The sequence below is a fragment of the Felis catus genome, chromosome A2 (assembly GCF_018350175.1).
Source record: "Felis catus isolate Fca126 chromosome A2, F.catus_Fca126_mat1.0, whole genome shotgun sequence".
Taxonomy (NCBI): Eukaryota; Metazoa; Chordata; class Mammalia; order Carnivora; family Felidae; genus Felis; species Felis catus.
This window is the reverse complement of record NC_058369.1, coordinates 6,833,824-6,905,912: the sequence shown is the minus strand read 5'-3', so window position 1 is coordinate 6,905,912 and position 72,089 is coordinate 6,833,824. Positions and strand designations below refer to the sequence as shown.

Genomic DNA, 72,089 nt, shown 5'->3' with positions numbered 1-72,089 from the left:
GCTTGGTCCCACTGCCCTGGGGTCATGACCTGAGCTGAAATCAAGAGTTGGACACTCAACTGATGGAACCACCCAGTCACCTCCATCTTTAATTTTTTGATTGAGGTACAATTGGCATAAAACATTATATTAGTTTCAGGTGTACAACGCAATGATTCAATATTTGTATATATATTTTGAAATGATCACCACAATTAGTTAGTAGTGGTCATGATAAATAGTTACAAATATTTCTTTCTTGTGATGAAAATTTTAAGATTTCCTCTCTTAGCAACTTTAAAATACGCACTACAATTTATTGCATTACATCCCCATGATGTATAATTGGAATTTTGTACCTTTTGACCACCTGCACCCATTTCACCTACCCTACCCCCCACCCGTCCCTACCTCTGGCGACTACCAATCTGTATTTTGAGGCTCAGGTTTTTGTTTTGTTTCGTTTCATTTTGAACTCAACATATAAGTGAGATCATATGGTATTGCCTTTGTCTGTTTTATTTCACTGCACATAATGCCCTCTAGGTCCATCCATATGTCTTGAATGGCAGGATTTCCCTCTTTTTTATGGATGAATAATATTCCATAGTTTGTATGCACACCCGTGTGTGTATACATTCATATGCCAATCACATTTCTTTATCCATCTAATGCTGTTGGACACGTAGGTTGTTTCCATGTCTTGGCTATTTGTAAACAATGCTGCACTGAACATGAGAGTGCACATATCTCTTCGAGACAGTGATTTCATCTTCTTCAGACATATTCCCAGAAGTGGGGTTGATGGATCATATGGTAGTTCTATTTTTATATTTTTGAGGAACATCATACTGTTTCCCATAATGACTACACCAATTTACATTCCCACCAATAGTGGGCCTGACTTCCCTTTTCTCCATATCCTTGCCAACACTTGTTATCTCTTGTCTTTTTGGTGATAGCCATTCTGACAGGTGTGAAGTGATACCTTATTGTGGTTTTGATTTGCATTTTGTGATGACTGGTGATGCTGAGCATCTTTTCATGAACATGTTGGGCATTTGTGTGTAAAAACCTACAGCTAATATCCTAAGTGGGGAAAAACTGAGAGCTTGTCCTCTATGGTCAGGAACAAGACAGGAATTTCCACTGTCACCACTGTTATTTAACAGTACTGAAAGTCCTGGCCTCCACAATCAGACAAGAAAACGAAGCCAAGAGCATCCAAATCAGCAAGGAAGAAGTAAACTCTCACTATTTGCAGATGATGTGATACTATACATAGAAAACCTAAAACACTCCACCAAAAATTTGCTAGAACTATATGTCTTCCTTAGAAAATATCTATTTAGTTCCTCTGCTAAATTTTTATTTTTATATAAATGTTTGTTTTGAGAAAGAGAGAGAGAGAACAAGCAGGGAAGGGGCAGAGGGAGAGGGAGAGGGAGAGGGAGAGGGAGAGGGAGAGGGAGGGAGGGAGAGAGAGAGAGAGAGAGAGAGAGAGAGAGAATCCCAAGGAGGCTCCACACTGTCAGTGCAGAGCCCAACTCAGGGCTTGATGCCATGAATGGTGAGATCATGACCTGAACCGAAATCAAGAGTCGGATGCTCAACCGACTGAGCCATGCAGGCGCCCCTTCTCTGCCCATTTTTATTTTTTTTATTTTTTTTATTTTTAAAAAAATTTTTTAACGTTTATTTATTTTTGAGACAGACAGAGACAGAGCATGAACGGGAGAGGGGCAGAGAGAGAGAGGGAGACACAGAATCGGAAGCAGGCTCCAGGCTCTGAGCCATCAGCCCAGAGCCCGCCACGGGGCTTGAACTCACGGACAGTGAGATCGTGACCTGAGCTAAAGTCAGAGGCTTTAACCGGCTGAGCCACCCAGGCGCCCCAATCTGCCCATTTTTAAATCACAGTGTTTATTTTTTTCTATTGAGTTATATGTTTTTTAAAATATATTTTGGCTATTAACCTCATCAGATAGATGATTTATAAGTATTTCATTCCATAGGTAGGCCTTTCATTTTGCTGTGCAGATGCTTTTTAGTTTGATGTAGACACACATTTATTTTTGCAATTGTTGCTTATGTTTTTGGTGTCATAACTGTTGCCCAGACTAATGTCAAGGAGATTTTCCCCTATGTTTTCTTCTAGGAGTTGTATGGTTTTAAGGACTTATGTTTAAGTCATTAATCCATTTTGAGTTAATTTTTGTGAGTGATGTAAGATAGGGGTTCAATCTCATTCTTATGCATGAGGATATATAGTTTTTCCAACACTGCTTACTAAAGAGATTATCCTTTCTCTTTTGAGTATCCTTGACTCCTTTGTCAAATACAAGTTGATTGTATATGTGAGGGTTTATTCTGGGCTCTCAGTTCTGTTCCATTGATCTATGTGTCTGATTTAATGTGAGTATCACACAGCTTTGATCACTGTAAGTTTGTAGAATAGGTTGAAATCAGGACATCTGATGCCTCCATCAGAATTGTACAGAAACCAGGGCACCTGGGTGGCTCAGTTGGCTCAGTGTCTGACTTCAGCTCAGGTCATGATCTCACAGTTCATGAGTCTGAGCTCTGTGTTGGGCTCTGTGTTGACAGCTCAGAACCTGGAGCCTGCTTTGGATTCTGTGTCTTCCTCTCTCTCTGTCCCTCCCCCACCTGTGCTCTGTCTCTCTCTCTCAAAAATAAATAAAACATTAAAAAAAAAAAAAAGAAGTGTACAGAAACCATTTCAGGCTTCCAGAGGAGCCCAATCAGGTTACAGATACAGGCTTATTAGAGCCCATAACTTGGGCAACAGTTGGGGAAGCATGCAGTCAAACACATTACAGGAGAAAAGTGGGAGCCTTGTGTTTTCGCATCCTCCCTCTTTGCTGATCCCAGGGGTATAACCACAAGAAATACTCATGTACCTGTGTAAAAACTGCCCATTGGTTTCCTGTGGTATCTGGGGACTTGTAATGCCAAGCCACATTGCTCTCAGATCTAGATGATTTGGGAGCCAGTCCCTAAGGTTTACCATAAAAGTTGGTGCCCTATGTGTGTGGTCCTAACCCTTCACTCCTCAGGGATAAGCTGAGTCTGGGATTCTCTTCTGGTTGTGAGGTGCTGTCCCAGGGGGTGGGGTCGATGGTGTGAGCATACCTCAACTTTTCTTACCTGTTTCTATGTAGGTCCTTTCTCAGTCCCCTGATATGTACAAGCCACCCGGCCAGTTTCTGAGTTTCTCTGAAAGGAAATTAATCTGTGTGTACCAGTATGGTCAGTGTAGGAACCTCGTATTCTGCCATATTGCTGATGTTGGTGAGAATTCATTAAGTTTAAACTTCTAATAAGGTCAATATAAGGTCAAATTTATTTAATTCATAGAATTGGGCAATGTTAAGGAGTGACAAAGACACATTAGGGTCCTATAAAAATGACAGTTTTGTGGGACAAGAATGATCAAATACTGGAAATCAAATACTGGCTGCATGAGGGGTGCCTGGGTGGCTCAGTCGGTTGAGCGTCCAAGTCTTGGTTTCAGCTCACGTCATGATCTCACAGTTTATAGTTTTGAGCCCCCTGTCAAGTCCTCTTCTGTCCCTCCCCTGGTCACACTCTTGTGTGCTTTCTCTCTCTCTCTCAAAAGAAATAAATTAAAAAAATACTGGCTGCATCAATGTAATATCTGTCTCCATGGTCACATTGCTTCTTCCTTTCTGTGTCTCCTTCATTCCTATCTATTTTATAAGGAAACGTATCATTTATGGTTAGGACCCACCCGTTTAATGCAGTATAAGTACATCTCTTGCAAAGGCCCTTTTCCCAAATAAGTACGTTCATCCTTTCATTATATACAAGTTACTTTACTTTTTTTTTAATGTTTATTTATTTTTGAGAGAGAGAGAGAGAGAGAGAGAGAGAGAGACAGACGGACAGACAGACGGAGCGTGAGCAGGGGAGGGGCAGAGAGAGAGGAAAATCCAGAATCTAAAGCAGGCTCCAGGCTCTGAGCTGTCAGCACAGAGCCCAACATGGGGTTTGAACCCATGAACTGCGAGATTGTGACCTGAGCCGAAGTTGGACACTTAACCAACTGAGCCACCCAGGTGCCCCCATTATATATGACTTACTAATCACAAATTAAGGGGATTGGGATATTAGCCATATTGGACTGAGGGCCACCATTTAACCTCCACCAGATGTCTTTTGGTTGACTCCATCAAAAGGCCTATTATCATCTGACCCTGGGAAGGACAATTTTCTGTCTCTGGAAATCAGTTACAAGTATGGCATCCATATTTGCTGCCACTATCTTGTGACTTGAAGAGAACCAGTCAAAGGACAAAGCCACCAAATGGAGAAACAGAGTGAGGCCTACTCCCCTGTTCCTGTGCATTCCCTATCTCTAAAGTCCTAGTAATGACAAACAACTGTTTATCGTTTGACCATTTTAGAGATAGGAATTTTTTCTTATTAGAACCGAAGACTTCCTCACTGATGAAGTACAAATAGTTCATAATTATTTCAGGCTGAGATGATATCATCATACCAATTTTATAGATAATAAAACTGTGTATAGTGAATGCTAAGATTGCCTCAAAAGAATACAGTTTACCAGCGAGTGGTCTCTATGATTACTAAATTGGGGTGTAAAAGGTGAACTCCCTTGCCTCACTGTAGGCCTGACTTTGGGTTTCCACTGACACGTTCTATTGTGGGATAGATGGAAGCCAGTGTCTGGATCCGATCACAGCTGCACTTCTATCCTGTCTCTGAGCTATCCATATTCTACAGCTTTCCTTTTTCTGAGAATCATCCATATAAACATTATAAAACTTTAACTTCTGCCTCAGGTTCTGCTTCTATGGAACTGAGAAAAAAATTGAGGAATTGCAATAATTGGTCAAACATAACAAAGCTAAATAAACATAAAAGTCAGGTTTCAATCCCAAGTCAAAATGTACTTGGCTGTTATGTTATCTAGTCATGTTAGAGGCATTTGATGAAAAAAGAATCTAGCATCCGAGTCCTCATATGACTCCTATAACTTTGATTTATTCTAAACACGCAGCCCAAAGTGGATGGCACAATCACAGAAGAGAAGGTATCCTACTGACAAGTTTCTTCAAGACACCCTGCATGTCACTGTTCCTCAGACTGTAGATAAAGGGGTTCATCATTTGAGGAATGACAATGTACATCACTGAAGCCATGTTAGTCTTCCTGGAAGAGTCAGTAACTGCAGAATTAATGTACACTCCAATACTTGTCCCATAGAACAAGAACACAACTGACAGGTGAGACCCACAGGTGGAAAAAGCTTTATACTTCCCGCCCGCTGATGGCATTCTCAAAACAGCGGAGAAAATTTGAGTATAAGAGAAAATGATTCCAGAGAAAGGAACACCCCCAAGTAAGCTAGCCATAAAGTATGCCAGGATATTATTGATGAGGGTGTCAGAACAAGCAAGCTTGACCACCTGACCAAGCTCACAGAAGAATTGTGGGATGCCCAAGTCCTTGCAGAAGGAAAACCGTAGCACCATCAGACTATGGAGCAGGGCATTGGCACTACTAATGAACAGTGAGAGCACCATCAGCAGACCACAGAGTCGGAGGTTCATGATAATGGTGTACCTCAGGGGATGGCAGATGGCTACATAGCGGTCATAGGCCATTGCTGCAAGAAGAAAATTTTCCAAACCAACAAAAACCAAGACAAAGCAGATCTGTGTGAGGCAGCCTGCATAAGTGATGCTCTGATTCTGTGCCTGGATGTTCACCAGCATCTTTGGGATCGTGGCTGTACTTAAACAGATGTCAGTAAAGGACAGGTTGGAGAGGAAGAAGTACATGGGGGTGTGGAGGTGGGAGTCCGAGCTGACGGCCAGGACGATGAGCAGGTTTCCCAGGATGGTGACCAGGTACATGGACAGGAACAGACTAAAGACTAGGGGCTGCAGTTCTGGATCCTCCGTCAATCCCAAGAGAAGGAATTCAGAAACTCCTGTTTTGTTTCTGGGTTCCATGTTGTTAATGAATCTGATGGAAAAAGATGGAGTGAAAATAAAATAAGATGAGTGGTCCTCGACTGAGTGGCAGCAGCATCAATGGGGACCTTGTTAGAAATACAAATACTGGTATCACTCCAGACATGCTAGTGATAAACTCTGAGGTGAGGACCAGTGACTGATGTTTTGGCAAGCTCTCTGGATGAATTTGATATATCCCAAAGTTTGAGAGCTAGTGCCTTCTAAAAAATGAAAATGAAAAAAAACCTATTAGAATCAATGTGAACATTTCAATCTTTCCTTCTGCTAATTTTTCCCTCTATCATCTTCTTCCCTCTTTTCCCACTATTGGCCCTTATATCACCAGCTCTGTTTCACACACTGTGCTAAGTGCTGAGTCTAAAATGAATAAGAATGGTGCTTCCTTCAGAAGTATTTCTTGCCTTTGAACAAATAGATGAGAATAAAGTTATCCAATCTCTCCTGCAGAGTATGCTTCCCAAACTTTGACATGCTCAGAATCATCTGAAGGTTTGTCAAATTACTGATGACTTAAATCACATTATTACTCCATTCTCCCCTGGGGACACTCAGATGAGACGAGATTATATCATGGATGTGAAGTACACCGTGTGTGGAAAAGACTAGATCTGAGTTCAGGTTGTCTGACTGCTGATTTGACGGTCTTTTTTTGTTTTTTTAATTTATTTAAACTCTAGTTAGTTAAATACAGTGCAGTTTTTAAAAATTTAAATCCAAGTTAGTTAACATACAGTATAATAATGGTTTCAGAAGTAGAATTCAGTGATTAATCACTTACATATAACACCCAGTGCTCATCCCAACAAGTGCCCTCCTTAATGCCCATTATCCATTTAGCTCAATCTCCCCACCCATCTCTCCTCCAGCACCCTCAATTTGTTCTTTATATTTAAGAGTTTCTTATGGTTTGCCTCCCTCTCTGTTTTTGTCTTATTTTTCATTCCCTTCCCCTCTATCTGTTGTGTTTCTCAAATTCCACATATGAGTGAAATCATGATATTTTTCTTTCTCTGACTGACTTACTTCACTTAGCATAATACACTCTAGTTCCATCCATGTTGTTGCAAATGGCAAGATTTCATTTTTTTGATTGCCAAGTAATATTCCATTGTGTGTGTGTGTGTGTGTGTGTGTGTGTGTACCACATCTTCTTTAATTATTCATTATTCATGAACATTTGGAGTCTTTCTATACTTTGGCTATTGTTAATAGTGCTGCTATAAACATTGGGGTGCATGTGCCCTTTTGAATCAGCAAATCTTTTATTTGAATCAGCAATATTTTATTGCATTTTAAATTACAGTGCACTATTAGTTTCAGGTGCACGATACAGTGATTCAACATCTCCTCATAATACCAGGTGCTCAACAGAAGTGCCTTCCTTGATCCCCATAACCTATTTGACCCATCCCCCCACCCCCTCCCCTCTGGTAACCATTAGTTTGTTCTCCATAGTTAAGAGTCTGATTCTTGGTTAGCCCATATCTCTTTTTTTTGCCCTATGATCATTTGTTTTGTTTCTTAAATTCCTCATATGAGATGAGTTGAGTGTCTTGACCAATCATTGTTAATGCCTCTGGATGATACAGAATTAGCATTCTTAAACCATCTCTCATGTTTCATAATTTCCTTTTAAAATTTAATATTTTCATCCTGAAAAATGCCTGAAATCTTTTCCCTTAGCTATAAGGCATGTCCACCTGTACCCATGAAATAGAGTAGCAGTGTGAAAAAGTACAGTAGGTCATGGCATCCATTCAAGTATATCCTCTGCACCTAAGCATAGATTTTAAAATGTTGCTTATAAACCTGAAATTCATAGGACTCCTCCATGGACATGTTAGTCACCTGTGTTAGTGATTCATTCTAAGAGAAACTGGACAACTATGTCAATGATATTCTCCATCCTAAGGGGACTTTTCCGACCAAGGTGATAGGTAGGGTATCATTTTTTAAAGAACAGCTAAATGAGAGAAAAAATCAAATGCATAGACTCTTAAGGAAATAGAGGGAAATCACAGCAGTTATTGACCCTTGGAAGACAAAGACTTTCAAGAGAGTACAGATTTATAAGATACTCGTAAGATAATCAAGTGCCCTAACAGAAATGTTTCTGTAAAGCAGTCGTTCTCTTTTGCCTGGGGGAGACAGAAGTGGTCATGACAGCCTTTATCATTTGGTGTGTTACTTAGACTCAAACATTCTGAATTTATTTTTTTTTTTAAATTTTTTTTCAACGTTTTTTATTTATTTTTGGGACAGAGGGAGACAGAGCATGAGCGGGGGAGGGGCAGAGAGAGGGAGACACAGCATCGGAAACAGGCTCCAGGCTCCGAGCCATCAGCCCAGAGCCCGACAGGGGGCTCGAACTCACGGACCGCGAGATCGTGACCTGGCTGAAGTCGGACGCTTAACCGACTGCGCCACCCAGGCGCCCCTCAAACATTCTGAATTTAATCCAAACCACCACTTGCTTTGTGAATAGGGAAAATTGTTCAACAGTATGAGATGCCTTGGTGTCCCTGATGTAGAGTGGCAATTGTCAAAGTCTTATGGGGATGCTGCAGTGATGAGCAATGCATAGAAAACAAGCAGCCAGCACAGCACTGAGTATCTGGGACCCTCCTAATAACATTTCCTATTGTGTGTGCGGTGTTTGGTCCATGAACAACGCACCTGGAATATTTCGGTTCTCAGAAGGAAGCAGTGGGGTGGGCAACAGAGGAAAGACAATAAAAAAAGAGTACATCCCTAGCATGATAACTGCAAATTTCAGGGAAGGATTTATGAGCTGAACCTCTAGCTGGGAACCTTCATTGTGTGGAAAAGGTATGAAATGAACACGAATGATATCAATATTCATTTGGCATGGACAGATGATGAAATATATAGCAATTAAAATGAATTAAATAGTAAAATGAATCATATTTGTAAGTTGAGAAAAAATAAAAACCTATATATTATGCTAAGTGAAATTAGTCAGAGAAAGACAAAAATCATACGATTTCACTCATATGAGGACTTTAAGAGACAAAATAGATGAACATAAGGGAAGGGAAACAAAAATAATATAAAAGCAGGGAGGAGGACAAAACAGAAGAGCTCATAAATATGGAGAACAAACTGAGGGTTACTGGAGGAGTTGTGGGAGGGGGGATGGGCTAAATGGGTAAGGGGCATTAAGGAATCTGCTCCTGAAATCATTGTTGCACTATATGCTAACTAATTTGGATGTAAATTTAAAAAATAATAATAAAATAAAAGCAAAAAGTGTAAAAAAAAACCTATAAAAATTTATATGACAGAAAGTCTATAGCATGAGAAAACATGAAATATATATTGAAATCTCTCAGGTAGTAATCCATAATAAAAATAAACCCAAGCAAAAAATAGCAGAGATAACAACAAAGGTCCAGGTTTCCCACTGGTTGACATCATTAAATTTAGACACTTTACTGTCCTCATTCTAGGTGTTTTTATTGTAACATAATATAGATATAGGTGAAACCCCCACATCATAAATCTGCACCATCAAATCTTGATTCTTTTCCTTCCCCAGGGGAACCACTACACTCACTTTATATACATTATTCCCCTGTGATTTTTACTATGATTGGTATTATCATTTTATGAAAATTACATTCTCTTGCATTTTAAAAGCTTCATATAAATGGAACCATACAGCCCATACCATGTAAAATGGGCATTCTTATGGAATTTATTTTCTGATTATGTTGGTATATTTATTACTATTTATTTCTCCATTCCTTATAGATATGATGTTAATGCCTTTTATCCTATACCTGTTTATGAAAACATGTGCAATATAAAGCCATGCATGGGGGGATGACATCATATTCAAGATTGTATTGTCTCTGAGAAGGGGAACAAAGAAGAACTGGGTAGGGACGCCTGGGTGGCTCAGTCGGTTGAGCGTCTGTCAACCTAGGTCATGATCTTGTGGTTCCCAAGTTCGAGACCCACATCGGGCTCTGTGCTGACAGCTCAGAGCCTGGAGCCTGTTTTGGTTCTGTGTCTCCCTTTCTCTCTGCCCCTCCCCCACTCACGCTAGGTCTCTCTCTCTCAAAAATAAACATTAAAAAAAATGAAAAGGAGGTGTATAGAAAGAGGTGCTTTCTTTTTGCGTGTGTGTGTGTGTGTGTGTGTGTAACTTTATAAAAATGACCTGAAGCCAATACAGCAGAAAGTCAACATTTAAATGTTTACTAATTCTGGAATGAGTTGAAGGGTGATCATATGTTTTTTATTGTATATCTCTGCTATAGTTATATAAAATGATTGGTAATTTTACAGAGAAATATGTGTATTAGGAAGGTAGCCAGCTATATCTTTGTATCTTGTCTCTCCTTTGTGTCCTCAAGGAAGCTACAGGGATAATACACCCTTCTATGCAATGGTATATCAAGAACCAAGAAGGCAAATAAAAGGAAAAGCTGACCAAACCCGTTCCCTACAACCACCACAAGAATTCAAGTAAATGTCAGAGAGTTTATAATAGTCATCTTGTGTTAAAAAGAGCAGATTTCTAAACCATCAAAATCCTAGAGAAGAACATAGGCAGCAACCTCTTTGACCTTGGTGGCAACTTCGTACTAGACTCGTCTCTGCAGGCAAGGGAAACAAAAGCAAAAATGAACTATTGGGACTTTATCAAGATAAAAGGCTTCTTGCACAGCAAAGGAAACAATCAACAAAACTAAAAGGTAGCCAATGGAATGGAAGAAGGTATTTGCAAATGACACATCTGATAAAATGTTAGTATCCAAAATCTATAAAAGAACTTACCAACCTTAAACTCAAAAAACAAATAATCCAGTGAAGAAATGGGCAGAAGACATGAACAGACATTTTCCCAAAGAAGACATCCAGATGGCTAACAGAAACATGAAAAGATGCTCATCAGGTAAATACAAATCAAAACCACAATGAGATACCACCTCATACATGTCAGAATGGCTAAAATCAACAACACAGGAAACAAGTGTTGGTGGGGATGTAGAGAAAGAGGAACTTCTTACATTGCTGGTGGGAATGCAAACTGGTACAGCCATTGTGGAAAACAGTATAGAGGTTCCTCAGAAAGTTAAAAACAGACCTACCCTATAACACACTAATTGCATTACTAGGTATTTACCCAAAAGATACAAAAATATTCATTTGAAGGGGCACATGCTGAGAACAGAGGGTTGCTGGAGGGGAGGTGGTGGTGGGGGAGATGGGATAAATAGGTGATGGGTATTAAGGAGGGCATTTGCTGTGATGAACACTGTGTGTTATGTGTAAGTGATGAATCACTAAATTCTACTCCCAAAACCAATATTACAGTATATGTTAACAAGAAATCTAATAAAAATTAAAAAAAAAAAGAAATTGAAAAAAAAAGAAACCACAAAAGGACAACAAAAGTTACTTGTAAGCTTATACCTACAGGTGACTTTTCTTTACATTAATATTACACATGCTGCTTTGTTTTTTTTTTTTAATTTTTTTAACAATGAATTATTATTGAGAGACAGACACAGAGCGTGAGCAAGGAAGGGGTAGAGAGAGGGGGAGACACAGAATCTGAAGCAGGCTCCAGGCTCTGAGTTGTCAGCACAGAGCCTGACGCGGGGCTCGAGCTCACAAATTGCGAGATCGTGACCTGAGCTGAAGTAGGACGCTTAACCGACTGAGCTACCCAGACACCCCTACCCATGCTGCTTTGTAATTTACTTATCCACTTGAAAGTATATCATGATTTGCTTCACATGTCAAATGTCCTTTTACATTAAAAAAAGGGGGGTAGATTTCCACTCAGGAGGGAAACAGGTTCAGTTATTTTTTATTGTTCTGTCATTTTTAAGAGAGTTTCGGAGACCAGCAGATTGAGAATTGGGTGAGTGATTGGTACAAAGATAGATGGGAACTAGTCAACAGGAAGTCAAGCTGGAGTGCCATTGGACACTCGGTTCCCATCATTCCATGCATGCACACCCCTCATTGCTTCTTCTGGATGAATCTAGTAAAATACCTGTCCTCCTTACAGAAGCATTAACTAAGGGACTTTCATTTACCTGGATGGCATCAATGTGGAATGATGTATGACATGTCACTGAGATACAAAGATTGAAGATCTGTCTTCTGGAAAGGCAGAGAGACCAAGTAAGGCAATGGGATTGTGGTCAAGAAAGATCATTCCTGGATGGAACCTCAGGTGTGCTTCTTCCTGAGTAGGCAAGGGCTGTTGAAAGAAGCTGTCACAGGCTGGCACTTTACAGTGTTGTATCTCTGGGGATCAATATCCAAAGCTCCTCATTAGACAATACTTTTAATGTCATTCTGATCCCTGGGTTATGAAAATCCTTAAAGACCAAGACCATAGAATAGAGGAATGCATGATGGCTAATCCTTGACCCTATTAGGCCAGGTGTATGCCCTCTATTTTCTCTACCTGCTCATGCTCACCCTCATTTGAAATACCTTGTGCACATATACACAGAATCATTTTCTAATGAATTTTAGGTTTCTTTTTTTACAAAGAGAGGCATCACTATGTGATTAATGATGTATTGAAACCTGATTCCAATTTTAAGTGTGCAAATATTGTTTATGTACTGGGTATAAATACCATATTTGTGATTATAGTTAAGATATTGTAAAATTCAAACTCCTAGGCATATTTCACCTCTAGAGTCACTGCATGTTTCCTGTACCTTTTTTCCTTTTCTCCGTATTTTACATGGCAGCTTCTCATGTATCCTTTGTGATCCTTGTAGCTGCGATCAATGTAGATAGGCTTCATCCTCTCCTTTTAAACTTTCATAATCACTGGTTCCAATTCCACAAATGGGTTCAATGTATATTATTCTTCACACTGGGAGATTTTGGATTGAATTATGGTTCTTCATTTTTTTTAAGTTTGTTTATTTTTGAGAGACAGAGAGAGACAGAGCATGAGCAGGGGAGGGACAGAGAGAGAGAAGGAGACACAGAATTCGAAGCAGGCTCCAGGCTCTGAGCTGTCAGCACAGAGCCCAATGTGGGGGTCGAACCCACAAACTGTGAGATCATGACCTGAGCCAAAGTTGGATGCTTAACAGACTGAGACACCCAGGGGCCTCTGGTTCTTCATTTTTAATTGTGTTGTGGTCAAGTACAACCTCACTGAAAGGCGGTAATGTACAATTTGTCCATTACCCAGAGATTTCATCTGTGATTTAATAGGTATAGATGATATTCCATGTTAATACTCAAAAATATTTTTCTTTAAGGACTTCAGTATTTTCATGTATTCACCAATTTATTTCACATTTTAACACCCTCTAAAGGAATTTTCTTTATATTTTAAAATATAATTTTCGAAAATAAAGTTATGACAAGATGGCCTTGTAATATCACTCTTCCCCATATTAACACTAATGAACTTGAAACACATGAATAATAGGGAAATACAAAGACTTAGCTGAGGTCAAAAAATGATAAAGTTTCCCATGTACCACAAATAAACAAACAAAAAAAACCATAATTGGTAGGTGGGCTGTAGCCAAGCAGTTCTGCTGATTTATGTAAACAGGTGAGTGGATACTAACTCTTCTGGGTAATGAGGATTAAAGAATGAAACTGGGTCCCAATCTTACACCACTCACAAAAGTCAATTCAGAATGGATCAAAAACTTACACGGAAGATCTGAAACTGTAAACCTCTTAGGAGAAAATGTGGAGGATAATCTCACTGACGTTGGTCTTGATGATGATTTTTTGGACTTGACACCAAAAGCAAAGGCAACAAAGCAAAAACAAACATGTCAGACTATATCAGACTTAAAAGACTCTACACAGGAAAGGAAACAATCAACAAAATGAAAAGGCAACTTATGGAATCCAAGAAAATCTGCAAAGCTCGTATCCAATAAGGGGTTGATATCCCCACTATATAAGGAACTGATACAACTGAATGGCAAAAATACAGATAATCTGATTTATTTATTTATTTATTTATTTATTTATTTATTTATTTATTTTTTCAATATATGAAATTTATTGTCAAATTGGTTTCCATACAACACCCAGTGCTCATCCCAAAAGGTGCCCTCCTCAATACCCATCACCCACCCTCCTCTCCCTCCCACCCCCCATCAACCCTCAGTTTGTTCTCAGTTTTTAAGAGTCTCTTATGCTTTGGCTCTCTCCCACTCTAGCCTCTTTTTTTTTTCCTTCCCCTCCCCCATGGGTTTCTGTTAAGTTTCTCAGGATCCACATAAGAGTGAAACCATATGGTATCTGTCTTTCTCTGTATGGCTTATTTCACTTAGCATCACACTCTCCAGTTCCATCCACGTTGCTACAAAGGGCCATGTTTCATTCTTTCTCATTGCCACGTAGTACTCCATTGTGTATATAAACCACAATTTCTTTATCCATTCATCAGTTGATGGACATTTAGGCTCTTTCCATAATTTGGCTATTGTTGAGAGTGCTGCTATACACATTGGGGTCCAAGTGCCCCTATGCATCAGTACTCCTGTATCCCTTGGGTAAATTCCTAGCAGTGCTATTGCTGGGTCATAGGGTAGGTCTATTTTTAATTTTCTGAGGAACCTCCACACTGTTTTCCAGAGTGGCTGCACCAGTTTGCATTGAGGGACTGATTTTAAAATTTATATGAAAGAGCAGTGGAGAAAGAATACTTGACTTGATGAGAGAGAAGAACAAAGTAGAATAATTGCTTTCACGTCTATCAAGATTAATTATGGAGATACAGTAACTAAAATGGTGTGGTTCTGGCACAGACTGAAAAGCAGAACCAATGAAACCTGCACACATGTGAAGATTTATTGAGGACAGAAGCATTGGACAATTTACTTATGACAATGTGCTTTTGCAGGGGAAGGATGGTGTAATTCAACAAAAGCCTTTAGCTTGTAGGACTCAGAATATTTAAACAAATTGGTTAGCAGGAAGCTGGCACCATTGGAGTTCTTGTTATATAAGATTATCAGGATAATTGGTAAAGGAAAGGAGACCTTAATTTGCCAAATTCCTTCTCTTTCCTAAATTCACATAGGCTGATTATCTCACACTGAGAGACTAAGAAATCTATGCTTTTCTCTCTACCTCCTTTTAAAATTATATGTTTAAGGTGCACATAATGATTTGATATACAATGGAATGTAATGGAATTATTACCATCTGCTTTGATGGTTCCAAAAAAAAAAAAAAAATCAAGCTCAGAGTGTCCGCATAAATTTTCAAAGATACCAAAGTTAAAGAAAACAAAAGTTGTTTTTCAAACTAACTTGAGCTACTCTTATGGTATTTAACCACTGAAACTTAAGAACTTAATGAAGAAAGGGTCAGACAATCTGACTCTCCCAATATTCCTGCACTTTGGCTCACCCTAGAAGCCCAAGACCAAGACAGGTGGTAGCACAATAATAAAAAAGGAGATGTTTCTCAGATCAGTTTCCTCAAGGCTCCCTTCATGTCCTTGTTCCTCAGGCTATAGATAAAAGGGTTCAACATTTGAGGGACCACGGTATACATCACGGAGGCTACTGCAGTATCCTTGGAAGAATGAGTAACTGCAGAACTAATGTACACCCCAAAAGCTGTCCCATAGAACAAGGAAACCACGGAGAGATGAGACCCACAGGTGGAAAAGGCTTTATGTTTCCCCCCAGCTGATGGCATTCTCAGAATGGAAGAGACAATTTGAGTATAAGAGAAAATAATCCCAAGGAAAGGAATACCACCCAAAATGCTAGTCACTAAATACACCAGGATGTTATTGATGAGGGTATCAGAACAGGCGAGCTTGATGACCTGAGCAAGTTCACAGAAGAAATGAGCAATTCCCAGGTCTGCGCAGAAGGAGAGTCGCAGCACCATCAGACTGTGGAGTAGGGCATCTGCAATGCTGATGCTCAGGGAGAGTAGAATCAGCAGGCCACAGAGGTGGGGGTTCATGATGACTGTGTACCTCAGTGGATGGCAGATGGCCACATACCGGTCATAAGCCATTGCTGCAAGGAGAAAGTTTTCCAAGCCTGCAAAAAACAGGACGAAGCAGACCTGGGTGAGGCAGCCTGTGTAACTGATAGATTTGCTCTGTCTTTGGATGTTCACAAGCATCTTGGGGATGGTGGTGGTGCTGAAACAGATGTCAGTGAAGGCCAGGTGGGAGAGGAAGAAGTACATGGGTGTATGGAGATGGGAGTCAGAGCTGATAGTCAGGATGATGAGTAGGTTCCCAAGCACAGTGGTCAGATACATGGTCAGGAATAGCCCAAAGAGAAGAGGCTGCCATTCTGGATTTTCTGAGAGACCCAGGAGGAGGAATTCTGTTACACTTGTTTGGTTTTCTGGTTCCATGTTCTTGATAAGTCTGATGGGAAAAATACAGGTGAGACAACACATAACAGAGAGGACACATAACAAGGATGCTTTATTTTAAAGTTTGTTTATTTAGAGAGAACGAGTGGGGAAGGAGCAAAGAGACAGGAGGACAGAGGATCTGAAGCAGGCTCTGTGCTGACAGCAGAGAGCCTGCTGTGGGGCTTGAACTCACAAAATGTGAGATCATGACCTCAGCTGAAGTCAGATGCTCAACTGACTGAACCACCCAGGCACCCCAGTGATGCCTTATTTTAGAAAATCTGGACATGAATCGAATTGAACTCAGGCTTCCAGACTTTGGAGCTGAACTCATAACACCATGTGATGCAATCTCTGACTAGTGCAGATTTAGGTGTCCTAAAGCATTGATCAGACTTCATCGCTTGCCTTTTGGAAGTTTCCACCGGCATAAGACTGCAAGTGCTTTCCTGGTGCTTTAAGCTGTTATGGTTATTATTTTAATAGGATTCACTTTTCTCCTAACATTAGAGTATTTAAACACTCGCAGGGTGCCTGGGTGGCTCATTCAGTTAAGTGTCTGACTCTTTTTTTTTTTTTTAAGTTTATTTGAGAGAGCAAGAGAGAGCGAGAGCAGCGGAGGGACAGATAGAGAGAGGAGAGAAAGAGAATCCCAAGCAGGCTCCTTGCTGTCAGTGCAGAGCCCAACGTGGGGCTCAAATTCACAAACTGTGAGATCGTGACCTGAGCTGAAATCAAGACTCAGACGTCTAACCAACTGAGCTGCCCAGGCGCTCCAAATATCCAACTCTTGATCTCAGCTCAGGTCATGATCTCATGGTTTTCAGGATCGAGCTCCAAGTCAGGCTCTGCTCTGACAATGCAGAGCCTGCTTGGGATTCTCTTTCCCTCTCTCTCAGAGCCTCCCCTGCATTGCCTGTGTGCTTTCTGTCTCTCAAAATAAATAAATAAATAAATAAATAAATAAATAAATAAACAAACAAACGTTAAAAATGTTAAAAAAAACCCCATTCTTATAAGGTGATACATAACACATCTCTTTTTTTCCCCCAAACTGAGGAATTGGATGAAGGAGGAAATGCACAGGGGCCTTGAAAGAGAGAGAGAAAAAAAGCAAAAACAACAATCTGTTAGTATGTTAAAAGCAGAATCCTGGGATGAGAAAGGTAAAATCTACGGGCACTAATGTTCAGGATGTTTGACAGGAGTATTGCTGCAGTAGTGAGAAGAGGAAGCAGATTGTCAAGTTAGCCCTAAGAGGGGAAAAGGAAATCAAGAAAGGTATATCTGGATACCTCAAACCCCTTGCTGGTGGGACTTAAAAAGTTTAATCAATATAAATGGGAGCTTAGTTTTAGGAATGACTTACCTTCCCCCACCAGGGACAGGGACACACACACGCACACACACACACACACACACACACAACAGCATATGAAATAAATACATGTACACTCCTTAATTGCCACTCACATTTTTACATGCAAAACAATGGGAAAAGACTATAAACAAATTCAAATTTTAGAATAACAAGTGTGATCATTATCTTCATTAATAAGCAATTACTTCTAAATCAACTTTGACTGTTCTCCTTTCCAAGGTACCTTCTTGAGATCAGTGCCTTCTTTCGTTTTCCGCTTTTTGTGGTAGTTTATGGACCACCCAGGCACCCCTCATTTCCCTCTTTTTTTTTTGTTTAAATATGAAATTTATTGTCAAATTGGTTTCCATACAACACCCAGTGCTCATCCCAAAAGGTGCCCTCCTCAATACCTATCACCCACCCTCCTCTCCCTCCCACCCCCCATCAACCCTCAGTCTGTTCTCAGTTTTAAGAGTCTCTTATGTTTTGGCTCCCTCCCTCTCTAACCTCTTTTTTTTTCTTCCCCTCCCCCATGGTCTTCTGTTAAGTTTCTCAGGATCCACATAAGAATGAAAACATTCCCTCTTTTTACGGTAGTTTATAGAAAAAATTAATCCCTTCCTACTCAGCAGTTTAATTGATTTTCCGTTGCTTTTTGAAAAATGACAACTCTGTCTCTATTGTAAAACAGATAATTTTAAGGAAAGAAATGTTGAAAATCAATGATAGAAATTTAGATCATCCTCTTTCTATGCCTTTTAGGCCCCATCAAGGTCTGGGTCAGGCAGCCTTGGCCAGTCATTTCCAAAGGAATCCTTAGTTTATGTATCAGGAAGAACTCAATGACACTCCTATTTCCTGTATTACAGTGAGTTCCTGAGAATGATGTTATTGGATTACCTCAAACAGACAAGACATAATTGGCTATGTCCTGGGTGCATCAATGGATCTGCTAGATACTCTTATGAACCAAAGTTTTAGAAAAAGTCTAAAAAGTTTTCTTCTGTGAACAGTCCATTAACATACTAATGTTTAGAACTGAATGGCCCTAGGTAATCTCTGTCTCACCAATGAGAAAATATGAGCCCTTAGCATGGAGTCATAAAAACAAGCAACCGAGAGCATCCATCAGTATTTCAATTCAGACACATCTAAGTTTAATTCTGTCTCCAGTACTTGCTTTGTAAAGAAGGGCATTTTGTGTTTTCAACTGTGTGAGAAGACTTGGTCTCATTTGGATAATGTGAGACACTGTAAAACCTTATGGGAATGTTGCAAGAATTAGTAATGAGTAGACCAAATCACCAAGCACAGTGTTTGATATATGAGCCACTTTTAATACTTCCTATTGTGATTTGGTTCTGTCACAGACACAAGTGTACCACTTGGCATGATTCATTATAAAAGGGAAGTGATAGGTGGGACAAAGTGTAGGAAGAGAGGAGAAACAAAGGATATCTTTAGCATGGCAACCATAAAATTCAGGGAAAAATGGATGTGTTGAATCTCTTTGTGGAGTAATTGCTTACGTAGGGAAACAGAGGTGAACAATCTGAATGGACATCAATGGTTAATGCTCCTTTCTCATAGACATGATAAAATGTATAGCAAATAAAATGAATACATTAGACCCAGATGTATCAACACAAATAATAAAAACTCCAAAGAGAAAGTAATTTTCCTAACAAGACCTATATCATGATCCAATTTAAGTGTTTTAAATAACACTGATCTTAAAACTTTAATTTCTTATTATAAAACATTTCAAGTATACAAAAAGTATAGAGAAAACAAAATCCTGGGTATCCACCACTAAGGACCACTAAATTAAAATGTATTGCCATATTTTAGTAAATATTTTTAAGAATTAAATTAATACATATTTATTTTTCCATGTCCTCAATAACTTTTCCTTGCCCAAGGGAATCACCATATTGAACTTAGAATTCATTATTCCCTTGTGGTTTTAATATTTGAATAAAAATACATAAGCTTTTGTTTTGCATTTTATTTTTAAAAAAAAATTTTTTTTTCAACGTTTATTTATTTTTGGGACAGAGAGAGACAGAGCATGAACGGGGGAGGGGCAGAGAGAGAGGGAGACACAGAATCGGAAACAGGCTCCAGGCTCTGAGCCATCAGCCCAGAGCCCTACGCGGGGCTCGAACTCACGGACCGCGAGATCGTGACCTGGCTGAAGTCGGACGCTTAACCGACTGCGCCACCCAGGGGCCCCTGTTTTGCATTTTAAACCTGACATATTGCGTTTCATTTTTGTTTATTTTTTAGGAAGTTTTTAAAATTTTATTTTAGAGCAAGAGAGCACATGTGCATGAGTGGGAGAGAGGCAGAGAGGGAGAGAGAGAGAGAGAGAGAAAGAACCCCCAAGAAGTCTCCCTGCTCAGCACAGAGCCTGATGCGGGGCTCAGTTCCATGACCCTGAAATCACAACCTCAGCCAAAATCAAGAGTCAGATGCTCAACCGACTGAGCCACCCCGGCACCACTACAGTTTGCTTTTAAAAATAATACATTTAAGGTCTTGGTACTTTTTTCTCTGGTTTATTAACTTTAACTATCTTACTTTAGTCTAATGTCTTATTACATCACAATTTAACTTTTTTCCAACTGAGAAGCATTTTATTGTTGCCTTTTATACACCCCCACACACACACACAATGTGTAAACAATTTAAATAACATGGGGAGAACAACCAAATTCAAGACTGTGGTTGTCTCTGGGAATGGAGGGGAACAGAAAGGATATGCTGTCTTTATTTATATTATTTTGTTACCTTTTAAAGGTTTTTTTTTGTTTTTATTCCAGTATAGTTAACATACAGTGTTGTATTAGTTTCAGGTGTACAATTTAGTGATTCAACAATTCTACACATTACTCCGTGCTCATCACAATAAATGTACTCTTAATCTTCCTCACCTATTTCACACAGTGCCCCCAACCCCCGGCCACGTCCCTCTGATAAACAATAGTTTGTTCCATGTTATTTTGTTATTCAAGAAAAGAACTCTGTGTGAAAAATAGTATGGATGTTCCTCAAAAAGTTAAAATAGAACTACCGTATGATACAGCAACGGAGCTACTGGGTATTTACCCAAAGAATACAATAACACTAATTCAAAGGAACACACACTCCTTTTGTTTATAGCAGCATTATCTACAATAGCCAAAATATGGAAGCAGCTCAAATATCCATCAATTGATGAATGGAGAAAGAAGAGGTGGTGTATATGCATACAATGGAATATTTTACTCAGACATAAAAAAAAGAATGAAGTTTGCCACTTGCAACAACATGGATGGAACTAGAGGGTATTATGCTAAGTGAAATAAGTCAGTCAGAAAAAGACAAATGCCATATGATTTTATTCATGTGGAATTTAAGAAACAAAACAAATGGGCAAAGGAAAAAAAATAAGAGAAAAAGAGAGAATAAGAAACAGACTCTTAACTATGGTGAACAAACTGATGGTGAACAAACTGATGGTTACAATAGGGGAGGTGGGGGTGGTGGTGAGTGAAATAGGGGGTGGGGATAAAGGAGTGTCCTTGTGATGAGCACCAGGTGTGGTATGAAAGTGTTGAATCACTAAATTGTACACCTGAAACGAATATTACACTGTATGTTAACTAACTGGAATTTAAATAAAAACTTAAAAGAACTCTGGTGGCAAAGTAATCAAGTCTTACTAAATCTCGAAGCATGGGTACATGCTTATTTGTTTTATTATTCTATGCTCTTTTGTCTTTTAAATATTTCATAGATTACTAAAAAGAAACAGGTAGGCTGTGGTGTAGTTTTGGGATCTGCCTCATTCTCTACCTCCTCTTTCTCAGAATACTTACAACCAGGAAACAGTGTCAAAACCAAATATCTCTTCTAGAAAGGAGTATCATGAGCCAGGAGTAGAAAGAAAAGGAGAGGCTGGCCATACATCTCTGTACTATGCTGAAGAAATTTTTAAAAATGTTAGAGAATTCTAGAATTGTATTCAAAATTGAGCAAAAGTAGATTGCTCTTAAGAATGGAAAAAGTGCCAGGAATTTAGGATCGGAGTCGGTGATTAGCAGGATGAGAGATGGTCAAGCATTGGTGCAAAGGTGCAATCAAACAGGTGGAGGAGAATATTGATGGACCATTAGGGAGGCACCTCAGAGGTGGCCCAATTCTCCTCATCTTCTGCGTGTTCTCATCTCAAAATCGCCAAATGGACCTGTAAACAAAGAACTGTCCTTATTGTAAGACATAAAGTAGGGGACTTGAGATTACCTGGGTGTCAACAGTAAGGAATAACATTCAGTTCTTCCTTGGGTGTGAAGAAGAAAAACGAAAGCCCTGTTCTCATTGAGCACAGAAAGATAGTGAAGCACTGGACTCCCGTGCAGAAATAATGGACCCTGAGACTAGCCCCAGGTGGGTGTGGCTGTTGAGTGGGGTGGTCACAGGCAGACTATTTGCACTCTCTTTCTCCTTTGGGGGTTCAATATCCAAAGCTCCTCATTAGCCAAACTCTTTTACTCTCATGTGATCACAGGGCAGCACAAATCCTGGAGGATTGAGGCTCAGAGATGAACTCTGTTTTGTCTGATGCTCTCACTCTGAGTGGTCAAACATATGCTATCTTCTTCCTCCACAGTTCTTGGCTCACATCCATTTCAAGTCACCTACACACCCAAACACATCTTCCTTCTGTTATTAGATTCTAGTCTTTTTAAAAGGTCTGTTTATTTGTTTTTTTCATGTTTATTTATTTACTTTGAAAGGTGGGGGAGGGGCAGAAAGAGAGGGAGAGAGAATCCCAAGCAGGCTCTATGCTGGGGACAGCCTGACACAGGGCTCCGTCTCACAAATCATGAGATCATGACCTGAACTGAAACAAAGATCAGATGCTTAACTGACTGAGCCACCCAGGAACCCCTAAAGGTATATTTAAATTCAACCCTGTTTTAATAACAATCTCAACAAGACTTACACATACTACATTTGAGCTAAAAACATGTAATTTCCTTCCATGGATAGATAAATATTACCTGGATTAATACATGTGATAATGTAGGAAATGTGCCCTAAAAATGGAAACACTAAGGGCTAATGTTATGTATGGCTCATTGGATGCTGATTTCACCTGTGTATATTATATTTAGCAGTTGCTGATATAGTCTATGTACTCAAGTGTAACAGACATTTGTTCTCTTTATAAAATTTCATTACCAACTTTTCCCAATTCAATATTAATGGCTTAAATACACCTTTTTTTTCACATCAAGGACCATGGGTTAAAATTATGGTTCTTGGCTATCCATATTGTTGCACTAAATTACAAATTATCAGAGTAGCAGTCAATCTGTGATGCCATATGGCTCTGAGGATGTAATCGTAAGATTTGGGGACTGTTTATTTGTTGGGGACAAGAAATTTTATTTTAGTTGTTAGGATACAATTTTTTTTAAAAGTAGGCTTCATGCCCAACACAAAGCCCAAAGTGAGGCTGGAACTCACAACCTAGATCAAGACCTGAGCTGAGATCAAGAGTCGGACATTAACCGACTCAGCCACTCAGGCACCCCATGTTATGAGACAATTATTAAGACATTGACAGAGACAAGTGATCAGAAGCAAGAGCCCAGATATGAACGGGCAACTTTTTTTATTGAAGAAGTGGGATTACAGTGAATGAATGAACTAATTAAAAGGTACAGGGACATAAAATGAATTTAGCTACCGATGTCACATCACAGTCAAGGTCAAACTCCAGGTGGGTTCATGCCTCAAATGTACAAGCCAAAGCTATAAATCCTTTATTTTGAGGTAAGTATGGGTTATAGAAACAAGACTATTGAGAACAAACCACTCAAGAAAACATTGACAAATTCAACAGTAGTAAAACTAAGCATTTATGTTCATCCAAAACACATTGCAACTTATTTACAAAATAAAGTACAAAGTTTTTGAAAGAAATTTTCAATGTATGTAACTAAGAACAATTTACCATCTCAATTAAATAAAAACTCCTATGAACTAATAAGAAAAAATAGGTAGCTCAATAGAAATACTATAAATAGATATTTCACAGAAGAGGAAAAATAAATGGCCCATAATAAGTGACAAGATACTCTCTCTCAGAACAAGAGAAATCTAAATTATTGAGATAATGTTTTACAACCACTAGATTGTTAGAGTCGTGTTGGGAAGTGATGTGGATCTCAAGAAACATCATATGAGAATTAAAATTGACTCAACCACTTTGAAAAACTTGTTTGAACCACCCAAAGGAGAATAGGCCCTTATATCCAATAACTTGGTTCCTAGTATAAAACTTTCCCTCGTTTTTGCCAGGAGATATGTATGAGATTATTCAAACTGTGGTATTCATAATAGTGGAAAACAAGCTACCAAATGTTCCATCCATGAGGGAATGGACTACTATTTTGTGATATCATCCTTCACAATGTCAAATTATATGGTATAGAAAGTGAATAAATTAGTGCTATATATACCCCACAAAAGGTTTGAAACCCAATGGCAAAATGATGCAAAAAATAAGACACAGAATTCAAACTTAAAGACTAAACTTTTAATAAGTTCAAAAAGAGGCAAATTTATTTTAGAATATAGTTAACAAATGGTATAGGGATATATACAGGGTGATAGAAAGACGCAGTTGAATCCTATGAATATGTCTGTGTGTAGAGGAAACATGACAAAATACAGGCAATTTCATAGAATTCAATGGACTAAAACATTAAAGAAATGGTGCATATAGAATTCAGACTAGTGGTTACCTCTGGGATGGGAAAGGTGATGTGACTTGGAAACTCTTCGAGTATATTCTTTTTCTTTTTAAAAACATTTTTTTAACGTTTATTTATTTTTGAGACAGAGAGAGACAGAGCATGAATGGGGGAGGGTCAGAGAGAGAGGGAAACACAGAATCTGAGGCAGGCTCCAGGCTCTGAGCTGTCAGCACAGAGCCTGACGCGGGGCTCGAACTCACGGACCGCAAGATCATGACCTGAGCCAAAGTCAGATGCTTAACCAACTGAGCCACCCAGGCGCCCCTCTTCAAGTATATTCTGTGCTTTAACCTGGTAATGGGTATTATGTTTTCATCATATTACCATTTAAGAACTATAGATGTATTTTATATGCCACTTCATCTACGATGTTTTAACGAGTAAAATTGAAGTAAGGTCTTTCATATTCTGAAATACAAATATATTCTTCCATGTTCTTTTAATATTTATGTCATGTTTCTCAGACTTTGGAGTGTATCAGAAATTTACAAAGTACTTATTTACAAACTCATCCTTTCGATGTCTCTCCAGTGATACAAAGTCAGTAGTTCTCAGAGGCAGATCAGAAATCTGCAGTGTGGACAAGTGCCTCAGGCCATCCATCTGTGCAGGTGTTCTGTGGGTGTCAATGGAGAGAGTTCTGCAGTAGAAGACTCACCAGGGCAGCAGGCAGGGAGCTGTCCCCCATCTGTGGTGCTGACACAATACCTCCTCAAGGAATGGCACTCCTTTGGTTATGCTGGGAGAACTCCGTCCTTCTCCCCTAATACACACAGCCATAAAGATACTTCTGTCTGATGGCTCCACATTTTTGTACTTGTGGAAAAAGTGATGGCCCCTAATGCTACCAACTTCTTTTATCCTGTCTTATTTTACACTCAACGTCTTCTCTGCAGAAACACTGTTTTCTTCATAATAACACATGATAATGTTTTCCATAAAAGCCCTAATTTAGCAGCCACCTCTTTAAGACTTCAGTCATTCCATCAATTTTACTCAGTCATATATCTCTGTGTGGACCCCTCCTGAGATGAGTGAGAAATACTGCATGGAGAGGTAACTAAAGAAATAAATTAAAACACAGATAATTCTTTTATTTTTTTAAGGTACATTCTTAATACATCAAAGAGGGGCACCTGGGTGGCTCAGTGGGTTAAGTGTCTGACTCTTGATTTTGGCTCCGGTTATGATCTCAAGGTTCGAGATGGAGCGTCGTGTTGGGTTCTACACTGACAGTGCAGAGCCTGCTTGGGATTCTCTCTCTCCCTCTCTGCCCCTTCCCCTCCCTCTCTCTCAAAATAAGCAGGCTTTTTAAAAAATAAATAAATGAGAAGGAATCGAAGCAAATAGAGTGTCAGGAAAAAAGATGAACACCCATTATCCTACCTACTCAATAATTAATGATTATATTGCTCAGACCAGAAAAGCTGCAGTAAAGATAAACAAATATAAATGTAGAAACAGGTGGCAAAAAGATGTGAGTTCAAAAGGATTATTAAACTTATGAATATAGATAAGATATGAAAAACTATGGTACCAGTTAGATGCTGTTGAGTTCCCCAGTATGTCAGGCATCGTATTAGGTGCTTGTAATAGTTATGACAGTTGATTGCCCAACAAGAATTAACCTCAGTCAGTCTAAGGCTTTGATTTTAATCATTTCTCCCACACCAGTAATTAGATTAAGAAGGAGCACATGATTCTCTTCTCAGCGATGAGACTTAAGGGGATATGTTTTGAATGATGCCATGGAAAGACCAATTATCAAATGGCTCAGGGAAAGACGTTTTCTGTCCCTGGGCATCAAGCTGAATATGACACCTGTGTCTGCCGCCACCATCTGATCTTGAATGAAGCCACTTCATCTAAAGCTAAATAAATTCCTACTCTCCCATCCATGTACATTCCCTATCTCTGAAGTCCCTGTACAAAAAAATAGCTCCTGGAGAACCTGAGTGGCTCACTCGGTTAATACTCTGGTTCTTGATCTCGGTTCAGGTCACAATCTCATGATTTGTGAGATCAAGCCCCAAATGGGGCTCTGTGCTGACAGCGTGGAGCGTGCTTGGGATTCTCTCTCCCTCTCTTTCTGCCCTTCCCTTCATGCTCATGTTCTCTCTCTCTCAAAATAAACAGTAAACTTAAAAAAAGAAGAAGAAGAAGAGGGGTGCCTGGGTGGCTCAGTCAGTTAAGCGTCCGACTTCGGCTCAGGTCATGATCACACAGTTTGTGAGTTTGAGACCCACATCGGGCTCTGCACTAATAACTCAGAGACTGGAGCTGGCTTAGGGTTCTGTGTCTCCCTCTCTCTCTGCCCCTCCCCCAATTATACTCTGTCTCTCGCTCTCAAAAATAAATATTAAAAAAAATTTTTAAAGAAGAAAAAAAGATAGCTAACTTTCTTGTTTGAGAATATTAAAGAAATTGTTCTTTTTATTATAAGAACCAAAGACTTTCAGTTTCAAGTTCACATATCTCACAACTGCCTAAAACCACTGAGATAATCAGATTTCACTGATGCTACAGATGATAAAACTGAGTTTGGTGGATTCTTATGTTGCTCCAGAGAGATAGAGTTTGATAGAGACAACTCTCAGTGATTACTGCGTGGGAGTAAGAAAGGCCAGCTTTCTTGCCTCACGGTGAATGCCTGTCTGGGGGAAGATTCTCACGGTCCTAGCTGTGGGATAAGGTGGAAGCTAGTCTGTACCTGTAACCATGACGTTGCATATACCTTTTGCCTGCCCTATCCATCTTCTCCCACCTTATTCTGAACATGCTGTCCCCCAAAATCACTATAACAAGATCCCAGGATTCAGGTTCTCCCTCTATGGAACATGACCCAAAGAACTGAATTTAGACACTTGAAATCACTTCTCAAACATCACAAAATCAGATATGAAGCCCAAGTTGATGTGGCCATCATGTTATCTAGTCATTTTAGATGATCTTGGTGATAGATCTGAAACACCAGAATACCTTTTACTTTGACTCATTCTAAAAATCTGACTCAAATATGATGACAGAATCATTAAATAAAAGTTATCCTACCTGATGATTCTTCTCAAGGCTTCCTTCATATCCCTGTTACGCAGGCTATAAATAAAGGGGTTCATCAATTGAGGAACCACAGTGTACATCACTGAAGCTACTGAAGTCTTTCTGGAAGAGTCAGTAACTGCAGAACTAATGTACACCCCTAATCCTGTCCCATAGAACAAGGAAACAACTAAGAGATGAGACCCACAGGTGGAAAAGGCTTTATAATTTCTGCCAGCTGATGGCATTCTTAAAAGTGAAGATAGAATTTTAGTATAAGAGAAAATGATCCCAAAGAGAGAAATACCACTCAGTGTACTAGCCATAAAATTAGCCAAGAGGGTATTGATGAAGGAATCAGAACATGCAAGCTTGATGACCTGTGCAAGTTCACAGAAAAAGTGGGGGATTTCCAAGTCAATGCAGAAGGACAATTGCAACACCATCATACTGTGGAGGAGGGCATCCATGATGCTAACATACAAGGGGAGTAGAATTAACAATCCACAGAGGCAGGGGTTCATGATGACCGTGTACCTCAGTGGGTGACAAATGGCAACATAGCGGTCATAGGCCATTGCTGCAAGGAGAAAATTTTCAAAACCAAGAAAAACCAAGACAAAGCAGATCTGGGTGATGCAGCCTGTGTAACTTATGTGCCGATTCTGTGCCTGGATGTTCACCAGCATCTTTGGGATCATGGTTGTGCTTAAACAGATGTCAGTAAAGGACAGGTTGGAGAGGAAGAAGTACATGGGGGTGTGGAGGTGGGAGTCCGAGCTGACGGCCAGGATAACGACCAGGTTTCCCAAGATGGTGACCAGGTACATGAGCAGGAATAGGCAGAAGAGTATGGGCTGCAGTTCTGGATCCTCGGTCAATCCCAGAAGAAGAAACTCTGATACATCCGTTTGGTTTCTGGGTTCCATGTTGTTGATATAAAATATTGGGTGACAAGAGAATACAATGTATGGTTGCTGGACCAACAGCAGCAGTACCTGGGAATTTGTTGGAAATTGCAATATTTGGACTCCAGACTTATTGAGGAAAAGCTCCAGGGTGGGTGATCAGCAGTCTACTTTAACAAGGTCTCCAATGATTCTGACATATGATAAAGTCTGAGAACTGCGGTTCTAGAAAAATGTTTATCTATATTGTGAACCTAAATGGATATTTGAAACTTTCCCTCTGTGTATTTCTCCCTGCATCCTTCTTCTTTCCCTCATCTTCTTCCCTCCATTCAGTTAATCAGCCAAAATTCTAATGAGCAATGAGTGTGTAACACATTGTGTCAAGAATGAAATAGAGAAGACATGGCTTTATTCCTTTAGAATTATTCCACACCTTCAAACAATCAGAAATATAAGAATAAAGTTACAAAATCAGTCTTATCTTTAGGGATCTTCTTCCCCTAATACAGTAGGTGACATATGATCACAAACAACAACAACAACAACAACAACAACAACAACAACAAATAGCCCAAGCTAAATGGGAGAAAGGATGAAATGCATAGACAGATAAAAATAATAGCTATTTGTCTTTGGAAGACAGACTCATAAGATGACACTGGCACCAGGCATCCTAAGAAGCATGTCCCTGTGCAATAGTGGTTGTCTTTTCTTGTGGGACACAGTGGCCATCAGAGGATCAGTCACTTGGTATAATACTTAGATCCACACGCTCTGAACTTAATCCAGGCTCCAGTACTTGCTTTGTGAATAGGGAAAAGGTTTTAACTGTATTAGAATCTCGGTATTCTTGTGTGTATATTAGGAACTATCAGAATACTTTATGGAGTTGTGATGATAAAAAATGAATAGGCTTAAATCAGTCTGCGCAGTGTTTAGCTAATGAGACCCTCATAGTGACATTTCCTATTGTGATTTTTTTTTCTGTCATAAACAACAGCATCTGGCATGTTTCACTCCTAGGATGGGTTGGGGCAAGTTGAGGAAAAAGAAAAGTAAGAAAACATCCTTAGTGTGATAATTGCAAATTTCAGGAATGGGTTTACGTGCTGAAACTCCCTTGGAGAATCTTGATCATATTACAGGGGAAAGGGGGGAATATCAATATATCAATGTTTATTTGGCATGGACATAAAGCAATTAAAATAAATATTACAAGAAATTGGATCTGTGAATCAATATAAGAAATGAAAACCAACAAGAGATAAAATTATTCATATAAAATACCATAAATGTATACACACATATCATATACATATACACACAACATGAAAGCATGCTTGGGGGACACCATTACACTGGTGTTTCCTCTGTGAGGGGGAAATAAGGGGTACAAGAAAAGAATGCCTTCTGCATTTACGTTATTTTGTTAATTAAAAAAATAGACATGAGATGATATAGTAGAATGCCAACATGTGTTAATTCTGGAAATGTGTTAATGGTAGCATATTAAATTTATTGTTATAATATCTATGCCATTATTATAATTTAAAATATATGGTATTTTTATGAAAAGGAATGTGCAGATGAAGGAGATAGCCTGCTCTGTCTGTCTGAGTCTACACTTCTTTCTTCTAGGTCTTCACAACCAGGCTACAAATATAACACCAAGGTTCTTCTGTATAATGTACGGGAGTTAAAATGAAGCTGATATCTCTCCCTTCCGCCACCAAAGGATACAAGTAAGTGTCAGAGAATTTCATAATAATCATCATGTTTGTGAAGGGGAGGATTTAAGCTCATGATCAAAATGGTTCCTGCCATTAAATAGACGGAATAGAAAACTAGCAGAATAAGAGCCTCATTAGCATTGTTGAGGAGGTACAAAATAACATGTCAAGATGATGATATTCAAGCAGGAGTCCCATTGGGGATTTAGTACTGGTCATCTTAGGCATGGACTCTCCGAATGGCTATGCAGGGTTACAATTCTAATAAACACCTTCCCTCATGCCCAAAGCATTGTCTAAGGGACTTTCTGTTACCTGGCTGACATCATTGCTGGATGACACTTGACATCTTCTCTGGATTTGAATGATGGAAACAGTAGGTCTGTCTCTGATAAGGGCAGAGTGATCGAGTGAAGCCCCACATTTCTAGGCAAGTGGGATCATTTCTGGGAGGTGCCTCACGTGTTGTTTCCTGACTGGGCAGGGCTGTTGAGTGAGGTGGTCATAGACAGACTATTTGCAGTCTCTGCATCCCTGAGGATTCAATATCCAAAGCTCCTCATTAGACAAACACTTTTATTGTTATTTGGATCCCAGGACAGTGTAGATCCTTAAAGACTAAAACTGTAGAAGAATAGAATTCAGGATAGTTGATCCCTGACCCCGTGAGGTCACACACACACACACACACACACACGCCATGTAGTTCTCTCCATCTGTTCATGCTCACCCCCATTTCACATACTTTGCATGTGTGGACACACCATCCTTCTCTAATTGGATTCCTGTCTTTAAATTTTTTTATGTTTATTTTATATGAGAGAGAGAGCACAAGCGGGGTAGGGGCAGAGAGAAAGATGGAGACAGAATCTGAAGCAGAATCCAAGCTCTGAGCTGTCAGCACAGAGCTTGATGCGGGGCTCGAGCTCAGGAGCCATGAGATGATGACCTGCTCTGAAGTCGGATGCTCAACCAACTGAGCCACCCAGGCACCCTTGGATTCCTGTCTTTAGATATAAGCAAGGGCGTCTCTATCTAATTAGTGATATCAGGAAACCAGATTCTAACTCTAAGTGTGAAAACACAGTTTATATATGTGGGTATAAAAATATATATTTATAAATACAGATAAGCTACATAAAAATGCAAACAGTGATGATTTTTTCCAAGAGTCATCGAATGTTTCTTGAACATTAATTTTCATTCTGTATATTTCATACGGCAGATTTTAGTCTATAATCTGTAAACAATTCTGTGATCAATATAGACAAGACTTTAGAATTTCATAAACAACATTTTCAATTTCATCACGATGGTTTCAGTGTACATTTTTTTCACATCAGTGGATCATGGGTTGAAATTATGACACTTTTTAAAAAATAGAGTTATGGGAAATTACGATGTCATGGAGAAGGCAATAGTATGCTGGTTCATCTATATTCTCCGTGAAATGAGTGTGATTTCAGCCATAATTTAATAGGTAAAGATGCTGCTTCATGTTAATACTTAATTACAAACTTTCCATTATTTAATGAATTTAACATATTCATGCACTTATCAATTTATTTTTATCACATGTTAACTTTTCTATATAACTTGATTTTTAAATCAATAGAGTTCTTGCTCTAGTATTTAAAACCAACATGAGACAAGGTGGCATTTGAATGTCATCCCTTGGGGCACCTGCATGGCTCAGTTGGTTAAACATCTGGCTCTTGATTTCAGCTCAGGTCAGGATCTCATGGTTCATGAGTTCAAGCTATGCCTGGGGTTCCCCACTGATGTGCAAAGACTGCTTGGGATTCTCTCTCTTTCCCTTTCACTCTGCCCCTCCTCTGTTTGCACATGTGCGCTCTCTCTCTCTCTCTCTCTCTCTCTCCCTCTTTCTCTGTGTCTCTCTCTCAAAATAAATGGGTGAACTTAAAATAAGTAATTTCTTAAAAAAAAATAAGAGAAGAGATAACATGTTGGCAAAGGTGTGGAGAAAAGGGAGCCCTTGTGCACTGTTGGTGGGATGCAAATTGCTACAGCTACAATGGAAAACAGTATGGAGGTTCCTCAAGAAATTAAAAATAAAGCTACCATATGATCCAGCAATTCCACTTCTTGGTATAGATCCAAAGGAATTAAAATCAGGATCTTGTAGGGATATCTGCTCTAGCATGTTCACTGCAGCATTATTCACAATGGCCAAGTTATGAAAACAACCAAAGTGTCAGCAGATGAATGGGTAAAGAAAACATAGTATATATACAGCAAAATATTATTCAGCCATGAAAAAGTAGGAAATCCTGTCTTTTGTGACAACTTGGATGAACCTTGAGGACATTATGCTGAATAAAATGAGTCAAACAGAGAAAGACAAATACTGTATGATGTTATATGTGGAAAATCTAAAAGAGTTAAACTCACAGAAACAGTCACCAGGGGCTGGAAAGTGGGGAAAATAGACGTTGGTCAAAGGGTATAAAACTTCAGTTATAAAATTAACAGATTCTGGGGATCTAGTATAGATCATGATAATTATAGCTAATAGCAGTGTATTATATACTTAAATATTGATAAGAGAGCAGAATCTTAAATATTCTCACCACTAGAGAAATGGTAATTAAGTGCCAGGATGGAGGTTTTACCCATGCAATGGTATAAAATCTGCACATTGTATACCTTAATTTTACACAATGTTATATATAATTATATCTCAGTAAAGCTGGGAGAAAATGACCAAATACTGGAAATTAAATACTGGCTGCATAAATCCAATTTCTGTCACCATGGTTACATTGCCTCCTCTTTTTTTTCTGGGTCATTTCCATTTCTGTTTATCTTATAAGGACACATGTGATTCTATTTAGGGCTACCCAGAAAATAGGGGAATAAGCTAATATACAAAGACTCCAAATAAGTACAATTCACTCTTTTATCACAAAATGTTAATACGTTAGAGGACTAAGACATGGACAAATTCTTTTGAGGACCACCATACAACCTGTTGCAGTTGTGGTTCTAGTTGACTCTTCTAGTTGACTCTGTGGAAAATTCTATAATCATCTGACTCAAGAAAGGACAGTCAGAGTTCTTTCTCTGAGAATCATGCCCAAATATGACATTTCCATCTGGTGCCACTACCTCATGACCCTGAGGAAAACCAATCCTAGGTCAATAGAACCCATGGAGGACTGAATGAATCTCTACTACTCTGTTCCTGTACATTCCCTGCCTCTAAGTGCCTGTAATGAAAGATAGCTCTCTATATTGTTGGTAATATTAGAGTTAGGGATTCTTTTTCTTATTGCAACTGAAGATTTCATCACTGATAAAGTTTGAATATCTCACAATCATCTCAAACCACTGAGATAATGTAATCACATAATTTTCATAGATAATACAATGAAATATGGTAGGTGATGAATTTCCTCACAAACATACAGTTTACAGTCAACAAATTAATTACTAAATAGGTGTATAAAAGGTCAATTCCCCTACTGTATTATAGGTATAACTCCTAAGTGCAATTGCCATGGCCCTACACTGAAATCAGGTGGAAGCTAGTCTCTAGATATGACCACAGTGTTGCTTCAATAGTTTCCCTGTCCTATATACTTTCTTCAGTATTCTGACAGTGATCCAAAACAAAACAAAACAAAAAAACAAAACAAAACAAAAGAAACCAAACCCAAAAAACCATTATAACTAGAACCCTTGCCTCAGGCTCTGCTTCTGCATAAAACCCAAGCAAAGAAGCTGAATTTAGAGAATTGAAATCATGTGTCAAACATCATAAGACTAATCAAAAAAAGTAAAGTATGTTTCAACCCCAAGTTAAAATTAGCTTGAGCAATCTGTTGCCTGGCTAGCTTAGAAGAATTCGGTGATGGAAAAATCAAGAATTATGGCTCATCCAGGATTCCTATCCCTTTGCCTCCTAGAAACCCAAGTCCAAAACATATGGCACAATCACAGCAAAGAAGGCATCCCATTGATGAGTTTTCTCACGGCTCCCTTCATGTCTCTGTTACGCAGGCTATAGATAAAGGGGTTCATCATTTGAGGAACCACAACATACATCACTGAAGCTACTGCAGTCTTCTTGGAAGAGTCAGTAACTACAGAACTAATGTACACTCCAACAACTGTTCCATAGAACAAAGAAACAACTGACAAGTGAGACCCACAGGTGGAAAAAGCTTTGAGCTTTCCCCCTGCTGATGGCACTCTCAAAACGGAGGAAACAATTTGAGTATAAGAGAAAATGATTCCGGAGAGAGGAATACCACCAAATAGGCTAGCTACAAAATATATCAGGATGTTATTGATGAGGGTATCAGAACATGCGAGTTTGATGACCTGAGCAAGTTCACAGAAGAAGTGAGGGATTTCCAAGTCCTTGCAGAAGGATAACCGTAGCACCATCAGACTATGGAGCAAGGCAACCACAACGCTAAAGAACAGTGAGAGTAGAATCAGCAGAACACAGAGTTGGGGGTTCATGATAACGGTGTACCTCAAGGGGTGACAAATGGCCACATAGCGATCATAGGCCATTGCTGCAAGGAGAAAATTTTCAAAACCACCAAAAGCCAGGACAAATCCAACCTGGGTGAGACAGCCTCTATACGTGATGCTCTGATTCTGTGCCTGGATGTTCACCAACATCTTTGGGATCGTGGTTGTGCTTAAACAGATGTCAGTAAAGGACAGGTTGGAGAGGAAGAAGTACATGGGGGTGTGGAGGTGTGAGTCAGAGCTGATGGCCAGGATGATGAGCAGATTTCCCAGGATAGTGACCAGGTACATAGACAAGAACAGGCAGAATAGGAAGGGCTGCAGTTCTGGATCATCTGTCAACCCCAGGAGAAGAAATTCTGAAACACCTGTGTGATTTCTGGGTTCCATTTTGAAGAATCTAATGGAAATGGAAAAGATGGGTTAAAAATAAAATAAAGTGAATACTCCCTGGATGAGCAACAGTAGCATCATCTGGGAAATAGTTAGAAATGCAAATTCTTGGTATCACTCCAGATACACTGCTGATAAACTCTGAAGTAAGGACCAGCAATCTAAGTTTTAACAAACCCTCCAGATAAATTTGATATACACTGAAGTTGGAGAGCCAATGCTTAAACAAAAAGAAATAAATCTTTATGTATATGGTGAACCCAAGAGAATATTCAAATCGTTCCCTCTGCTAATTTCTCCCTTCATCATCATCTCTTACTTTTCTTTGCTCCACTCAAAGTTTTGCTTTGATTTTTATTGATCACCAACTCTTTTTCACACATTGTGCCTAGTGCTAAGACTGAAACAAAGAATAAACTACGGCACTTCCTTCAGAAATATTCCTCATCTCAAACAAACAGAAAGATGAGAATAAAGTTATCCAATCTCTGTTAAGAGTTTGGTGTCCAACTCTGTTAAGAGTTTGGTGTCTTAACTCTGTTAAGAGTTTGGTGATTCTGGAATGCCTCAGAATCAACTGAAGGGTTTGTCAAATTACAGATGAGTTACATCGTACCATCACTCCATTTATCTATAGGAAAACTTAGGTGGGGTGAAGTACACAGTGCCTGGAAAAGATAAGATGTTAAGTGGTTTGACAGCTCAGCTGACTGTCTAGACCAATTATTGGTAATGCCTCTGGATAATACAGAATTAGCGTTCCTAAACCAACACCCAGATTTCATAAAACTTCCTTTAAAATCTTAATGTAGTCACCTTGAACAATGCCCCAAATCTTTTCCCTTGTCTACAGCACATGTCCACCCCTACTCATGAAGTATGGTATAGTAGGTGCACGACATCTATCCCAGTATCTGCTCTGTACCTCAGCAAAGATTAGAAAATGTTGCCTATATGGGTGTCTGGGTGGCTCAGTCGGTTAAGCGTCTGACTTCAGCTCAGGTCATGATCTCGCGGTCCGTGAGTTTGAGCCCCGCGTTGGGCTCTGTGCTGACAGCTCAGAGCCTGGAGCCTGCTTCGGATTCTGTGTCCCTCTCTCTTTCTGCCCCTACTCCTGCTCACACTCTGTCTCTGTCTTTCTGTCTCTCTCAAAAATAAATAAACATTTAAAAAATTAAAAAAAAAAAAGAAAATGTTGCCTGTAAACTTGAAGCTGATAATCCCCATGAAAACACTACTCACCTGCACTAGCAATTAATTCTAGGAGAAGCTGGGCAAATATCAGTGCATTCTCTACCTTATCCTAAGGAGACTTTTTCCCTAGGTGATGGGGGCAGGCATATCATTAAAAAACAAACAAACAAACAAACAAACAAACAAACAAACAACAGCTAAATGAGAGAAAAAGCATAGGCTTCTAAAAAATGGGTGAAAATAGGGGCACCTGGGTGGCTCAGTTGGTTAGGCATCCGACTTCAGCTCAGGTTATCTCGCAGTTTGTGGGTTCGAGCCCCGCGTTGGGCTCTGTGCTGACAGCTCAAAGCCTGGAGCTTGCTTCGGATTCTGTGTCTCCCTCTCTCTCTCTGCTCCTCCCCCACTCCTGCTCTCTCTCTCTCTCAAAAATAAATAAAGCTTAAAAAATTAAAAGCAAATAGGTGAAAATAGCAACAATTATTGGTCCTTGGAAGACAGAGAATTCTAAGACAGACTTATATGGTACTTACAAGATAATTGGGCATCCTTAACAAAATTGCTTCTGTAAAGCAGTGGTCAAGATGGAAGTAGCCATGACAACCTTTATCATTTGGTGCATTACTTAGACTTAAACACTGAATATAATTCCGATCAGTACTTGATTGGGGGTAGGGAGAATTGTTCACCTGTATGAAAAGTCTAGTGTCCTCATTTGTATGATGGGAACGATCACAAAACCTCAGGGGGAAGTTGCAGTGATGGAAATGAATAGGGACACATCTGACACAGTACTCAGTGTATGGGACCCTCATGCTAATATTTCCTATTGTGCGTGTGTGTTTTTTCCTTCCACGAACAACGGCACCTTGTATATTTCAGTCCTCACAAGGAAGCAGTGGGGTGGGGCCAGTTGAGGAAAGACAACAGAAAGGAAGAACCCTATCATCATAAATGCAAATTTCAGGGAAAAGATTATGAGCTGGGAACATTTATCGTGTAGAAAAAGAATGAAGGAATCATCAACCATATCAATATTTATTTCAGATGAACATATGATGAAATATATAGCAATTAAAATAACATGATAAAATGTATTAGATATACAAATTAGTATAAATAATGAAAACCTATAAGAGAAACATTTTCAAGTGACAAAGTATATATCATTAGAAAAAATTTAATTTATTTTGTACTGTCATAAGGAATAATCCATAATAAACATAAACTTAATGGTTTTTGTTTTTATTATGGATTATTCAAGTGAAAAAAAGACCCACAGAGATAAATGAAGGATGGTACCCACAAATCAACAGTATAAAATTCATACACATCACCATCTTCAATCTAAGTGTTTTTATTGCAATAAATATTACAATATTATAAATATGTGAAGCCCCCACATCATGTATTTGAACAATCTTGATTCTTTTCTTTCCCCAGGGGAGTCACTACATGAACTTCATATACATTATTCCCTGGCATTTTTTTACTATAATTTGTATTATTGTTAATATGGTAACATAAACAACTAAATTATTTTCAATTTTGAAAGTTTATATAAACAAAACCATATAGTACATGTCATTTACATTTGGCATTCTTATGTAATTTATCTTCTTTATTATTAAAACATTTAACCTCACTTTATTAATTTTAATTGCCAGAGAGTAATCCACTGTATTGTTATGTTATGATTTATTTCTCCATTCCCTAACTGATAGGTAATATGGTTAATGCCTTTTATCCTGTATATGTTTATGAAGACATGTACAATATAAAGCCATGTCCATCATATTCAAGATGATGTTGTCTCTGAGACGGGAGTAACAAGAACTGAGAATACAAAAGAAATGGCTTCTGTAAGCATATTATGTCATTAAAAAGACATGAACTTTGTATAGCAAAATGTCAACATTTGTTGATTCTGGAGTGCATTGGAGGGTGTTTTAAAATGTATTGTACTATCTCTGTTGTTCTTCTTTAAAATAATTGGTAATTTTATAAAGTGAAAGAGGTATATTAAGAAAGCAGCCAGCTAGACCTCTCTGTCTCCACTTTCTCCCCACCGTCCTCAAGCAAGCTACGGGGATAATAAGACTCTTCTGTGGAATGGTGTATCGAGAACCAGGAATGCAAATAAAAGGAAAAGCTGACCAAAACCCTTCGTCATGACTACCACAAAAATTCAAGTAAATTCCAGAAAGCTTCATAACACTCATCTTGTTTGAGAAGGGACAGATTTCTGCTCAGGAGAATAACGGATGCTGCCATTTTCTAGGGAGATTAGGTGACCAGCAGACTGAGAACAGGGTGAGTATCGCTGCAAACATAGATGAGAACTTGTCAGCAAGAAGGCTGGAGTGCCATTGGACACCAACACTCCGTTCCCATCGCTTCATGCATGCACACCCCTCATTGCTTCCCCTGGATGAATCTGTAGTAAAATACCTGCCCTCCTTACAGAAGCACTAACTAAGGGACTTTAAGTTACCTGGCTGGCATCAGTGTGGAAGGATATCTCACATATCACCTGAATATTGAAGACCAGAAGATCTGTCTTCTGGAAAGGCAGAGACACCAAGCGAGGCAATGGGCTTGTGGTCAAGAAAGATCATTACTGGATGGAGCCTCAGGTGTGCTTCTTCTTGACTAGGCTAGGGCTATTGAATGATGTTGTCACAGACTGACTCCACAGTCTCTCTATATCCCTGGGGAATCAATATCCAAAGCTCCTCATTAGACAAATATTTTTAGTATCATTATTCTCACCAGGCTGTGCAAATCCTTAAAGACCAACACAGGAGAGGAAAGTAATTCATGATGTCTAACCCCTGATCACATGGGGCCAGGTACACACCATGCTGTTCTCTCCACCTGCTCAATGTTCACCCCCATTTCACATACATTCATGTGTAGACACACGTCCTTCTCTAATTGGACTCCAATCTTCAGGTTTTAGAAATAGGCAAAGGCATCTCTATCTAATTAGTGACATCAGAAAGACAGATGCTAAGTGTGAAAACATAGTTTTATATGTGGGTATAAAATATATATTTATAAATACAGCTAAGCCATGTAAAAATGCAAAAATGCAAAAAAGCAGTGATGATTTTGTCTAAGACTCATGGAATGTTTCCTGAGCATTCATTTTCATTCTGTATATTTCATACTGCACATTTTGACCTGTATTCTCTAACAATTCTGACTATGATCAATATAGACAAAACCTGAGAATTTCATAAACACCATTTCCAATTTCATCACTATGGTTTCAGTGTACATTTTCCTTCACATTCATGGATCATGAGTTGAAACTATGACATTTATTTTTTTTTCACTCTGCTACTCTTTTAAAAAGTTTTGCGGGGGTGGGGGGCGCCTGGGTGGCTCTGTCGGTTGAGCGTCCAACTTCGGCTCAGGTCATGATCTCACGGTCTGTGGGTTCGAGCCTCGCGTCGGGCTCTGTGCTGAGGCTCAGAGCCTGTGCTCAGAGCCTGGAGCCTGTTTCAGATTCTGTGTCTCCCTCTTTCTCTGACCCTCCCCCGTTCATGCTCTGTCTCTCTCTGTCTCAAAAATAAATAAACATTAAAAAAAATTTTTTTTAAAGTTTTGGGGGCACCTGGGTGGCTCAGTTAGTTAGGCATCTGACTTCAGCTCAGGTCATGATCTAGCAGTTCATGAGTTCGAGCCCCATGTCGAGCTCTCTGCTCTCAGCACAGAGCCTGTTTCAGATCCTCTGTCCCCCTCTTTCTCTGCCCCTCCCCAAATTTAGTTCTCTAAATAAATAAATAAATAAATAAGTAAATAAACAAACATTTAAATGAATAAGTAAATAAATCATTTAAAAAGTTTTTATTGGGGCACCTGTATGGTTCAGTTGGTTAAGTGTCCTACTCTTGACTTCGGCTCAGGTAATGACCTCACAGTTTGTGAGATTGAGCCCTGCATGGGGTTCTGTGCTGACAGTGCAGATCCTGTTTGGGAATCTCTTTCTCCCTCTCTCTTTGCCCCCACCCCACTCACATTCTCTCTCTCTCTCTCTTTCTCAAAATAAATAAACATTTTTGGGGGCACCTGGTGTCTCAGTCGGTTAAGCGTCGACTTTGGCTCAGGTCATGATCTCACGGTTCGTGGGTTCGAGCCCTGCATCACGCTCTGTGCTGACAGCTCAGAGCCTGGAGCCTGCTTCCAATTCTGTGTCTCCCTCTCTGTCTGCCTGTCCCCTGCTCATGCTCTGTCTCTCTCAAAAATGAATAAATGTTTTAAAAAATTAAAAAAAAATTTTTTTAAGTTTTTATTTAGGAGAGGAGTTAAGATGGCAGAGAACTAGGGGAACCCTGGGCTTTCCTAGTCTCAAACACAGCTGTATTGAGTCAGATCATTTGGGGCACCCAGAAAATTGATCTGCAGACTGGCAGAAGGATCTTCACAGCTGGAGGGAGACAGTGTAACAGGTGCAAGGTGAGTGGATGTGAATTGGGGGAGAGAAAAATGGCAGTGCTAGGAAGCGGACAGAGTCCTTTTGGTGGAGAGACAAAATGGAAAGAAAGAGAGAAGGGTTAAGAGAGTATGGCATCAGGGTCGCACCAGAGGAAAACCTCTCTGGACCACGGATTGGGGGGAGAGAGAAGTACTGAGTGTTGAGGGGTTTGTTTGTTTTTTGTTTTGGCAAATAGTGTTTCGAGTTCAAACACTGTTTTGGAAGTGCTCAACTTTATCATGAGGAGAGCTGTGGCACGCCCTCCTGGGGAGGAGAGAGCTGGTCCCAGAGTGCATAATGTAGGGATCTCTGGGGCACATTGAGAGAGAACATTCCCCTTCCTGGAGTGCTTTTGGAAGAGGGTATATTGCCTCCCCAAGGACAAAAGACCCTGCAGGTGCCAACAAAAGGGTTTTCATCAGCAGGGGACAGAGGCACACCCAGAGAAAATATAACCTTTGCTGATTTTAGCCGTGCTACACCATAGATTCCGCACACTGAGCAGGCATGGGACTGTTTTTCAGGAATAAAGGACTTCAGACACAGCGTGGAGATGCTCTACTCCAGAGGAGGGGGTGGGTCCGGGTGGTGTCGGGTCCTTTAAGACTTCAAGTTTTGGGGTGCCTGGGTGGCTCAGTTGGTTGAGCATCTGACTTCAGCTCAGGTCATGATCTCACGGTTTGTGGGTTCGAGCCCCGCGTCAGGCTCTGTGCTGACAGCTCAGAGCCTGGAGCCTGCTTCGGATTCTGTGTGTCTCTCTCTCTCTCCATCCCTCTCCCCCTCATGCTCTGTCTCTTTCTCTCAAAAATAAATAAACGTTAAAAGAAAAAAAGACTTCAAGTTTTGAATCCCAGCTGTGCACCTAAGAAAAAGCTCATCAAGGGACGCCTGGGTGGCTCAGTCAGTTGAGCATCCGACTTCAGCTCGGGTCATGATCTCATCGTCCATAAGTTCAAGCCCCACGTCAGGCTTTGTGCTGACTGCTCGGAGCCTGGAGCCTGCTTTGGATTCTGTGTCCCCTCTCTCTCTCTGCTCCTCACCTGCTCGTGCTCTATCTCTCTGTCTCTCAGAAATAAATAAACATTAAAAAAAATTTTTTTTAAAGAAAAGAAAAAGCTCATCACAAGTGCCCTCTTTAATGCCCATCACCTATTTAACCCATCCCTCCTCCCACCTCCCTCCGGTAACCCTCAGTTTGTTCTCTATAGTTAAGAGTCTGTTTCTTGGTTTGCCTCTCTTTTTTATTCCCTTTGCTCATTTGTTTTGTTTCTTAAATTCCACATATGGGTGAAATCATATGGTATTTGTCTTTCTCTGACTGACTTTTCTCACTTAACATTATACTTTCCAGCTCCACCCATGTCATAGCAAATGGTGAGATTTCATCCTTTTTTTTCTTTTATAATAGAGTTATTAGAAATCTCAAGGTCACTGGCAAAGCAATAATATGTTGTTTCATTCATACTCTAGGTAGAATGAGTGAGATTTTAGTCCTAATTCAATAGGTGAAAATGGTGCTCCTTGTTAATAATTACATAGTTTTCTTCAATTAGTGAATTTAACATGTCTAAAAGAAAATAAAGAAGTACAGAATTCTGTACCCTTAATGCAAAATTAATATTTTTAAACACATTGCTCGGTCAAGTTTTGTTGGATTAATGCCATTTGACAGGAAGGATTTGACAAATTAACTTCCGCCCTTCAAATCCTTCCTGCAATCTGTAGCAGAATCCATTGCAAATGTTGCCAACATCACCAACCCACAGAGCCTCATGGCCCTCAGTCACCTCTGTGTCAACGCCGTTGACCAAAACTGATGAAGGTTCTTCCCAGAGCATCGTGTTGATCAGATGTTTATGTCGTGAGTCATGCCGTTGCAAGTGTCAGAAATGCTTGTGGCTAATGTATTTTCTTCTTTTTTCTTTCTTTTTTTTTTTGAAAGGAGCAAGCTTTTTTATTGTTTTTTTTTTTCCTGTAACCCATTTCATTTTATTTTTTCTAAACTTATTTATTGTTTAATTTACATCCAAGTTAGTTAGCATATGGTGCAACCATGATTTCCGGAGCAGATTCCTTAATGCCCCTTACCCAGTTAGACCATCCACCCCTCCCACAACTCCTACAGCAACCCTCTGTTTCTTCTCTATATTTAAGAGTCTTTTATGTTTTGCCCCCCTCCCTGTTTTTATATTATTTTTGCTTCCTTTCCCTTATGTTTATCTGTGTTGTATCTTAAAGTCTTCATATGAGTGAAGTCATATGATATTTGTCTTTCTCTAACTGACTAATTTCACTTAGCATAATACACTCTAGTTCCATCCACATAGTTGGAACTGGCAAGATATCATTCTTTTTTATTGCTGAGTACTACTTCATTGTGTGTGTGTGTGTGTGTGTGTGTGTGTGTGTGTGTGTGTATACCACATCTTATTTATCCATTCATCCATCGATGGATATTTGGACTCTTTCCATTCTTTGGTTATTGTTGATAGTGCTGCTATAAACATTGGGGTGCATGTGCCCCTTTGAAACAACATACCTGTATCCCTTGGATAAATACCTAGTAGTGCAATGGCTGGGTCGTGGGGTAGTTCTATTTTTAATTTTTTGAGGAGACCCCATACTGTTTTCCAGAGTGGTTGCACCAGTTTGCATTCCCACCACCAGTGCAAAAGAAATCCTTTCTGTCCGCATCCTCGCCAGCATCTGTTGTTTCCTGAGTTGTTAATTTAGACATTCTGACAGGTTTGAGGTGGTATCTCATTGTGGTTTTGATTTCTATTTCCCTGATGATGAGTCATGTTGAGTATTTTTTCATGTGTCGGTTGGCCATCTCGATGTCTTCTTTGGAGAAGTGTCTCTTCATGTCTTTTGCCCATTTCTTCACTGAATTGCTCATTTTTTTAGGTGTGGAGTTTGAGAAGTTCTCTATAGATTTTGGATAATAACCCTTTATCTGATATGTCATTTGCAAATATCTTCTCCCATTCCATCGGTTGCCTTTTAGTTTTGCTGATTGTTTCCTTCACTGTGCAGAAGTTTTTATTTTGATGAGGTCCTCATAGTTCATTTTTACTTTTGTTTCCCTTGCCTCTGGAGACATGTTGAATAAGAAGTTGCTGCGGCCAAGGTCAAAGAGGTTTTTGCCTGCTTTCTCCTTGAGCATTTTGATGGCTTCCTGTCTTACATTTAGGTCTTTCATCCATTTTGAGTTTATTTTTGTGTATGGTGTAAGAAAGTGGCCCAGGTTCATTCTTCTGCATGTCACTGTCCAGTTTTCCCAGCACCATTTGCTGAAGAGACTGTCTTTATTCCATTGGATATTCTTTCCTGTTTTGTCAAAGATTAGTTGGCCATACGTTTGTGGGTCCATTTCTGGGTTCTTTATTTTATTCTCTTGACCACCTTTGCTGCACCCCAGGGGTTTTGGGCTGTGGTGTTATCATTTTCATTGGCCTCCACGTATTTTTAAATTTGCTCTTTAATTTCTTGGTTAGCCCATTCATTCTTTAGTAGGATGTTCTTTAGTCTCCAGGCATGTTATCTTTCCAAGTTTTTCTTTGGTTGATTTCAAGTTTCAGGGTTCATCCACATTGTATCATGTGCCAGAACCCCATTCCTTTTTATGATGTAGTAATAATCCATTATATGTACATACACTACTGGGCTGTCCTTGTGTATTAACAGATGCTAAGTAGCATCCCTGGCTTCTACTTGCCAGATGGCAGGAGCACTGTTCTCAATTGTGACAACCAAAACATTGCCAGATATCTGCTGGAGCACAAAATCATCCTGATTCAAAACCACTATCTTTGCTTCTTTCTACCTTAATTCACTAGGGAGATATACATTCAGGAATGACATTCATATTTAAATAATAGAAACATCATTACTGACGCCTAGCTGACAATTTCAATATGGCACTCCACTGAGGTCATAATGTCTACCCAAGGCTGACACTCAGGTAAACTCCTATTCGAGGTGTAGAATTCTTATCAACTGGGGCTCTCAGGGACCGGGGTTCCCCCTTGTAAATAGGCAAGAGTCACCCACGTACTGATCATGTTCCAGAGCTTACCGTCAGAGGGTGCCCACCCTTACTCATCTCATTCCACATGCCTTCGTGCACCTGTAGTCACATAGTAGGTGTTGTCCCAGCACAGAACAGACAAACTCCTTCTGTGTATTTGTACACAATTCTCCACAGTAAAATCTGACTCATAATTGTGTGTCTAATGGGATACCATTTTCTTCTAAGGAAAAGAAAATTATACCTATATCTGTATCTATCTATATCCATTTCTCTCTCTCTCTCTCTCTCTCTCTCTCTCTCTCTCCCTCTATAGATAGATAGATAGATAAGATCAAAGCCCTGGGCAAGAAGGATCAAATCGACTTCCCCTTTCTGAATGCCAATAAGAAACACCAAGTCAGTCAACCATAGTAAATTCCCATAAAACCAAAAATTTTGTTTGATGTTTTAATCTCATGAGAGGCAGAGTTTCCATCCTGCTAATGCTTTTTTGTCACTTTTTATTTTGAACTATTTTTCGACTCACATAAAAGTTGCAAAAACAGCACCAAGATCATTTCAGTGTACATTTCCCAGAGCTCCCCTTGATGGTGACATAATCTTTCATAATCTTCGTAAATTACCCAAACAAGGAAACAGATCTTAGAGCAATACTATTAACTAGAACTATATGCCTTACTGGGATTTAACCTGAGTTCCCTTTTGGAAACACAGAAGAGACAAGGCTTAATGCATTCATGCTGAATCAGATCGGAAGCCTTTGTCTGATCAAAGTCTTAGTTCATTCAAAGAGGACATAGCCATAGCTGAAAGTATGAATAATCTATCCATTTACAGGCTCCATGTGTGCCAGTCTGCATTCATTAAAAAGGAAATCACTCTAGGACACCCCTTTTTACATTAATCCACATGCATACATGCATGTCTTTTCTGTCTCAATTGCTCCAGGCTGCAGCTCTCAGGCCTGGCTGTACTTTCCAACCTCTCATAGTGCTTTTGAAAATTCCAGTGCATGAGACTCCTACTAGAGCAATTATGTTAAAAATCTCTAGAGGTCAGATTTTTAAAATTCTCCAAGGATCCCAAACCACAGCCTAAGTTGAGAATCTCTCTCACAGATTTTGCAATAAGACTCAAATCGACAGGATCACAGGCTAACCATAAGCTGTAGTGGGAGACAGCCTCCCCACTGAGTTTCACATCAAGGCTCATTTTAATTTGTGTGGCTGAGAGCTGAAGGGACCTGTCCTCTACTGCCCTCCAAGATCATCATGAACAGCTGGCCAAGAAAGAAAGAGGACAGAGAAAGACCACAACCAGAGGCCACTTGTGAGCTAATGTCAAGGAGAAAAATTTGACATCACATCATTTAAAAAATATCAGAAGACATTAAAAAAAATTCTCTAATGGTCTAGTCTTTAGGAGTGGTCATATTATAATCAGACCCAAAGGAAGAAAGTCAAACAGAAATGCCCAGCAAGGGAGTTGAACCTCCTCGTTTACAAATGTGATTACCAGATGGTAAATCTGAGAGCAGATTTCTGTAACATCCAGTTAGAATACATAGGACTGGAAACAGCATACTGCAGGCATGCAAAAAATGACTTAGTCCCTTGAAGTTAAGACTACAAACCAACTGAAATAACTTACTTATCAAGACTAATACTAGGCTCGTTAAGAGTCACTTCCACTCTGTGTTGTGACCGTCATGCAAAACTACTGTGTTATAAACTGCCCTATCCTAACCAGTCCCTTGCCTTACAAGACCCCAACTTGAAATCACCCACCCAGCCTAAGACCCTACAAAGATCCTTCCTTGATTTACCCCTCTCGGACAGTATTGAGATCCTCTCAAGGTGGTGTTTTCCTTTGCTATGGTAGATCTAATAAGCTCAGCAGCTTGTTTTACAGCATTTTCAGGTGGTGTTTTGAAGAGTCAACAGTTGACAACAGCTTCAAGATTCATGGTTACATCACACTTTAAAAGTCCACATGGGGGAAGAATGATGTCAGCAAGATGCAGCATAAGGGTCACTGGTGATCATCTGTTCCCAGAAACATCCTTCAAAACGATGAAGCACACAGGAAAATACCTTCAGGAGATCTAAGATTCAGGTGAGTGATTACAGCACAGAAATAAGAGAAGATGCATTGAAGCAGATGGGGAAAATCAGTTTCACATTGCCTCAGCAACCCTCTCCCAAGACCAGGCAGCACAGATGGATAGAGACACCTTCCTGGGGTGCAGGGGGAGAGAAGTGAGCACCCTCTTTCACCATGTACACCAGCACCAGGGTAACTCTCACGGATCCAGGCTCCTGGCCCACCTCAGTGCCAGGTCAGCCCCTGTGGACCTAGAATCTGAACCAGTTTCCATAAGCTGAGATTCCTGGAGCACCCCAGCACTCTGGCAGACCAAGGCTCTAGGCAGGTTCCCAGGCACTGAAGCTCCTGGCCAGACTAGTGCCAGGTCAGCTATTATAGACCCAGATTCCTGTCTCACTCCATGGCCAAGCTGAATCGTGTGACCCCAGGTCCCTGGCTTGCCCCAACACCAGGCCTGCCCCTGTGGACCTAGAATCCAGACCAGCTCCCATGGACCCAGGCTCCTGACACACTATGGCAATGGACTGGCCTCTGTGGCCCCAGACTCCAGGTAGGTACCCACAGACTCAGCTTCCAACCTTGCCCCAGGACCAGATCAGCCCCAGACTCCCAACTGGCCCTAGCACCTGGCTGATCCTTGTGGCCTTAGGCTCCAGATTGGCTCCCATGGACTCAAACTCTGGTCTTCCCTGGTGCCAGGTTGGCCCCTGGACTCCCAGACCAGGTACCACAAACCCAAACACCAAAGCCACTTCAGTAGTCTCTGATGCCTGTTTGGTCTCCATGAACCCAGGATCCAAGCCCAGTCATATGGACTCAGGTCCTAAGCCCAAGTCTGTGAATCCAGGTTGGTCCCCATGTATCCAAGCACTGGACCCCTGTCCATCTGGCAACCCAGGTAAGACTGCCTGCTTGAGAACTCCAGTAGCAAGCATGTAAAAAAGCCAGTTTTGCTGGTCAAAAATAGTGGAATGTTGGCAATTTCATATGACTCAGCCTAGTATTACGTTCTCTACTTTTGTCTATGGTTGGCTGATTTCCATAATTAAAGGTTTTTAAAAACTGGCACTTAATGTATCAATCGGTTCCGTGGGTGTTTATTGAGCGGGCATATGACCTGAGATTTCTGGCAGTGACCTCCTAAAACTGAGTTCCTAAATACACAAAGATAGAGACTCCCACAGATGCCACCCTGGGACCAATATTCAGAGCAAGGATCTGGCTGCAGACCCATGCAGCCAGCCTCTCTCTTGGCGTGTGTCCATCAGGTGAGATTCCACTTGCCCCCTTAGCAGAACTGGAAGGCAGCCATGGTGTCTTTACAGACAGCTGCCCTCTTGGGGGTAAGTGGAGCTGGAGGTAGTCTTTGTTTCTTGGTGTGACATCACTGGGTGAATGTACGGAGGTGTTTCTTGGTTCTTGAGCTGATGAGGGACACTGGCTTCAAAGAAGAGTGGACACCTCCTCCAGGGGAAGCCCTTGACCTTAGAGAGATCCCCAAGGAGAGGGTGAAGAGCCATTGGGAAACCGGCAACTTGCACCCAGTTGCCTCCTAAAGACCTGAAATAGTCAATACAGGCGTCCTACTTCCATATCCCAGCCCCCACAGGAAACAGACGTGAAATTGGACTATTTGTCTAACAAGGAGCCTTGGGAATTGACTTCTCATTGGCTCAGAAATTGTAAATATTCCCTCTGTTCTTACAATTCATCCCCACCCTAGCTTGTCTTCTTTGGGCCAGGTGGATACCTACCTGTGTCTCTGTGAGGCATCCTCTTTGTCTCCGGGATCTGGTCCTCTTTGGGCAACAGAACCAGGATCTCTATTGACCATCACCAGGGAGGAAACTGAGCCAAGTTTGCCTCAGTGATAATGTCAAGAAGAGGAAAGATATCCCAGTAAGTGGGCTTGGAGGACAAGGAGAGAGAGAGCAAGAGAGAGAACCTTGATGAATGTTGGCAAAGTGAGTAGGTGGCAGCCTTTGTGTTTTCAGAAACACTGGGAGATTTTACGTGGCTGAGTTCACTCATTTCCCAGCCCAGAATTCATAACCACACCTATCTACCTAGCTCAACCTCATGCAGCTATGATGCCACCAATCTCTTTCCAAAACCAGTGATTTGTAACACAGTTCCTAGTATCTGAACCTGATTTTCCAAGCCCACTTGAGCACCTTGAAGAACAGAGGCATTCCCTCTAAGACATTTGTATTATTCCCACCACTGAGTCCTTGAGGCCCTTGGATTTCTTGATGTTTTCAGGCTGAGAGGCCCTAGAAACAAGTCCGGGGATTCATCTAGGGTAGGATTTAGGCCTACTTGAGTAGAGCCTAACCAAGAAGATGAAGGGAGCACATGAGTCTCCCCGTTCCTGAGACTTAAAGTTTTCCCAAGAGCTTTGGACAGACAAGGAGGGACAGAGTAAGTGGGTGATAGCCTAGGTGTGCAGGACAGAAGAATGTGAGATGAGCACATTGATTCAGTTAGTAACTTAATCTATAGGGTACTCACTAGCTCCTTTTGGTGTTAAAAAAATACCTGAGTCTTTTAGCCAAATTATGATACCATGAGGTAGGATGTTGTCAGTGCCACAGAGTGGCATAGCCTCTGATGTGATGTCAAAACACAGAGTAAGAAACTACCTTTGACATGGGGGCTCCGTAGCAGTGAAATCTGGTGGAGGATGGTCAGGGGGCCAGGGAACTCCAGGAAGAGAGAATATAAAAGGACAGTGTGCCTCAGTGGAAAGGCTGTGAGCTTTGGACTCAGGAAGACATACAGCAGAGCAAAGCTCACCTTTAGGAGCTGTGGGAGCTACACCTCCTTTCTCCTCTTTGGGCCTCAATGATCACACCTGTAAAAATGGATCATAACCCCTTCCCCATGGTTTGTCACTAGGATGATATGTCATATATGTAAGTATCTATCCTAGTGCTTGGCACATATTAGGAACTTATTAAATGATGCGAAATGTGAAGAAGCATGGAGACAGAAATAGCAGGGAAGGATGGGATTTTAATAAGGGGATTGACCTACTGTCCCCCAAATCTGCTGTAAAACATAATTTTAGGAGGGCGGTAGTAAATAAAGTGAAAGTAAATAAAGTTGCATGGGTGTCTGAGCCTTTGAAGAAATAAACACTTCTTCCAGACTTCATGGACTGACTTCAGTAAGAGAACAGTTTCACTTGTGGGCGGGGGTATGCTGGAGCATGCGGTGACCCGGGGTCTAGCCGTGTGGGGCGCTAAGTGCAGGGGCTTGTGGTGGCTTGGACAGGGAGGTGGTGTTGTCTTTTCAGCCCAGACTGCTGGGACCCACAGCATTGACACCTGTGTGGTGGCTGGTCCTTGGTGAGTGCTACAGGGAGGTCCACAGTGGCTGCAAGGGCTCTTGGGGTCCTCAGCAGTGCCTTCAGATCCTTCGGCTAGGGAACTCAGCAGGCAGCAGGGGTGGCTGGAGCCAGTGAGGTGCCCGCACTTGGCTGTGGGGACCAGGGGCAGGTGCCTATATATGGCAGGGGCTGGTTGCAGACACACATGTAGTGGGGGGGGGGGGCCAGGGTAGCAGCAAGGGCTGAGGCCAGCTATGGACTCGCTGACAGCTTGTGGAGGCCCTGGCTATTGGCGTGCTTTCCCATGGCTGCATACACGGAGGCCAATAAGGGGTAGCAGGCCAAGAGCTTGTAGGTACACAGCTGGGGTGGCTAGTCCCAAGCACGCACATGGTTGGGAGGGTCAGCAGGGGAGTCTAGTCTGGCATCTTGCCCTTGTGCGGCTGCAGAGGCCGGAGCTGACTGCAGGTGAGGTTCCTGGGCTCTTGCCCGGGCAGGGAGGGACCCAGGCAGCTGGCTTCCATGAATGGAAATCCCTGTGTTGTGAAAGCTGGTGAAATCGTCCGGTAGTCCTGGCAGCTGTGCTTATTTACCATCGATTCCTTCTTCGGGGGTAAAATCTGCTGAGTTTAATCTGCAAAGCAGATCACTGGGAATTGTAGTCACTTATACTGTGGGGCCGCTTTTCTTCCTTGTTTTCAGCTGTCTCTATACATTTCAGCTTTGTAGGGTTTGGGGAGGGAAAAACCGAAGCAAGTCCTTTACGCGGTGCTCCAGAAGGCTGGAGAAGCTGGCTGCTCCCCCACCTCCTTCTTTACTGGTAAGGGGATCTCTCTCCAGCTGGGAATGTCCCTCTTGATGCTTACCACTGTTAACTTGGGGGATAGGATAGTGCAGGCAAAAAGATGCTGTCTTTCTTCTTCTCTGCTGTGATTGATCTCCGTTTTTGTGTTCCACTGTGTTGCAAAAACTCCTTGAGTGGATTCTAGAGTTCTCCCAGAGCTTGTTTTTATTCAATAGCTGGCTAATTGTTGATCTTTGCAGAGGGGCAGAAAGCCTGGGTCTTCCGTGTTGGCATTTTGGTCCCTTGTGCTTCTTGGCTGATTTTAGTCAACCTGGGATGATTTAAAAATATCCTTTAGCTGTGGGGCGCCTTGGTGGCTCAGTCGGTTAAGTATCCGACTTCGACTCAGGTCATGATCTCACAGTTGTGGGTCTGGCATCAGGCTCTGTGCTGACAGCCCAGAGCCTGGAGCCTGCTTTGGATTCTGAGTCTCTCTCTCTCTCTCTCTCTCTCTCTCTCTCTCTCTCTCTGTGTGTGTGTGTGTGTGTGTGTGTGTGTGTGTGTGCCCCTAACCGGCTCACGCTCTGTCTCTCTCTCATGCAAAGACAAAAATAAATATCCTTTAGCTGTAATGACCGTGACCACGACTATAAAAGCTTTCAGTGAGATCTATGAGTCTTTCTAGCAAATTAATGAACCACAGGGGGCTTGGGGACCCCCTTGAAACTTGCAGTTGGTGTCAGACATGGGAATGATCTTGTGGACTGTGTTCTCTTTAATTTTGTAGTGTGCCAACTCCCCACAGTCAGTGTCAGAGCGGAATTCACTAGAATGACCCAAACTCACTGAAAAACATTCATCCTTCCACTTTGACTCTTGGATGGCCTCAGGGTCACCCTGTGTGTGGAACTGAAGCTGTGCTATAATCAGTTATTAGAGGTAAAAGTTATCAGTAGAATTTAAAAATGATGGATCTAAATCCTGAGGATTGGCTCACTGAATGCATTAGGAAATATAAGCTAACAAGAAATTAGCCAGTTTCCAGGCAATCACTTAGTTACTATTACTTGTAATAGCTGAAATGTAGTTGAAGGACAATATTGGGGCAGATCCTGACTCTGGTCCAAGTTTGAATATAGGACAGAGGAAAGTCTGCATACACAGCTGGCAAATCACACAGATTTGGTGACTGAGGCTCCAGATGGCTGTTGATAGGACACTTACTCTGCACTGGGCTTTTCATACCCAGTGGCAGATAAAAATACTCAAGATACTATGAAAGGGCTGAATCAGAAGACACTATCACTGTGGACCACTTAGTCACATCCAATCAAGGAGCACACTTTCATCCTCAGAGTAGTAGTTTGGTGGAGCATTGCAATGAACATTTGAAACAGTGTTGTCTAAAACAGGAGAGATATAAAGGCATGATGTGTTGGCTTACATACCTTTACAAGCGTGATACCACACTGAACCTGAGGGTGCCCAGGAATACCTTCACCAGACAAACCCCTGCACTTATCTAAGGGATCTGGGTCAGTAAGTTTGGGGCAGGATGGTGTTGTGGCTATGCATCTTCCTTACATCAACTTTATTTTTCCTGCTTGATGCAATGGTTCCAGGACTGGTGCTACTCTGTGCATGCTGGGTATGAGGAGAATCCCTCATCAAGGAACTCTAACTCTACTTTTAAATCTTTCTGTCAGAATTCCCAAGAGCCTGACAACTTAGATTTTTGCCTTCACCCCATCTAGGAAAATTGGGGTAGTCGAGAAGCCACTAGCTCTATACCCGTATAACTTCATTCCATACAAGTGGGGGCAGACTAAGGGGGAAGCAGTAGGTCGAATATTTCTGCCCACCATGTGGACCAGCAGACTGACAGAACAAAGGTGTGCAAGGTTGGGCAAAAGGAAGTGATAAATGGGAAAAAGGAGGAACAGTTATTGAGGGTAGAGGGATACATAGACTAGGCAGTTAGGGAAACCCAATATTCTACTGGTGCTTTGACGTAGGCTCTGAGCAAAGGATGATATTGTTTCTTAGCTCAGTTATAGAAGATGCTGAGGTCACCCCTCCTTTTGGAACCTGACCAAGTCAGATGGAAGGCTGCCAGTCTGAATGGCATTGCTCTGGGTGACATTTTGGTCATATGATATGAGAATGGACTGGATTCATTGTTAGTGACTGAGTGCAACTCTGGTAATGTTCCCAGTGTCTTTGACTTGTATTTTTCAGTTTGTATCTTCTAATATCCTGCAATATATTATAACATTAACACTGTTAGTAAGAATATAATACTGATATTGATGGCTTCACGTATTGGGAAATTGAGTTAAAATCCCCCTCATTATGAATACTAATGGAAAATGGTCTGAGGAAGAGCCGATTTTAGTAATCATCAATTACTTTCTATGCTAAATAATTCACAAGCTTATCATAATGTATAAATAGAGGTAGATCAAGTGACAAAAATACAACAATGGATGTAATGGCTTTATAGCGTGGATTAGTTATTTCTTCAAATTTATCCCTATCCATACTGATAGCAAGAAATGTTAGGCATATCATCATTTTGCTATAAGACAGCCTTAGCCAAGGACAGCAGTGTTTGCCTGTGTGATAAAGAATTTATCCCTGCTCAAAAAATTTCTGGGATGTATTCTCTAAGCCCTTTGAATGTCATACCTTGTAAGAGAGTCTTGGTTTGTCTGGAGATCTTGAGTCACATTTGTTGTGATTTGAGGTGGGGATTGGCCCTACCAGATAGTCTTAGGGAGGAAATGGCCACAATAGGTAGTAATAACACGATTTTAGGAGAGGATTTGGGTCACATGGTATCAGCCAATCTTCAGAAGACTGGAGCTTAGAGACTGATATGAGGGATGAGGACAGTTATTTGTTCCCACGTGATGGAGTCTCCATAAAAATTCCAAACACTAAAGTTAAGGAGAGCTTCCCTGGTTGGCAATATTCTGTGTGTATTAAAAGCGATGCCGTCTTGACTCTGGTGATAGTTGACAATGGAGGCTCAATATTTGGTATTTTACTGGGCTCTGCCCTGTGTGCTGCTTTTATTGGTTGATTTTAATCTGCACCCTTTAGCTGTAACAAACTACTTTTTAATTGAAGGATAGTTGACAACATAGTGATTCAACATGCCATGGTACATTGATTTCAAGTGTACAACATAGTGATTCAACAATTCTATACATTACTCAGTGCTTACCACAATAATACAGTTACCATCTGTCACCATACAAAGTTATTAGAATACGATTGGCAGCTGTAATAAACTCTAACTGGGAGGATAATAATTGTAACCATGAATATAACAGCTGTGTGTCTTTCTAGTAAATTATGAAATTGTGGGTTGTTAGGGAGCCCCTAAACATGCCGTTAGTGTCAGAATGAGGGCAGTCTTGTGGAATGAGTTCCTTCCGACTTTATAATGGGCCAACTGTCACACTCTGATAGCATTTGGTGATTTCCATAGTGTAAGTAAGATCACAATGATCAATTTTAGACTACTGACATTTTAACAAAATTTATTAAAGTTTAAGTATCTACTCTTGTGAGACAATAGAAATAAACTTCAAAACACCTTTCCTGTTCCAGGTGGTATGATGAAAATCTCTTTATTTCCAATGTATCCATCATACCAAGTTAGAAGTTATATACTCTATGTTCTTTATTTCAGTGGTTTCACAAAATCTTTTATCATATGTGTTTGACAAAGAAGGTCCAAAATACTCGATATTTCTATTCTCCTGCAAAGCAATACAAGAACATTGTAATTTTTCATTCTAATTACCTCTATTATATACTCTGTTATTGTTGCTTAATATTTTAATTCACCTTGATTACGCACATTTTACAATTATTACTTTACAGACTCAGTGTTTTGTTTAAATTTTTCCTACACATATACCAATTTCTTAGTAAATCATTGCTTCTTGGACATCACTTACTCTGTGGATTCCATTTATTTTAGCCTGACGCATATTCTTGAGTAATTCTTTCAGCAAAAACCCATGCATGCTGTCCTCTCCCAATCTGTATCTGAAGTGGCAATACCCCAGTCAAGGTCCTTTGAACGGAGTCTTCAAACCTGTGTTATTGCAATGTATCAATTGTTCAAGGTGCAAAATATACATAAGCTAGTATTGTAAATAACACAGATAAGCAATTGGTTATAAGCTCATCTAAACTTCTGGACTCATCTCCATGGCATTAATGTAACTGCTCCCTTTCAATACTTTCAGAGGAATGATACCCATGGAACCAAGGAACCGAACCAGAGCATTAGAATTCATCCTCCTGGGGCTTTCAGAAACTCCAGAGCAGGAGACCCTCCTCTTCTCTCTGTTCCTCTGCATGTATGTGGTCATGGCCATGGGAAACCTTTCAATCATCCTGGCAATCAGCTCAGACTCCCACCTCCACACCCCCATGTACTTCTTCTTAGCTAACCTGTCTTTGGTTGATTTTGGTCTGGCCACCAACACAGTCCCCAAGATGCTGGTGAACATCCAAATCAGGAGCAAGTCAATCTCCTATGCCTGCTGCCTGACCCAGATGTACTTTTTCCATTTCTTTGGCATCGTTGACAGTGTCCTGATTGCTGTGATGGCTTATGACAGGTTTGTGGCTATATGTCACCCCTTACACTATACCACCATTATGAGCCCACGCCTCTGTGGCCTGCTGGCCGGTAGCCCATGGGTGTTTTCCTACTTTATATCCCTCACTCATATTCTCCTGATGGCTCGTCTGGTTTTCTGTGGGAACAATGAGCTACCTCACTACTTCTGTGACCTCACTCCCCTTCTCAGGCTTTCTTGCACTGACACGTCTGTGAACAAGATCTTTGTGCTCATTGTGGCTGGGCTGGTGATAGCCGCACCTTTTATCTGCATCCTGGCCTCCTATGCTCGCATCATTGTGGCCATCATGAAAGTCCCTTCTGCAGGGGGTAGGAAGAAAGCCTTTTCCACCTGCAGCTCCCACCTCTCTGTGGTTGCTCTCCTTTATGGGACCACCATTGGGGTCTATCTGTGTCCCTCCTCTGTCCGCACAGCTGTGAAGGAGAAAGCTTCTGCTGTGATGTACACTACAGTCACCCCCATGCTGAACCCCTTTATCTATAGCTTGAGGAACAGAGATCTAAAGGGGGCCCTGAGGAAGCTTGCCAACAGAAAGATCATTTCATCTTCCTGACCACAAGGACACCTGGAAACTTCCAGGAAGTAGGATCTCAACATCTAGGGTCTTGGGCACAAGTATAGAATTGCACGGTTTGGGAAAACAGCCACTTTGGAGTTTGAGTTGTAGAAGTTTCGAAGGAAATCTCAAGATGGCCCTATTACTCTATGTTCTCAATTACTGGGACAAGTAAGGATGTGTCAAGACCAGTCTAGCCCTACCAGATTGGATTTGTCCTGATTCAAAATCCAGTTAGCTTTCCACAAATATTTATTGAGTTCATATTCTCAACTTGATATAGGTGCTAGACAGGGAGTGGTGAGGAGACACAAGATTCCTATAGTGTGGAGTTTATAGCTGCATGTGGGAGATGACACTGGACACTAACTATAATAGAACGAAATACGCACACGAGGGCAAGGATAGGACAGAGTAGGAACACCCAACAGAGTCTGGAAGGGGGGATCAGGGAAGGTTTCCTAAAAGAGATGATCCTTCACCTCAAAGGATAAGATGATGTTTTTTCAGGCAAATATGAGGAGAAAGAGTATCAGGAAAAAAAAAAACAGTATGTGAAAAGACGAGAGAGCAAGAGAAAGTGAAAGTGAAATATCCAGTTATGGTGAATGACTTGGGTCATGCCAGATCGAGGACTTTGGGACCAACTCAAGAGTTTTGCTTTTTCCAGAGAACCAGGCAGTTAATTGACTTCCAGGGACCAAAGTCAGGGAGCACGTGAAGGAATCATGCCTCCCCCGCACTTCACTCCTATTCTATCTTCTGGAGAAACAAGATGGCATGACCTAGATAAAAGTTGCACAAGTCACAAGGGGAAAAATTCAGGCCACGCATTAAGGGGATGAGGAATAGTATAAGTCTTTCAAAGAGAAAAATGCCAATCAATTGAATCATGAATGTCTAAGCCAAAAGGAAGCTAAGGCATATCTCCATCATCATATATGCCTGTGGAATGCATAGGAGTAGTAACACTGCTTACAACAGAAGTGAGAGCTATTCATTATGAGTTTATCTTGTGCCATACACCATACTATGTTTCTTTTCTTTGTTTCATGTAGTCATTCTGAAGCCCCTATGAAGGTAATACATTTCATTTTTTTTAAATAATTGGGTAGTAGTGCTAATACTCATATGGAGATTTACAACTGAAGTGAAATGAGTGGTGCCTTTTCAGGGGCCAGAAATTTTCAAATGGTGCTGAGGAGCTGACATCATCTTAAGCCGAATGGCTTTGAATGATCACACATCCAATTTGCCTTTGGCACTTCCTTCCATGAAAATTAAATTAGAATTTCTCAGTTGAACAAACAGATACCAGACCTGGTACTGTTATGGCAACTATTAGGGAGAGCATAGGTAGAAAAATCCATTTAGTGGGGGAATATCCTAATGGATAAAATACAGAATTTAAAAATTTTGGAGTTTGCAATGGAGTACCCATGCATCTGGTCATGGAATGTTTTAGATAACTAAAAACACAGGTGAAAGTTGATCCACAGCCTCTCCCTTCCTAAGTTTCCTTCCATTCTCTTGCCACATGCATGGAAGTAATCACAGTGTTGGCTGGGAGAGAGCTGGAATTTGCAAACTTGGAAGACTATTACAACCTGGGACTCAGAATATTTGTGAATATTTCTCTCTGATACAGAAAGATGTGGCTTGAGCTAAAGCACTGATTTCACCCCCTCCCCTTCTATGGAATGAAAGATTCATTAGCCAATAAAAATCTCTTAAGGTTTTGTTAGCTAAACTGTCTTCAATTGTTTTATGTTAAGACATAAAAAAATGCTGATTCAAAGGGGCACACATACCCCAATGTTTATAGCAGCACTATCAACAATAGTCAAATTATGGAAAGAGCCCAAATGTCCATCAGCTGATAAATGGATAAAGATGTGGTATGTGTGCATGTATGTATGTATGTATGTATGTGCGTATGAGTGTGTATGTGTATATACATATACATGATGGAATATTACTCAGTGATCAAAAAGAATGAAATCTTGCCATTGCAACAACGTGGATGGAACTAGAAGGTATTATGCTAAGTGACATAGGTCAGTCAGAGAATGACAAATATCATATGATTTCACTCATATGTGGAATTTAAGAAATTAGGAGGAGGGAAGGAAAAATAAGACAAAAAGAGAGAGGGCACCAAGCCATAAGAGAGTCTTAAATACAGAGAACAAACTGAGGGTTGCTGGAGGAGAGTTGTTGGGGGGATGGGCTAATGGGCGGGAGCATGAAGGAGGACATTTTTGGGATGAGCAGTGGATGTTTATACGTAAGTGATGAATCACTAAATTTTACTCCTGAAACCAATACTACACTATATGTTAACTAAGTTGGATTTAAATAAATTAAAAAAAAAATTTTAGGGTCTTCTGGGTGACTCAGTCCCTTAAGCGTCTGACCTCAGCTCAGATCATGATCCTGCGGTTCATGGGTTTAAGCCCCATTTCAAGCTCTGTGCTGACAGCTCGGAGCCAGGAGGCTGCTTCAGATTCTTGTTTCCATCTTTCTCTCTGCCCCTCCCCCACCTGTGTTCTTCTCTCTCTCTCTCTCTCTCTCTCTCTCTCTCTCTCTCTCTCTCTCAAAAATAAACATTAAAAATTTATTTTTTATTTTTTATTTTATTTTTATTATTTATTTTTGAGAGAGAGCAGGGGGAGGGGCAGAGAGATAGAGGGAGAAAAGATCCCAAGCAGGCTTCATGCTGTCAGCACAGAGCCCAATGTGGGGTTTGAACTCACAAACTGTGAGATCATGACCTGAGCTGAAATCAAGAGTTGGACATCAACTGACTGAGCCACCCAGGCACCCCCCAAATTTTTTTTTTAAAAGGAGATTGCATCCTCTGGGCAAATATCTAGTAGTGCAATTGCCCGGTCATAGGGTAGCTGTATCTCTAAGTTTCTGAGGAGCCTCCACATTGTTTTCCAGAGTGGCTGCACCAGTTTGCATTCCTGTCAACAGTGTAAGAGGGTTCCCTTTTCTCTGCACCCTCACCAACATCTTTTGTTTCCTGTGTTGCTAATTTTAGTCATTCTGACAGGTGTGAAGTGATATCTCATTGTGGTTTTGATTTGTATTTCCCTAATGATAAGTGATGTTAAACACTTTTCATGTGTCTGTTAGCGGTTTATGTGTCTTTGGAGAAATGTCTGTTCATGTCTTCTGCCCATTCCTTCACTGGATTACTTATTTTGAGTGTTGAGTTTGATAAGTTCTTTATAGATTTTGGATACTAGCCCTTCATCTGATATGTCATTTGCAAATATCTTCTACCATTCCATTGGTTGCCTTTTAGTTTTGTTGATTGTTTCCTTTGCTGTGCAGAAGTTTTCTATCTTGATGAAGTCCCAGTAGTTCATTTTTCCTTTTGTTTCCCTTGCTTCCAGAGACATGTCTAGTAAGAAGTTGCTTCAGCTGAGGTCAAAGAGGCTGCTGCCTGTTTTTTCCTCTAGGGTTTTGATGGTTTATTTTCTTACATTAGGTCTTTCATCCATTTTGAATTTTTGTATATGCTGTAAGAAGGTGGTATAGTTTCATTCTTCTGCATGTCTCTGTCCAGTTCAGTTTCCCCAGCACCATTTGTTGAAGAAGCTGTCTCTTTTCCATTGGATTTTCTTTCATGCTTTGTTGAAGATTAGTTGACCATATAGTTGTGGGTCCATTTCTGGACCCCATTTCTGGGTTCTCTATTCTGTTCTATTGATCTATGTGTGTTTTTTTTTTTTTGTGCCAGTACCATACTGTCTTGATGATTACAGCTTTGCAATACAGCTTGAAGTCCAGAATTATGATACATTCCACTTTGTTTTTATTTTTCAACATTACTTTGGCCATTCATGCTTTTCTTTTTCAACATTACTTTGGCTATTCAGGGTCTCTTCTTGTTTCATACAAATTTTAGAATTATTTGTTCTAGCTCTGTGAAAAATGCTGCTGTTACTTTGATAGGGATTGCATTGAATGTGTAGATTGCTTTGGGTAGCGTAGACATTTTGACAATATTTGTTTTTCTAAAATACTGATTTGAAGGGGCACATGTACCCCAATGTTTATAGTAGCACTATCAATAATAGCCAAATTATGGAAAGAGCCAAAATGTCCATTGACTGGTGAATAGATAAAGAAGGTATGGAGGGGATATATATATAAGATGGAACACTACTCAGCTATCAAAAGAAAGAAATCTTGGCATTTGCAAAGACATGGATGGAACTAGAATGTATTATGGTAAGTGAAATAAGTCAGTCAGAGAAAGTCAGATTTCACTTATATGTGGAATTTAAGAAACAAAACCGTTGAACATAGGGTAAGGGGAGGAAAAATAAAATAAGATAAAAACAGAGAGGGAGGCAGCCCATAAGAGATTCTTAAATATAAAGAACAAACTGAGGGTTGCTGGAGGGGAGTTGGGAGGTGGGCTAAATGGGTGATGGCATTAAGGAGGACACTTGTGATGAGCACTGGGTGTTATATGTAAGTGATGAATCACTCAGTTCTGCTCCTGAAACAAATACTACACTATACATTAATTAACTTGAATTTTAATAAAATCTTGGAAGAAAAAAAACTTAATAAGAAGATTGAATTGGTAATCCAAAATCTCCCTAGAAAGAAAAGCTTGGGACCAGATGGCTTCAGTGGTCCAAACTTTTAAAGAAGAATTTGCACCAGTACTACTCAAACTCTTCCAGAAAGAGGAGGAACACTTCCAACCTCGTTCTGTGAGGCCAGCATTGCCCTGGTATCCAAGCCAGGCAAAGACACTGTAAGAAAATAAAATTACAGACCAATATCCTTTATGAATACTAATGCAAAAATCCTCAACAAAATACTAACAAACCCCAACATAGTGACAGAATTGTACATCATGACCAAGTGAGATTGATTCCTGGAATGCAAGAATAGTCCAACACAAGAAAAATCAGTCAATGTATATAGCACATCAATAGAGTGAAGGGGGAGAAACACATGATTATTTCAATTGTTGAAGAGAAATCACTTGATGAAATTTAACAGCCTTTTGTGCTATAAATACCCAAGAAACTAAGAATGGAAGGAAACTACCTCAATACAATAAAGGTCAGACATTAAAAAAAAAATAAAAGAAAAAAACCAACAAATATAGCTGACACCATACTCAATGGTGAAAGACTAAAAGCTTTTCTTCTAAGATCAGGAATAAAACAAGAATACCTGATCTTATCACTTCTTTTCAACATAATATGAGAAGTCTTAGCCAGAGCAATTAGGCAGGAAAAATAAATAAAAGACATACAAAATGGAAAGGAAAAAGTAAAATGATTTCTGTTCACAGATGGTTTGATCTTATATGTAGAAAACCCCAAAAATGTCACACACACACACACACACACACACACACACACACACACACACACAAGCTAATGAATTCAGTAAAGCTAAACACACTAGAACTCATAAATTCAGCAAAGCTATACAAAGTTGTACAAAGGATATAAAATCAGCACACATAAATCAGTGTGTATCTACACACCAACAATGAACCACCTGCAAAGGAAATCAAGAAAATAATCCCATTTACAATAGCATCAAAAAAGGATACAATGTAATGCTTAGGAATAAACTTAACCAAGGGGCAAACAATTTGTATACTGAAAACTACAAAACATTGTTGAAAGAAACTGAAGAAGACACAGATAAATAAGAAAAGCTTTTGTGTTCACAGATTGGAAGACTTAATATTGTTAAGATGTCAGTACTACCTAAAGCAAGTGACAGATTCACTATGCCATAAAATGCCTATGCAAATTTCAGCAACATTTTATGCAGAAATAGAAAAATCTACCATAAAGTTCATATGGATTTCAAAGACTCTAAATAGCCAAATTACTCTTGAAACATAGGAACACACTCAGAGACCTCACACTTCATGGTCCTAAAACTTACTACAAAGCACAGTAATCAAAATAGTATGGTGCTAGCATAAATACAGACATAGAAATTAATGGAATAGAATAGAGGGCCCAGAAATAAACCCTTGCATATATGGTCAAATGATTTTTGATGAAGGTGGCAAGACAGTTCAGTGGGGTAAAGGGCTATCTTTTCAACAAATGGTGTTGGGAAACCAGAATCCACATGCAAAAAAACTGACCCCAAATGTTGGGCCCCTACCTTCCACCATATACAAAAATTAACTTAAAATGGATCAAAGACTCAAACCTAAGAGCTATAGCTATAGAATATTTTGGAAGAAAACATAGAAGGGAAACCTTAGGACATTGGATTTTGCAATGATTTCTTAATTATGGCATCAAAGTCACAGACAACAAGAGAAAATCCAGATAAATTGTCCTTCATCAAAATTTAAAAACTTTTGGAGCTTTCTGAGTGGTCTGTATGCCCCAAAGGTACCACAAGGGAAAGCTAGTGGGAGCTGCTGCCTTGTGCCCACTGGTAGATCTGGGGTCACTGTGGTCTCCTGCTCCACCTGAAACTTCCAAACCTTATGGTAATGTCTCTTAGATCAACTCTAACTCAGAAAGGGATTGTGGGAGACCTGATTCGGGGTTAGACACTTTAGACACAGTGTGAAATCACCCCATGAAGCATTGCTGTGTTCTACTCTTTTACTGAAATCATGTACATGTGTGTCCCCATATGTAAATGTGGTTGCCAGTGGTTAAATTATGGGTTTGATTACATGCAATAAATATAAAATTTTTATATAGAAAAAATTTTTAAAAACTCCTGCACATCAAATGACACTATCAACAGAATGAAAAGGCAACTCACGGAATGACAAAAATGTTTGCAAACCATGTATCTGATAAGGGATTAGTATCTAAGATATATAAAGAACTCCACGTCATCAACAACAACAGAACCATATAATGCAATTAAAAATGGGAAAGGGTTGGGCGTCTGGGTGGCCCAGTCAGTTAAGCATCCAACTTCAGCTCCGGTCATGATCTCACAGTTTGTGAGTTAGAGCCCTGCATCGGGTTCTGTGCTGACAGCTCAGAGCCTGGAGCCTGCTTCGGATTCTGTGTCTCCCCCTCTCTCTGCCCCTTCCCTGCTCACTCTCTGTGTTTCTCTGTCTCTCAATAATAAATAAATGTTAAAATGGGAAAGGGTTTAAATAGACATTTTTCTAAAGACGATATACAAATGGCCAGTAAGCACATGAAAAACTATTCAGTATCATTATTCATTAGGAAAGTGCAAATCAACCCCAATGAGATACCACTTCACACTTATTCGGATGACTATTATAAAAACAAACAAAACAAATAGAAAAAAAAGTTTTGGCAAGTATATGGATAAAGTGGAACCTTTGCTGGTTAGAAATATAAAATGGTGTAGATGTTATGGAAGATAGTGAGGCATTTCCTCAAAAAATGAAACCTAGAATTATCATATGATCCAACATTCCACTTTTGGGTATATGCCCCCAGAAATTGAAAGCAAAGACTCAAATGGATGCTTATACATCTATGTTCATAGCAGCATTATTACCATAACTACATGTGTGGAAGCAACCCAAGTGTCCGTTGCTGCTACAACATGGATGAATCTTGAAGACATTATGCCAAGTGAAATAAGCCATACACGAAAATCCAAATACTGTGTGATTCCACTTATATGAGGTGCAAAGAGAAGTCAGATTCATAGAGACAGCGAAATGGTACTCCCAGTGGCTGGAGGGAGAGGGGATGGGGAGTTAGCCTTTAAGGAGACAGGGTTTTAGTTTGGGAAGATGAAAAGTTCTGGAGATGGATGGTAGGGATTCACAAATGTGAATGTGCTTAATGCCACTGAACTGTACAGTTAGAAGTGGTTAAAGTGGACGGGCACCTGGGTGGCTCAGTCGGTTGAGCGTCCAACTTCGGCTCAGGTGCTGATCTCACAGTTCATGAGTTCGAGCCCCACATCAGGCTCTGCGCTGACAGCTCAGAGCCTGGAGCCTGCTTTAGATTCTGCATCTCCTTCTCTCTCTGCCCCTCTCTCTCTCTCTCTCTCAAAAATAAATAAACACGGGGCGCCTGGGTGGCTCAGTCGTTGAGCGTCCAACTTCGCTCAGGTCACGATCTCACGGTCCGTGAGTTTGAGCCCCGCATCAGGCTCTGTGCTGACAGCTCAGAGCCTGGAGCCTGCTTCAGATTCTGTGTCTCCCTCTCTCTCTGGCCCTCCCCCCGTTCATGCTCTGTCTCTCTCTGTCTCAAAAATAAATAAATGTTAAAAAAAATTAAAAAAATAAATAAACACTAAAAAGGTTAAAAATGGTTAAAGTAGTAAAGAGAGAGAGATAAAATCTTTTCCTTTAAGCAGTGAGAATATGAGTGATTTTACTTTCTCTTTCGTGCCTTCCCGTGTTTTCCAAGTTTCCTGCAATTAACATTCTTGCTTTGGTAAAAGAAAGAAGCATGGATGCATTTAAAAAATACATTTTAAAGGATGTTCAAGAAAAATAAAGGCCATTTTGAAAGTTGACTCTTATCAACCACGTCTAATGGCAATAGCATCAGGGAAAAAAAGAAGAGGGGAAGCGAAATCATATTTTAGAGGCAATTTATAAGGTGACTTTAGTGAGTGGAATACTGTCCACCCCCCTTCCCCGAAATTCATGTCCACCCAGAACCTCAGACTGTGACCTTATGAAGATTAAGACTTTTTTTCAGGTGAAATAAAGGTAAGGATTTTAAGATGAAACCATTTTAGGATTGGCACTAAATCCAAAAACTGGCATCCTTATATAAGGAAGGGATAGCTTTGAGGCGCACAGAGCGGAAGGTCACGTGAGGACGAACGCAGGTCTTGGGTTTATACAGTCCCACGCCAAGGAACGCCAAGGGTCTCCAGCGGCCAGAAGAAGCTAGGATAGAAGCAGAAAACGGATTCTTTCTCGGTTTCCAGAGGGAGCTAAGCCTGCCCAAACCTTGATTTTGGACTTCTGGCCTCCGAAACTATGAGAGAATAAATTTCGGTGTTAAAAAAAAATGTTAAAGGGGCGCCTGGGTGGCGCAGTCGGTTAAGCGTCCGACTTTGGCTCAGGTCACGATCTCATGGTCGGTGAGTTCGAGCCCCGCGTCGGGCTCTGGGCTGATGGCTCGGAGCCTGGAGCCTGTTTCCGATTCTGTGTCTCCCTCTCTCTCTGCCCCTTCCCCGTTCATGCTCTGTCTCTCTCTGTCCCAAAAATAAATAAATGTTGAAAAAAAATTAAAAAAAAATAAACAAACAAACTTTAAAAAAATCCCGTTGCCAGGGCGCCCAGCTGGCTCGGTCAGCAGAGCATGAGACTCTTGATCCTGGAGTTGTGAGTTCGAGCCCGAAGTTGGGTAGAGATTACTTAAAAAATCTTTAGGGGCACCTGGGTGGCTCAGTCGGTTAAGCGTCCGACTTCAGCCAGGTCACGATCTCGCGGTCCGTGAGTTCGGGCCCCGCGTCAGGCTCTGGGCTGATGGCTCAGAGCCTGGAGCCTGTTTCCGATTCTGTGTCTCCCTCTCTCTCTGCCCCTCCCCCGTTCATGCTCTGTCTCTCTCTGTCCCAAAAATAAATAAAAAAGGTTGAAAAAAAATTTTTAAAAATGTTAAAAATACAGGGATTCAAATAATGATTGAAAAAAACCCACACTCATTGCTACCTGTGGAAAATGTTAGAGAGCCAAGAAATTATTTTGAAAATCAATAAATAGATGGAAATAATGTTAAGATTCAAGCTTTTTTTTTTTTTTTTTTTTTTTTTTTTTTTTTTTTTTTCCAACACTCCTCTACAAATAGTACCTCAGACTGACCAGAGACTTAAGGAGGGGAAGTTTATTTTTGTAGTAGTCCAGCTCATAAATGAATGTCTGGTAGACATTTATTTGCAATCTTTCATCAAATATTGTGTTTAGACAATGAATCTCAATGACTGCAGATTTCACAAAAAGAGAGACAATGGAAAATATGTGCTTCGTCCAGCATTACACTGTCTGTAGGGATATAAACTGGTGCGGCCACTATGAAAAACAGTGCAAAGCTTCAAGAAATAAAAAAATGGAACTACGGTATGATCCAGCCATCTCACTTCTGGGTATATGTCCAAAGGAAATGAAATCAACTTGAGGAAATACCTCTATGCCCATGTTCACTGCAGCATTATTCACACTAGTCAAGATAAGGAAACAACCTAAGTTGCCCATTGACGAATGAATGAGGAAAATATGGTGTGTATATGTACAATGGAATATTATTCAGCCTTAAAAATGAAGGAAATCCTTGGCACAAAAACAGACACATAGACCAATGGAATAGAATAGAAACTCCAGAACTAGACCCAGAAACGTATGACCAACTCATCTTTGACAAAGCAGGAAAGAACATCCAATGGAAAAAAGACAGCCTCTTTAACAAATGGTGCTGGGAGAACTAGACAGCAACATGCAGAAGGTTGAAACTAGACCACTTTCTCACACCATTCACAAAAATAAACTCAAAATGGATAAAGGACCTGAATGTGAGACAGGAAACCATCAAAACCTTAGAGGAGAAAGCAGGAAAAGACCTCTCTGACCTCAGCCGTAGCAATCTCTTACTCGACACATCCCCAAAGGCAAGGGAATTAAAAGCAAAAGTGAATTACTGGGACCTTATGAAGATAAAAAGCTTCTGCACAGCAAAGGAAACAACCAATAAAACTAAAAGGCAACCAACGGAATGGGAAAAGATATTCGCAAATGACATATCGGACAAAGGGCTAGTATCCAAAATCTATAAAGAGCTCACCAAACTCCACACCCGAAAAACAAATAACCCAGTGAAGAAATGGGCAGAAAACATGAATAGACACTTCTCTAAAGAAGACATCCGGATGGCCAACAGGCACATGAAAAGATGTTCAGTGTCGCTCCTTATCAGGCAAATACAAATCAAAACCACACTCAGGTATCACCTCACGCCAGTCAGAGTGGCCAAAATGAACAAATCAGGAGACTATAGATGCTGGAGAGGATGTGGAGAAACGGGAACCCTCTTGCACTGTTGGTGGGAATGCAAATTGGTGCAGCCGCTCTGGAAAGCAGTGTGGAGGTTCCTCAGAAAATTAAAAATAGACCTACCCTATGACCCAGAAATAGCACTGCTAGGAATTTACAGGAGTACTGATGCATAGGGACACTTGTACCCCAATGTTCATAGCAGCACTCTCAACAATAGCCAAATTATGGAAAGAGCCTAAATGTCCATCAACTGATGAAAGGATAAAGAAATTGTGGTTTATATACACAATGGAATTCTACGTGGCAATGAGAAAAAATGAAATATGGTCCTTTGTAGCAATGTGGATGGAACTGGAGAATGTGATGCTAAGTGAAATAAGCCATACAGAGAAAGACAGATACCATATGGTTTCACTCTTAGGTGGATCCTGAGAAACTTAACAGGAACCCATGGGGGAGGGGAAGGAAAAAAAAAAAAAGAGGTTAGAGTGGGAGAGAGCCAAAGCATAAGAGACCGTTAAAAACTGAGAACAAACTGAGGGTTGATGGGGGGGTGAGAGGGAGGAGAGGGTGGGTGATGGGTATTGAGGAGGGCACCTTTTGGGATGAGCACTGGGTGTTGTATGGAAACCAATTTGTCAATAAATTTCATATTTAAAAAAAATAAAATAAAAAGACAAAAAAAATAAAAGTCATTGAAAAAGATAGAAAAAAAATGAAGGAAATCCTTATACTAAGTGAACTAAGTCAGAAAAAGACAGATATCATATGTTTTCACTCATATGTGGAATTTGAGAAACTTCACAGAAGACCGTGGGGGAAGGGAAGGAAAAGTGAGTTACAAACAGAGAGGGAGGCAAACCCATAAGAGACTCTTAAATACAGAGAACAGACTGGTTGGGCAGCTGGGGGGCAGGGAAAATGGGTGATTGGCATTAAAGAGGGCACTTGTTAGGATGAGCATTGCGTGTTCCATGTAAGTGATGAATCATGCGAATCTATTCCTGAAGCCAAAACTATACCGTACACAGTGTATGTTAGCTAACTTGACAATAAATTACTTTTTTAAAAAAACAGCAAAAAAAAAAAAAAAATGAAGGAAATCCTGCAACAATTCGTATTGTTTGCAAAAATATGAATGAATGGAAGGAATTATGCTGAGTGAAATGAGCCAGTCAGAGAAAGACAAACATTGCATGGTATCGTTTGTATGTGAAATTTTCTAAAATTTGAATTCATAGAAACAGAGAGTAGAATAGTAGTCTCCAGTGGCCGGGGGTGGGGGGAAATTGGGATCAGGTTGGTAAAAAGATAACAAAGTTTCAGTTATAAGATGAATAACATCTGGAGATATAATGTATACCATGGTGACTGTAGTTAATAATACTGTACCACACCATTGAAATTTGCTAAGGTAGTAGAATTGAAGTGTTCTCACTAAAAAAAAAAGTAAACCTGTGAGGTGATGGATATGTTAACTAACTTGATTGTGGAGATCCTTTCACAATGTATGTGTATATAAAACCATGACTTTATATGCTTGAAATATATCACAAAACAATTTTATTTGTCAATTATATCTTAATAAAGTTGGAAAAAATATATGCCTTCTGAAGAAAGTGTAGCAACCACCTGTGGAGTATCCTTCTTCCCCAATATCGAGCCTGATTTTGATTCAAGTGTATACATCTAAACATAAATTATATAATTTATATATAATTTATGTAATTTTTTAATTTAATATATAATTTAATATATATAATATATTAAATATGTATTATATATTAATATATTTAATTTTTTAATTTTTTATTAAATGTTTTATTTATTTCTGAGACACAGAGGGAGACAGAATGTGGGCAAGGGAGGGGCAGAGAGAGAGGGAGACACAGAATCTGAAGCAGGCTCCGGGCTCCGAGCTGTCAGCACAGAGCCTGATGCAGGGCTCGAACTCATGAAAGGAGATCATGACCTGAGCCCTGAGTCAAACGCTTAACCGACTGAGCCATCAGGCGCCCCTAGACAGCAATTAATTAATTGGAACATATGGGTATTTTGTGATTCTAATGTGAAAAACATGATAAAAAGCTATGAGGCAATTTGGGTAATTTGAATATTTGAGGATATATATTATTAATATTTTAAAGTAAAATAACGGTATTGTGTTTATTCTTTTAAAAAGAAGGTTTTTTGGAGCGCCTGGGTGGCTCAGTTGGTTGGGCGTCCGACTTCAGCTCAGGTCATGATCTCATGGTTTGTGGGTTCGAGCCCCACGTCGGGATCCGTGCTGACAGCTCAGAGGCTGCAGCCTGCTTCAGATTCTGTGTCTCCCTCTCTCTCTGCCCCTCCCCTGTTCATGCTCTGTCTCTCGCTGTCTCAAAAATAAATAAACGTTAAAAAAGGTTAAAAATAAAAGATTTTAAAAAGAAGGTTTTTTGGGGGTGCCTGTGTGACTCAGTTGGTTAAGCTTCTGACTTCAGCTCAGGTCGTGATCTCATGGTCTGTGAGTTCGAGCCCCGCATCGGGCTCTGTGCTGACAGCTCAGAGCCTGGAGCCTGTTTCAGATTCTGTATCTCCCTTTCTCTTTGCCACTCCCCTGCATGCGCACGCTCTCTCTCTCTCTCTCTCAAAAATAAATATTAAAAAAATTTTAAATAAATAAAAGAAGGGTTTTTTTTAAAGAGACATACTGAAATCATATGATATATAGAATTTGCTCTGATATAATTCTGGTTAAGAGCTCAAAGTAGAATACAGGTGAACAAGACTCTGAATCAATAATCATTAAAACTGAGTGACAAATACATGTGGTTTCATCACATTAAGCTGATCCATGAGAAAAATTGCCCATCTTATTGGTCAAAAATAGTGGAATGTTGGCAATTTCATATGACTCAGCCTAGTATTATGTTCTCTACTTTTGCCTATGGTTCGCTCATTTCCATAACTTAAGGTTTTTAAAAACTGGCACTTAATGTATCAGTTGGTTCGGTGGGTGTTTATTGAGCGGGCATATGACCTGAGATTTCTGGCAGTGACCTCCTAAAACTGAATTCCTAAATACACAAAGATAGAGACTCCCACAGATGCCACCCTGGGACCAATATTCAGAGCAAGGATCTGGCTGCAGACCCATGCAGCCAGCCTCTCTCTTGGCGTGTGTCCATCAGGTGAGATTCCACTTGCCCCCTTAGCAGAACTGGAAGGCAGCCATGGTGTCTTTACAGACAGCTGCCCTCTTGGGGGTAAGTGGGGCTGGAGGTAGTCTTTGTTTCTTGGTGTGACATCACTGGGTGAATGTGCGGAGGTGTTTCTTGGTTCTTGAGCTGATGAGGGACACTGGCTTCAAAGAAGAGTGGACACCTCCTCCAGGGGAAGCCCTTGACCTTAGAGAGATCCCCAAGGAGAGGGTGAAGAGCCATTGGGAAACCGGCAACTTGCACCCAGTTGCCTCCTAAAGACCTGAAATAGTCAATACAGGCGTCCTACTTCCATATCCCAGCCCCCACAGGAAACTGAGGTATTCAGGGAACAGATTTGAAATTGGACAATTTGTCTAACAAGGAGCCTTGGGAATTGACTTCTCATTGGCCCAGAAATTGTAAATATTCCCTCTGTTCTTACAATTCATCCCCACCCTAGCTTGTCTTCTTTGGGCCAGGTGGATACCTACCTGTGCCTCTGTGAGGCATCCTCTGTCTCCAGGATCTGGTCCTCTTTGGGCAACAGAACCAGGATCTCTATTGACTGTCACCAGGGAGGAAACTGAGCCAAGTTTGACTCATGCCTCAGTGATCATGTCAAGAAGAGAAAAGATAGTCGAGTAAGTGGTCTTGGAGGGTAAGAGGAGAGAGTGACAGAGAGCGAGAGAGAGAGAGAGAGAGAGCGCACGCAAGAGCGAGCAAGAGCTTGAGAGTCCTTGGAGAGAATGTACACAGTAGAAAGAGAGGACAGACACTGTGTCCTCAGAGAGTGAGTGATTCTACCGGGCTCTAGATAGCACCTAGGTCAGAAGCCTGAATCCAGTGGCCACCCATGCATCTGCTCAATGTAGTCTGGCTGTGATGCTAAGCAAGCCCTTTCCAAAGCCCATGATTTGTAGCATTATCTTTTTTTAATGAATCTATAAATTTTATTTAAAAATATTACTCAGAAACTTATATACACTCCAGTGAGATATTAGTACTGTATGAAATTTTACAGTTTGATCATCAGAGAAATTACCTTCAGGAATAGATGCACTTTATAAAGCTCAGATTTTTATAATTCTAGAGGCAAGTGTAATTTACTCATCAAGCATCTAACAATTTCAAGTATTAAGGGCCTTTAAAGCTCACATCTGCTGGAAATTTTATAATTAAAAATCCCCAATGAAGAGAGGCAGCTTCTAACAAATAAATACCTAGTTTTTGCTGTTAAACTAATACTTTATTTTGATTTGCTTACAGATTTTAAGTTTATTAGTTTGAGGTTAATTTTATTAAAAATCATTTATCACTTTGAAGTTTTAAAAATACCTTTTTGTCCATTAACATTTTCACTTTTCTGGTTAACCACACTTCAGATATAAAAGTTATCAAACTTCCCAAAAATACTTTGGAACTGTTGCTACATAGATGGACAGTGTGCCCTTTAAAGGATCATCTGTGTTTGACATAACTTATATGACCAATATTAATTTTGAAAGGTTATCAAAAGTTAGGTACTGCGTTAAGAAAAGAATCTATCCCAAAATGTGAATCATGAACTTGACCGTGATTCAAATTAATCATTTCGCTTATTTTAATATACAGGTTTGCATGAAAA

The 72,089-nt window shown here is 40.3% G+C and overlaps 5 protein-coding genes across 5 annotated transcripts; 1 reads left to right on the top strand and 4 right to left on the bottom strand.

Annotated features, from left to right (window-relative positions):
- Window positions 1-5,063: 5,063 nt before the first annotated feature.
- On the bottom strand, window positions 5,064-6,020 carry LOC101083324 (olfactory receptor 7G2-like). The gene has a single exon (XM_003981832.5). It carries the CDS (start codon window positions 6,000-6,002, stop codon window positions 5,064-5,066), a length of 939 nt encoding a protein of 312 aa, XP_003981881.3. The 5' UTR covers window positions 6,003-6,020.
- A 9,462-nt stretch (window positions 6,021-15,482) lies between these two features.
- LOC101083065 (olfactory receptor 7G2-like) lies at window positions 15,483-16,498 on the bottom strand. The gene has a single exon (XM_003981831.6). It carries the CDS (start codon window positions 16,443-16,445, stop codon window positions 15,483-15,485), a length of 963 nt encoding a protein of 320 aa, XP_003981880.3. The 5' UTR covers window positions 16,446-16,498.
- An 11,127-nt stretch (window positions 16,499-27,625) lies between these two features.
- LOC101082803 (olfactory receptor 7G2-like) lies at window positions 27,626-28,576 on the bottom strand. The gene has a single exon (XM_011288856.3). The coding sequence runs from the start codon at window positions 28,544-28,546 to the stop codon at window positions 27,626-27,628; it is 921 nt and encodes a 306-aa protein (XP_011287158.2). The 5' UTR covers window positions 28,547-28,576.
- A 5,639-nt stretch (window positions 28,577-34,215) lies between these two features.
- Window positions 34,216-35,154, bottom strand: LOC101082548 (olfactory receptor 7G2-like). The gene has a single exon (XM_011288858.2). The coding sequence runs from the start codon at window positions 35,152-35,154 to the stop codon at window positions 34,216-34,218; it is 939 nt and encodes a 312-aa protein (XP_011287160.2).
- A 20,067-nt stretch (window positions 35,155-55,221) lies between these two features.
- LOC101098693 (olfactory receptor 24) lies at window positions 55,222-56,305 on the top strand. Its single transcript, XM_003981814.4, has one exon. The coding sequence runs from the start codon at window positions 55,355-55,357 to the stop codon at window positions 56,303-56,305; it is 951 nt and encodes a 316-aa protein (XP_003981863.4). The 5' UTR covers window positions 55,222-55,354.
- The last annotated feature ends 15,784 nt before the right edge of the window (window positions 56,306-72,089 follow it).

What these genes read in the sequence shown, in the direction of transcription:
- LOC101083324 (XM_003981832.5), bottom strand. Translation starts at nt 6,002, where the DNA reads ATGGAACCCAGAAACAAAACAGGAGTTTCTGAATTCCTTCTCTTGGGA.
- LOC101083065 (XM_003981831.6), bottom strand. Translation starts at nt 16,445, where the DNA reads ATGTGTTGTCTCACCTGTATTTTTCCCATCAGACTTATCAAGAACATG.
- LOC101082803 (XM_011288856.3), bottom strand. Translation starts at nt 28,546, where the DNA reads ATGGAACCCAGAAACCAAACGGATGTATCAGAGTTTCTTCTTCTGGGA.
- LOC101082548 (XM_011288858.2), bottom strand. Translation starts at nt 35,154, where the DNA reads ATGGAACCCAGAAATCACACAGGTGTTTCAGAATTTCTTCTCCTGGGG.
- LOC101098693 (XM_003981814.4), top strand. Translation starts at nt 55,355, where the DNA reads ATGATACCCATGGAACCAAGGAACCGAACCAGAGCATTAGAATTCATC.